The following is a 72,089-nucleotide window of genomic DNA, read 5'->3' as shown; positions in this document are numbered from 1 at the left end:
AAGAATCGTGCGAATTGGCTGATATTAACTATATATTACCTAACATTACCTATATATAGCAGGTTAAACTCTATGGAACGAGACACCCCGATTTCAGTGCATTACACACGAAATTTTCAGATCTTTTCTAGCACCAGTCTACAGATATGACACTGCACAGGAAACCGAGGTGTTACTGATGTATTATTCTTCCAGCCAATAACACTCATGAATAAGTCTTTTGATACTAAACAACGTAACTTCTTAACCACTCAACTAGGGAATTTTTCGCTTAGTCTTCTAGTCTAAAGCCTAGCCTAACCTAAGGTAATAAATATCTGGAAATAAAATCTATTATTCAAAATAGACCTTTACATTGGGAAGCGCTCATATCATTTTAACATCTTACGACTGACTGCATTCTGATCTTGATAAGCCGCTGGGCCTGCCACAATCATAATGTTCGAAAAGAAAAGGAATATGTAGTATACATTACAGATATTCAACAGCAATTATTATTAAGAAACCGAAAGCATTACAGAAATGATGAAATAATTATGACAACCATGATAAAATCTGTGACCAATCTACTAGAAACAACTCGGAGGAGAGGAAACAACTTGGAAGAGAGAGGGAGAAAAAAAAACGAGCAAATAAGAAACCTTCTCCTTATGAAAGCGAGAGAAAAGACAAAGCTGAGAGGACGATACTTCTCCAGATAACGTTCGTAATTAATGCATGTGAAGAGGTGATATGAAAGCCAAAGGTATTTAGAAACCTTTACACCGACCTTCCTTCATTCGCCTTAGTTCCGCCTTTCTCTTTTCATCATCGCGCGTCTTTCCTTCTTTTCCCTTCTCTCTGAATCTTGATGTATATAAGATACATAGGAAATGAAAGAGGGAGCGAATTATTTCAGACTCAAAATAGATGCGACGAAGAATCTGTATAAGGAAAGGGCAGAAGGAGAGGGAAGAAAAGAGAAAAAAAAAAGGAAGAGCATTAGCAAGCGCATGAAAGAGCTATATTTCTTGGCGTCCTTGCAAGATGATGATGGGACCCGGGATTCAATAGAGAGGGAAAGATAATTAACCCAAGGAGGATTAATTCCCTGCCATTCTCATTACCTGTCCGCAATGATTGGCACTGTCCAGGGCCCACCTAGGGGAGAGAGAGAGAGAGAGAGAGAGAGAGAGAGAGAGAGAGAGAGAGAGAGAGAGAGAGCTGCAATTGCATCTGCAACTTGCGATCAGAAAAGGGGAGGGGTAAGGAAGGGGAAGGGGGATTTGGGGGACTAAGACTGGCACGGGGAGGGGGAGGAGGGAAGGGGGTGCTTTTTCTCTCTGAGGATCGTTCACTCTGAGGCAACCGTTGAGCAGCAGCCACAGCAGCAGCAGTAGCAGCAGCAGTCCGTTCGCTACACTCCTCCTCCGGCCCGGCGACCCCCTTCCCCCGAAGTGGAAGAAACCTTAGATGGGGTCTCCTTCCTTGATGCAAGTCCTGATTGGCTACTTTGGGGCGCCTAACGTCTCTCATTGGCTGTTCAGATTTGAGGGGATCTTAGCTCAGCCATAATTTGCGAAGCATCCGCTTTTGATGTTCCTCCGGATCCGATGTGAATAGTCATTGAACGACGATCGAATGGTAAAGAAACGTTGCTGTTAATTAGTGAGAGGGAAGGCGGGTATAGTGCGCGCCCAGCACCTCTATTGTTTCTTGCCGGCTGCTTCGCTCCCAGACAATAGACCTGGGCCTTAATCTTTGAAACTAATTAATTAATGAAAAGGTGAATCAAATACTAAGGTAATAAGCTTCCATAATTAACTGACTTTCGTAGACGGGGAGCTTAAGGCGTCAATATGTGCTTTTCAACGCGGCTAGAAATGATTAACAGGCTGCGGGTGCTGCTTATGCTTCTGCTTCTGCTGCCGCTGCCGCTGCCGCTGCTGCTGCTGCTGTTGCTGCTGCTGCTGACGACGCCTTTGCTGCAACTCCAATTTCGTCCTTCCGGCACCGAAGGTTGCGGCTGCCTCGCCTCCGCGTCCCACACGCAATGCTCACGGACGGTAACGATTCGGCCGCCAAATGATGCAATCAAATACTCCTCGTGGATACATGGATGGATGGATAACGATAAGAAAAGGAAGCTCGTATTGCGCTGCTTCGGGGAAAAAGGCCTCGCTGCACTGATATTTGGAATACGAGGAATTAACTTCGCGAAGGAAGTGTCAAAAATATTAACACCTTTCACGATAGCAATCTTGTGTGAATAATATAAATACGACATAGTATAAAATTTATGAGGTCCTGTATTAATGACACTACAGTAAGCATTTTGTCGGACACCGATTTCTCACCGAGTAAGCAGTCATGAATAATTATTGATATATATAGTATACATACATACATACATACATACATACATATATATATATATATATATATATATATATATGCCATGAAGGAAAATAAACAACGGAGTATCCGTGAGACCTTTCGACATTCAAACGTCCTTTAATAAGCTTAGCAAAGGACGTTTGAACGTCGAAAGGTCTCGCGGATACTCCATTGTTTATTTTCCTTCATGGCATATTCTTATTTATGGATTTATCACATTCCTAACTTTCGTGATTCAGTTATACATACATACCATACATACATACATACATACATACATACATACATACATACATACAGATATATATATATATATCATATATATATATATATTGAATACTTAGGCATTTTAACAAAAGACACTCAATCGCAATATTAAAAAAATTTCACAAACACACACACACGATATATATAATTTATATATATACACACACACACACACACACACATATATATATATATATATATATATATATATATATATATATAACATGTTCGGTTCTACAAGAAAAGCAAAATTTGATGGACTTTTTTATAATAAAAACTAACCTTTTATAAAGAAGCCATTTAAATGACCACAGGAATACAGTGGGAGACACAGACTTCCACATTCTGGAAGTAACTGGTCAGGATAACTCATCTACCTGGTTGGCGCTTGTGGATTCCACTCCCAAACAGTATCTATGCGATTATGAAACCTGGCCTGTACAGCACAGTGAGGACGGTATGGTGGAGGTGTCAGGAAACGAGCTACTTCTGAGTGCAATATCTACAGCAATGATTATAAAAGCATAAGTCAACAAAGTCGTCAGAGATGAAGCAGGTTCGAGTCACACGCAAAAGCTGGTTCAATTATTAAACGGGAAACCTTTAGTTTAACTCACCACTAACAAAAGAATAACCTCCCCGATATACGAACAGCACTCCAGTCGAGGATGGAAACATTACAAAGCAATTAAGCAACTGCTCCGAGGATACACACATGCAGCACTCGAACGAAGCATTATTGGTTAACTAACCATGAATGGTTAGTGTCCAGATAATTACTAGCCGTAGAGTTATCTACTTAGTCCGAAAAATTGCCCATTCAAAGACGTTCGTTTCTGAATTCTCTAAGACGACTACAAAAGAGGTATAAGATAGAAGAGGGAAACCAATTTTAAAAAACAGTCCTCTGCATATGAATGGGAAAGGTGAGAGGGGATATGAAGGTCACTGATGAAAACGGTAAAAATAGTTGGGGAGAGAACAAAACCCTCAGGGACAACACCAGGGACGGAAAGAAATAGGTCAGTCTGATACGAATGAATTGATAGGAAAAAATGGAAGCCAAAGGCAGGGTTTGGCTAAAAGGGCCTTTCGCCGAACGCCTTCGGTGACAGAGAGCGAGAGAGACCATTTGTGTGCTGATCAATGTTCTTTTATTCGTTCATCTTTTTTTCATCTGTATAGGATTCCTTCGGCTGTTTGCGTCAGCATACAACCTACGTGAATCTTTACCTAAAATGCAGATGAAGACAGCATTTTTATTTCTCGGATTATAAAAATTCAAGAAAAAAAATTATTCACGGACAGATATGTAGGAAAACATAGCAGCTAAAAGCATACTCTAATAACCGCAATATGGTTTGCAGAATGACAATATTCAATTAAATGACACTGGCGATAAAAAAACTGACCGCTGGTTATTGGGTCAGCACAAATAATTAGTCACGGCCATTTGTACAAGTCTAACAAATGCTGATATCTAAATTGAAATTTCTTAGATAAAAACGTCATTGATATCAATGAATATATATATATATATATATATATATATATATATATATATATATATATATATATATATATTCGTAGAGTTGCAAGAAGGAATGAAAGGAGTCGACCAAACGCTTTCGCGTATTTTTCACACCTCAGGATCAACGACAGCATGAAACATCGTATGTTTTAGCGATAGATCGTCAATATAAATAATATACATATACATGTGTGTGTGTGTGTGAATCCGTAGTTTGTGGCTATCTTTTGTGCAATTTATAACAAAATCATTGATCTCAGCAATAATCTAACTGACCGCTAAATTCCGCAGAGACTGGTTCTGTTTTTGGGATCCCAATTTTGTTCGTTTAGAAGTAACTGTCGTTTACCCAAGACTACAACTTAATATTGCATAAAGCTGATCTAGATTCACGGTTACATATATAAATGTTACACTCATTTCACCGTATTTATATGAACAAAATATTCCTTATATCGTACTGCCCTAGCAAATACGATTGTTTTAGATACAGGTTTATAAAAGCACAAATCAGTAATAGAGGCATAAAGCACGAAAAAGTTCTGAAGTTCTGGAAAAAATCAAGTACGTTTCCAATTTGTAGAATTTTGGCAATTACAAAAATTACATTTAATTCCTAAATATCGCAAAGAACCTAAATTGCGTTATTGTTATTATTATTATTATTATTATTTTTGCTGTCGTTGTTGTTGTTGTTGTTGTTGTTGTTGTTGTTATGGCCTACTTGCAACCAGGTTTGGACAAAAAATTATGAAGTAAATTAAAATGTACAAGAGGAATAACAAAGAAACAACAAATATGAAACAAATAAAAAAGAAAAACATATAAAATAAATATGAAAGTAAAACAATAAGATACATAATTAACAAACTACGAATCGAAACAAACGTCAGCCTGCGCAGCAAAAAAGCATTAGCACAGTTTGATGATCCAATGATTCTATTACAAGATTAAGATAAATCATTCCACAATTAGGTCATATAAGGAATTAAAAATTCCAGAACACTGTGTAGTATTGAACTTCAAAAGGGAAGATAAGGCTTATGATTAAATGCTTATCTAGTACTACTTTATGGGTGACATGTTCTGGGAAGATCTGCATACCAAGAATGATCAGTTATGAAATCTTTGACACTGTGCACAATGAACAAAACGAGCCAAAGTGTCAGATATTAGCCCACCAAGGACTTACTTAAGCTAATCACAGTTTAGATATTCAACAATCACAGTTCTCTTGCCACGTGAATGAATGAATGAATGAATGGATGAATGAAAATTGAAATTTAGGCCATAAAGCCAAGCACTGGACCACTTAAGTTATTCACTGCTTAAGACTGAAAACATGGATTGCAATAGTTGAACAGTAAAACGGAGAGATCCAGGATAAAAATGAGATGCGGTACAAGGATCTAAAGGTGAAAGGGCGACAAAAGCCCAAAAATTGTCCCAAGAAGAAATGGAAAGGTTGGGTAGCAAAATGGAAGAAAGGAAGCGAGATTGGAGGATGGTATCGATGCAAAAAGAGTAGCTTCATCTGCTTCGAGGCCAAAACCCCCACATCATGAGTATAAAATACAAGAATGGGCCAGCATCACTATTCTGAGGAACACCAGAGATTATATTTCGGTAGTCGCTAGTGCCCCTCAACTGTTCATTAAAATAAATTAGATATGATTAAAGTGGTCTACCGACTCCCATCTAACAAAGTTTGGAAACTATGGTCAAAAGTACCACTCAAGTCAACACCAATCACATGACATTTATGATCAGAATCTAGGGATTTCTAACCGATATTAGAAATTGAAAAAAGGACGTCACAAGTAACCAGGCCCTTGTAAAAGCCAAATTGCAAACAACGGAAAGGATGATTACTCTGCAAAAGCATGCAACCATTACCCCACACAAACTCCCATTGCACGCTGGTTTGAAGAAAGCCTGGGTTTTCTTAAGTTAGAAAGGAGGCACTGTCCGTTTTCCTATACAGTATTTGTTAGCAATACATAGTAATAGTGGATTATTAAAATTTAGTGCTAATAATTCTGCTCTCTGGAAACCATTCCGTGTAGAGGAAATAGACCAGCAGTCAATGTTCTGGGTTGTTCTGTAGAAGTCAATTGTTGTGATGCCATTTAATAGTAATGCGAATACAAATTCCTCTCTCCAGTTAGTAAAATTTCACCATAAAACTTCCGTATTATGTCATAATACATTAAACATTTTTCTGAAATGTACATTTTTAACTATTTAACGACTTCCAAAAACGCTGTTTTCTCAAGAGCCTCCATTCCACCAGGTATGTTTTATGTATGTAAGTAAATATACAACTAACGTATCTTCTTTTTAATAACTTTCTACGGCAGGGACTAAATCGCCACAATTAGGGTAGTTTGGTCTTTTCTGTGGGTTAATGGGAAGACAGAGGGCTAACGGGAACAGAAAAATATGAGTAAAACCATACCGACTGTGTTGGACATTAGATTAGAGTATTTACTACTCTGCATAATGAAACAAATTGAACCTAAAATATAAAATGCAATTGTGGAAACATGAGCAATGAGTGAAGGGAAGTGTGGAAAACGGGGTAATGGCTACATAGTGGTTAGAACCCCTGTTCTAATAGGAACGAGTGTGCAGTAGTAATTAACGATTTCGTACTCAACGACTGAAGATAATAAAAAATCAAACTAATATTTGGTACCTTATCAAAGAAACGCTTGTTTGCTGCGCATCTCCACTGATTAGATCATTATGTAAAGGTTAATCCATTCAAATACATAACGCTTTCGAAAGGCTTCCAGGGAAAAACAAGTCAAGGGTCAAGGCTACTTTCACTGTGAAAAAGAATGCACATTGTTCACCTGCTTTTGCCTAATTACTTCATGGATTTGATTTTAGGTGGATTAGGCGAGTCTCTGACGTGTGTGCTATTTTTTTTTATAGACCGAGAAATGCTCCGTTGAATATCCGATATATTTCAAGTTGATTCAACCCATTCACTCTCATTACATTCTCAAGAGCTTTTCAGAAACATGTATCTGTTAATTATTAATGCTTTCATGTTAAAAAAAAAAAAAAAAAAAAAAAAAAAAAAAAAAAAAACAAAAAAAAAAAAAAAAAAAAAAAAAAAAAAAAAAAACTCCAAATTTTTTTTTCTAAGTTTTACATTACTAGGAACAGTGGACATATCGGATAAGAAGTGGCTAACTCATTTTTTTTCTAGACACCTAAGATCAATTACTTAAATCTTTCAGTTATTGTTGGAGCATTTAAATGACAGTTTCGATTTATCAGCCTTCATTTATCAGCCTTCATTTTAAAACTATTTCAAAAATTAGATCTCAAAAGGCTTACTGTAAATACACCAGCTCGGATGTGTTTCGCTTCATTTTAAATCTAACCCTTTCTCAAATTCTTCCATCTACTTTAATATCCGTCATGATATGATAAGAACACAAAAACAAAGCAAACGAGTATGTGACAACAAAAATACTTACGAGAACCTTTACGAGTTTCACCATAAAAAGCGATCCGAAATACCCTTTCATTAGAGAAAAAACTAAAGCTCGCTCTCTCTCTCTCTCTCCTTTTTTCCGTTCTTGGAATACGCCGTGTATTCTTTTACGTACCCTTGACTTCAATCGCCATTTTGAAAAGCTGCCTGGAATGAAGCTGTAATTTGGAACCATAACAGAAAACATTAGATTATTAGGAACTTTAAGCCCCTCTTAGTGAGGTCAGAACTTTGAACCTCACTAATTAAGGGGTTCTGCTCCCGTCGCCCTCATTAAGTTGCTTGTTAATGAACTTGACGCAAAAATGTCCGCGCCAAAGTTTCTGGATTAAGGTAAACCCAGCAGCCGACCCCCCCCCCCCCCCCCACCCCCCCCCCCCACCCTAAGGCCACCCGGTCCCTAAGGAACCACCCCCCCCCTCCAGCAACCACCACCTCATCCTAGGCCCCCTCTTCTTCTTTTTCCTTCTTTTTCTTCTGTCACATCCACTCGATAGACCCCGTTATAGTATTTTCCGTTCTAGTAAAATTCCCTGTCAACTATAGTGTTCCGTCTCTGACATCTTTGCCACATCTTCCCCTAATATTCTTCTTATTTCCACTTCATGTCCTATATTTATGTACAGGTACTCAGAGATACAATGTACCACACACACACACTATATATATATATGTGTGTGTGTGCGCGAAATATATATGTATATGTATATATATATATATATATATATATATATATATATATATATATATATAGTGTATATATATGTATATATATATATCTATATATATATATATATATATATATATATATATATATATATGTGTGTATGTGTATGATATATATATGTATATATCTATTATATATATATATATACATATATATATATAATATATATATATATATATATACTATATATATATATATATATTGGATACCTTGATAAAAATCAGATAAAAACAAAGCTTGATCCGACCTCCAGCTTACTCAGAACGCGTGCAAGATTTTCCACTAACACATAAGTTGCAAACATTATATTCCCAACTTAACGTGAATTGGTCTTCATAATTAAAACTCATAATTAGTACTACTCACACTAACAACACGGATCAAAAGAAAAGGACACAGTTTAAACACGTTCATATATTCTCAATTATAAGTGGAAAAACAAAATAACTGAACATAAATATAGCCTCTAAATTTAGTACATCAAACAAATTAAAACTTGCTAAAATCTACAGACAGACAGCCCGTTGTTTCACCACCGAAAATTTTTAAAAATACGACATATTTTATTAGAAATTTCTCTGTACTGTTTAATATGGACATAATTCATTTTTTACATTTTCATTCTAATAAATAAATCATAAATATCCTATCACAAAATTCATGTATCTTTAACTCAACGCAAAACACCTTTTTCTGACCTTTTTATGCCTCTCCTAACCCCCACAAAACAACAACAAAGTAGTTTGTAGGCTTCCTCCCAGAAAAAGCGAAAATAGCATTCTCACTTCCGTGCGTGGTGTGAGTCATCAAATAGCCGGGGTCTATCGTTTGCAATCACGTATTCTGTATTTGTTGCAAAAAAAAAAATAACACTGAAAAACTTGAGATGCTGCATCTTATGGTTTTAAATGTAAGCGCACGTAATGCACAAGGAAAGAAAAGTTTGAATGTTGGTTTGTTTAAGGAGAAAAGGTTAGATGTTTTAGCACAGTGGGAAAACAAGTGAATGGCCAGTGTGTGCAACACCTTTTCATCAAAGATGTTGATGAAAAATCTGGAACGGATGCGAGTTTAAGTTTGTTCGTTCTAGAATTTTGTTGGTAAAACTGAGTGTGATAGGAGAAAAAAGTGCTATAATGAGTGTGAACTGGTAAAGTTTAGACAAGAATGTATTTTACTAAGTGTACATTTTACTGTATTTAAAAAGTAGGAGAGCGATTTAAATGTGGAAGATAAGGCACTTTAAATGACATGGCACTGTGGGCAGATATGCTGTTCATACAATGCATATAGTTGGAAAAAGGCTCGACTATTGGAACTACTTTGGAAAAACTGAAAAATACTGTTTGGCAGATTATGTATTAGTACATAGTGAAAGTTAGTTGATGGCTGCAATAGCAAGAAGAGGAGAGGGAACGTATATCCAGTCATTGCTTCAGTTGAAGCAAAAGTTAAGGTAGATGGAAGGCAGAGTTAAAAAAGAATGGATGAAAATATAGCTGTAAAGGAATTTAAGTCATGTGAGTTGGCTAACGAAGTGATGAGAACATACAAAGAGGTGTGAAAAATTCTCTACGTTTGAAGACATAAGTTGAAGGAGTATATAAACAGTGAGAAGGCAGCATCTATGGTATGAGAAGGGCTGGAGAGAAGGCATAAAGCAGTTTTGTGGGATGAGGATATGAGAAGCTTAGTGAATGAAAACGGACTATTTTTGGTGTAACAGTAAGACGGAATGGAAGATCGTGCACAGAAATACAGGAAGCTGGATGAGTTGGCAGAGTGAGAGAGAGACGAGAGAGAGAGAGAGAGAGAGAGAGGGGAGAGGAAAGATAGAGAGAGAGAGAATGGACGAGATGAGAGAGAGAGCGGGGGAGAGAAGAGGAGGAGAGGGAGGAGACGAGAGAGAGAGAGAGAGAGGAGAGAGAGAGGTCTAAACGAAATGCACCTCTTAAAAACTTTTGATCTTTAAAACTATGTGCTAGGAAAACTCGGTCTCAGAACCAACACTGAATAATTATTTACAACCTAATAGTAATATTACTTCATTCAGCGGACGTATCAAAACACATCACAACAAAAACCGGTTTGTTGAAGCCTAATTCCATGTTTAACTTCTTTTAAACTTGTACGGATATTCTCAAAAAATTTTATTTAAAAGGGTACAAAAACAGGTTTAAAAAACTTGGTCTTAGGATATTTAGAACCCCTATGAAACCTATGAAATGAATGTCAAAGAAGCAAAAATATGCTATATCACTCGAAAAGTTAGTTAACAGAGTTTGCAAGAGTTTGAAACACCAAAAAAGCCCTTAGTCTAATCGAAATGCTACTACTCTGCTACGTTCACGAGTAAAATAAAAGAACACATATACCCAATCATCCTTTGACGTTATTTGTAGAACAAGCTTCTGAATGTTACGGTGTTTGAAAAATTACCATGAATGTCTCATGTAAGGTTTTATTGTTTGTGACTTCAGGTTTGTCAGGCAAAGTATATGTTCAAGGAAATACTTTCTCGTGGACTTTTTTTGTAGACACAGTAAGTTTATCAAAACACTTGATGAAACCGTTCTTGAGCTGGAAGTCACGAACCTTTGCACTTTACACTTCATCCCCGATACAGAAACTCGCGCTTCTACTTTGACTGAGGTTGCCTGATGATGATGATAATTTATTTGCATAAATTTCTCAATCTCACCAGGCTGTACTTTTGTGTATTCACGAGCGTTGTACCATTCGCGATTTTTACATGTCCAAAAATTCTTCGTTTTATCAGCATTAGTCATAAGAAAGGGATTTGTGTCATTCTCTTCATGGATCCCCTTCTTGCCTCGTTTTGATTAAACTGGTTTGAAGCCGTTTGGTGGGTAGTTCGACAAATAAATTATGTAACAATGGCTAAAATAGTTTGGAATTTCCAAAGAAACAACAGGTGTTCACATAAATCACTACCAGAAAAATCGTTTCGTTTTGAGATTTCTTTATAAATGAAAAAAATGCTTAATTTGACACATGTTGGGCTTGATAACAACAAACAGAAATCGCCCGCATTACCAGTTGTTACAAAATGTGACAAATAAGTGAAAAAATGGCCGAAATAGTACAGATTTAGAGAAATTAATACATCTAGACCGAATTCTCTGAGACCGAATTTTCTGGTTACTTTTAAACTAGAACGTAACTCCGTACCTGTCAAGGTGAGAAACACTGGATAGAAAATAATCATCCGCTAGAGATACCTGGCCTAACTACCACGTTTAATCATAGAATAAAATGAAAAATAATGCGGAATAATACGTAAACAATACTATCAACACTTGGTGTCAAAGGGAAATAATTATTTTATGCACTGGTAAGTATTATGAAAACCATAGGCTTTGTACTATCATTTTTTTTCATGATTTGGAAAAAAATATATGCTTAAAGTTAGGCCTATGTCCTCAAAAATTTGGCCGAGGTAAAAATTATTAAAGGAAAATAACCAAACGGGGAAAAAATGGAAGGAGAATAAAAGCGTAATATATATGAAAAATAATAATACCCAAAGCAATGCCTTTCTACTTCATCAAATGATAACTAACGAGAAACAGTAAGAAACAATTATAGATAATCTATCGTATTTCAAAAACCATCGAAAATGAATGACACCTCTTATGGACATGAGACCCTTTCCTTATCTCTCCACTTTGTTACATTAAAGATGATGATGAAAACTTTTCTTCTAAAAAAAGCATAAAATATATCCAATATACTAAAAATTAGACGTTCTCTAAATTAACTTGAGACTGGTATCCACAACTTAAGAGCTACTTTTATTTCTTCCGTGCAGTTTGCTAACGTGAATAGCAGCCTTTACTCTTAATATGACATAAGTCAGTACGCATTACGTACGAACATAAAAACTGCCCCATATTACAGTCGTCAAATTTACGAAGGGGCTTGGGGCGTTGTCCTGAGTAAATACGCCGTTTTATATGTATTGTATCATTCTGCATAGATATTCTTCTTTAGGCACTACTTTGGCTCGTTATCTATGAGTCACCTACTCCGAGGTGCTTGTACTAAACATGGCGGAAGCTCTTTGGGAAGCCGTGTTTAGTACTCGCCCCTCGGGGATCTAAGTATCATGTAGTACACCTATTTCTATATTTTGTGGTCGAAAAATTATATTCATAAACGATATCTTCGCGCGGCCGTCTACTTTACATTTACCATGCGGTGACTCGCGGGCTGGCTACCACAATATCACCCTGCTAGGAAAATTAGAACTGCTACGCACCGCAGTTCCAAATCTTGGTTCAATTTATTTTATCAATAAAAACAAGGGAAAGGTAATAATTCTTAAAGATTATTGATAATCTATACTTAATTTCTCATATGCATGTATATATTCATAATTTTGTGCATATATATGAAATCTATGAGGGGGTGCTGCAGTTCCACAGTGCCTACCGATGGGCCGCCACTTAATTATGACCGTCACCGAAAGTACAGTACTGTACATAGGAACTGTCATATCGTTTAGGTTATTATACCTATAAAAATTCATAACTGTATTATGATGAGACAATATGAATGACGGGCAAAAAAGGTCGTAAAAAAGTATGATTTATCACTGAGGAAACAAGCTATATATATATATAACACAGCCAGTGTCAACCCTAGCACCAAGGCCAGTCTAGTCTGCATAATAACATTCTCGTAAGACAATAGAAAAACATAAGCAGGTGTAAAAAGAATTTCCTAAAACACCTCTCACAGAGAGAGAGAGAGAGAGAGAGAGAGAGAGAGAGAGAGAGAGAGAGAGATGATTACATAATTCCCTTACAAACGTCCATTACAAGTAAAGGCGTAAAGGCGCTTGTAGCCTATGCCTATGTCACGAAGCTTCGGAAACAGTAATGGCTATGCAACATATATCAAAATTATACAATGAATGTATAACGAACGCATTCCGCTCTTCAGTCACCTAAGCTCACAAAACATTTCTTTCAGAGGGAGAGTTCAGAACTCCACAAAGCAAGACTACTATAGACACGTAAGCTCCTGTGACCGTCTGCATGCCAACGGGCATGAGGCTTGCAACCTCATCCTAGAAGTTGTTTGGAAGCTGAAATAAGACTTGGGGAGTCCGACGGGGGAAAGGCAAAGGATCACAACAGGGCGCCAAAGAAATGTTTATATGGCCCATGGGAAACAGGAGATGAAGACGCATGCTACTAAAGTTGTAGTGGTTATTATATTTCCATTTGACTTTTATGATACCCTTCATTACAACTTCCCCATTACAATACAACCTCGATTAATCAACCTTGTATAAGGAGTGGGGTGGGGGAAGGAGGAAGGCCATTCATCGTTACGTGCGGTTAATACAATATATACAAATAATAATAAAAACCAAAACAGTATACCAGTCACGGCTCCGGGGTTAATTAATGAACTTCATAACCGTCACCAAAAGTACAGTACGAAGTTACAGTCAAATCGTTTGAGTTGTTATATCTATGAAATATAACTGTAAAGCGATGAAGCAATATGAATGACGGACAGAAAAGAACGCAATCATTTCTGGATTTATAACTGAGAAAGTAAGCTACAATACGGCGAGTGTCAACGGCATTCTAGCACGGTGACAATAAAAGGTATATAATGTATTTCATAATAAGTATAAAAATAGTCGATAAAGAATGAACATATCCATTTCCTTTGGAGAGAGAGAGAGAGAGAGAGAGAGAGAGAGAGAGAGAGAGAGAGAGAGAGCAGGGGCGTCATTCTGATTTTTGTTGTGGGGGGGGGGGGGCAGGGACGATTTGGTGACCTATTTTATGTTTTTGAAGCCACATGAGCAAGGTATTTCAGCCAAAATTATATACTCCCACTTCTGTTTGTTTATATACTTATCATCACTGGTAGCTAGTAGACAGACATGGATCAAGGAACGTAATATTTCCGAGAAATTTCATATATTTATGATTGCACATTTAAACAGAAAACATGCTGTTACTTCTTGGGGCTTAGGGGGTCAGGGGGTCAAGTTGAGGTTGTGGGGGGGGGGGGGCAAGTGAGTTGGATGGGGGGAAGTTGAGGACACTCGAGTCTTGGGGGGTGACAGTTGGCTCCCCCTCAAATGACAACCCCTGAGAGAGAGAGAGAGAGAGAGAGAGAGAGAGAGAGAGAGAGAGAGAGAGAGAGAGAGAGATTAATCATTGGCTGTGACAGAGACACACTACCCAAACAACACAGACCACGGATGGTGGAGAAGAGTATCTTCAAATATTCATCGCGATGAACATCAACCGTTATACTATCACGAAATTTCTTGCGAAAAACGTACTATGTAAACATAATTGCAAAATCATTATTATAACAGTTAATATTGTGGTTAACAAGAATATTACAACTTGGTCTAAATAGTATTATACTTTCAAGAAATAAAAATCATTATTGCCGCACACTGGCAATTTTCTAACTTAGGGAGCAGTCTGTAGTATACGTAATACACGGATAAAAGTACCTAAGCCTGTTTACGTTTATCATTTATAGAAACAACTGGCAGCTTGCCGTAGATTTACCTTGAAAAAATCGTAGCCTATTTACTCTGTCTTGAACAAGGCCGTCAAAGACTCAAGTTGGCCCCCTCACCCACAAGCCCCAAGAAGTAACAGCATCTTTTCTTTATAAATGTGCATAAATGTGCAATCATAAATATATGAAATTTCTCGGAAATATTACGTTCCTTGATCCTTGTCTGTCTACTAGCTACCAGTGATGATGGGGTAAACAAACAGTAGTAGGAGTATATAATTTTTGCTAAATACCTTGCTCATGAGGTTTCAAAATACATAAAAAATAGTCGAAAAAGAATTATCATATCCATTTCCTTTGGAGAGAGAGAGAGAGAGAGGAAGAGAGAAGAAGAAGAGAGGAGAGAGACGAGAGATTGGAGAAGAAGAGAGAGAGAGAGAGAGAGAGAGAGAGAGAGAGAGAGAGAGAGAGCAGGGGCGTCATTTCTGATTTTTGTTTGGGGGTGGGCACTGGGCAGAACCAGCTAGGTTTTTTATTTTGAGCTATTTTATGTTTTTGAAGCCACATGAGCAAGGTATTTCAGCTGATTAGGCTCGCTTTGCTCACCAGTCTTCCCCCTCCCCCAACAAAATTCTGAAATGATGACCCAGGTCTTGAATATGCTAAAACTGGTAGTCACTGCTTTATACCGAAGTTACTGAAGGAATGGTTCCTACACGGGTAGAGAGGTAATAGGTACGGCATTTCTTCCCGTGGAAGGGTAGCGAGATACGATCAGGATAAGCAGAAGCGTCCTGACAGCACCTTTATGCTTTTGTCTATAGAGGCATGTTTGACGTACCTGATTTCACATCCCACAAACCCCGTCAGACCCAAATAGCACTGGCGATACAAAGTCAACGAGACTTCAATGTCGCCGGCAAAATTGGCATCTCAATGTGTTGTAACATGATGGAAAAATACGACAGATATGCTCGTGACACCACTTTTACTCAGTCGGCTCCCGGAAAACGATGTTTAGCTACTTAACAATGAACCGGTTACAGTAGCCTAGAAGCCTGGACAGACCGTATACCATTTAATTCCTGATCTTAAACTTCTCCTCGAATGGCCAGCCTATACCTAAAAATATTAATTTTTCATACATAGGATTTCTACTTACCAAAATTACTGCAAAGAGTTCTGGGATCTCCAAATTTTGAATGTTGGTTCATACTACGTCTAGGATAAACCGTTGGACTTGTGCTATTTCTCGAATACTTTGCTCGCTCAAAATAACACCCATATTGTTGTAAATGAACTTAGTGTCCAGGCCAGTTTTAGGTATTTGCTCGATTCCATCAGTTTTTTTTTACCTTCAATACCTATTAGTTTACTTTGTCACATTGTCGCTAGATGTAGCCTAGCCTAAAGAAACGCATTTACACATATACAAGTGTAAACTTCGAAAGCTACAGGAGTAAGGTTGCTTCAATTTACCTCAAACCGTCGCTGTGTTCGTACTGGTCAGGACTACTGGGTGTTTAAACTTTAAAGAAAATTTAAGGGTATCATAAAAAAGAATTTTTTAAAAAACAAAGAATAGGTTTAATTTATAAAATTATGAGGAAAATAATAAATATATAATAAGTAATTTCTACATTTTTATAAGCATATACGGAACCTAAAACAATAGAACTTCATTTGTCAAATTACATTTCCCACCAATATACAGCTGATCATAGCGACTTTCTTGTGGCAGATTCATGTACTAGACTAATGATGATTTTATTGGTTAACATTAAACTCGCTAATGCCACCACGGGCCCTTGACTTGAGGATGTGGCAAGGCTTTAAAAGAAGAAGGATTAGTGTGAACCTCCTGTCATGACTGCCTAACAAGCAAAGGTTGCTGGCTCAGAACATCGTCAATTAATTTGCCAATAATGTAAACAATTCAAAAGGAGATAGGAGTTATTACCCGAACGTTGTTATTGTAATGTTTCGTGCAAACGTGGGTTCACATAATTAGTACGTCATTATACGAGCATCTGGTTACATTCAAAGTATCACTTCCATACCTCAAACACTTACATAAAATTCAATAATATTACTTATAAATATCTAACACAAAAATTTTTTTCCTCTTAATTTTTAAGAATAAAAATTGGCCTGTCAAGTTTCAGTACAAGTATAATGCAACGAGAACGGAACTCAGTTTTAAGAAAAAGGAAATATGAATAAATGTTGAGAGGGATAAGACGCCTGATTGAACCTGTAGACTGTCTTGGGCAAGGAGTGAGAAAGTTGGTCCGGGATCGATGTTATTAAGTATAATGATGTCACAGAAAAATATACATATTGATATACATAGCATTTCATAATTTTATGTAAATATGAAACTCCGGCAGACATGAATGAAGCAAGAGTGGAAGGGGTTGCCCGCCAGGTGAAGAATACTTGTGGCAGTGACTACTAATAAGGGTAATGAAGAGGTTAGTTAAATTTTGGAGAGATGCCATTGATGGGATAACAATATGTTTCTTTTCGGTGGTGGAAGTAAGATTGATTGGTTCATCAGCAAGTGTATTGGTGAGAAAAATAATTGTTTCTATGAACAAGACCCAAAATGTGTAAGCAATGTATAACCCATTAATATCGAATTAAACTTTATCTTGGGAATAACTTATACCGAAAAGGAAATTGTATATGACCATTAAGTCTTCCTTTCCTGGCCAGGATTCGAGCCAGTGCCTTTTAAATTTGAAGGTAGTATGACACTGACTATAACCATCCAGTCGCCAAGAGAAATATAAGTTAATATTGACTCAGCTGTAGCTACTCTTCTGTATGTATTTCCCCCTTACCTTCTCTTACTTCTTCCTGATGAACTCCATATTCTTTGGAAATTAGCGGGGCTTGTTCTAATGAATAGGTTTCATTTTCTGAATTAATAATAATAATAATAATAATAATAATAATAATAATAATAATAATAATAATAATAATAATAATAATAATAATAATAATGTCACCTAAAAACCAACGTCTTCGTCGTTATGAGAAATAAAATTTATTCACAATCTTTTTAAGTATTCCCATTTGTTGAATACATTCAATACGAAAATGACTGACAATTAATGCGTATGTGATAAACATACTGGAAGTGAAAGTGGAGCATTTAGTATTCTGTATTGCACGATATAACGCAACATTCTGCAACAGTTACTTTCAAGCCCTTCTCGCTGTTTCGCCTGCCCAGTAAACTTTATCAGCATACTAAAAGTAAACATCCAAAGACATTTCGGTCACAGCCAACATACATGTCTTTGTTACATCTCGCCATTCTTAACTCTCGCAACTGATATGTCAACTGAAAAACGCTAAACGATGTCGACATGAAGATCAGTTCAGTCCTTGGCAGAATGGTCATGACTGAAATAATAAGAATAAAAAAAATAATGATTTGAGGTCCACCAAAGTAATGTGCATGGTCTGAGTGATTTAAATCTCCCTCTCTCACAGCTATTTAAATACTCCAGTACATTGGAGCCAATCACATCCCAGCTCCAGACGTTTCGACCAATGGCGAGGCGCCGATCTCGGGACACCCTGGTTTGAAACGAAAATCAAAACAACTTAACCCAGCTGAGTGAGTGATCGAGTGAACGGTGCAATGGCTCATCTCGAGGAGGAGGTGTTGAAAATTTTGGAGACTAAATATTTATTCACTGGGCTGAAGAAGAACACTAAAGAATGGAGTGACGATTGCATTTTGAAGGTTTACAACAGGTTACTGAATGTGTACGATCCGGAATACAACAGCAGCGATTTAGACTATAACTCCAAGAAGGGGCGATGGCGCACCACAAGGTAAACTAAACAATTTCTACTACCTAGTTTTCCAAGACTGGCCAACATAAATTTGTTTGCATGGCGTAAAAGGGACTTAAGTTAACAGATTTGATCAGTCTTGAATCGTAACGTCTGAGACTACTACCTAGTAGGTACCTATTTAGTAGCTACTACTATGTTTAACCTGGACGATCCCAAGTGAACTTGCTAGCACAATGCGGCGATGAGGCTAAACAAGATTTTTTTTTTTTTTACTTAGCCTAGCTAGTCAGACACAAACATACTTTATTTATCTTAATCACATACACACACGCACAGGGCAATATACAGACGGAGGTGCCATGACTTTACGTATGGAGCCGGGCCAGGTAAGGGCATGGCCTCCAGGGTTAGGTTAGGCTTTTTAACTTCTGATGCCTAGGGGAATCAACCGAGTGGACTAGCTGATCCAGGTTTGGCCGTGTGTGTATCCACCCTCCGAAAAAGTACTTTAACAGGTCCTGACACCTGGGATGGGTACCTGTCACGAGTCATCGGCGGTGAGAGCAACAGCTCGAGACCTCTACTCTTCTTTCAAAGTACTAAGTATTTTCTCCAGAGTTAGAAATTAAGGTTATATTTTAAGATTAAGGCACAGGATATTGGTACGGCAGCCATATCCCTGATTGCGATAGATATTGACACGGCAGTGAATTGCGCATGCGTCAATTTCAGACTTCCTGCCGCACAAATAACATTGTGTAGTGGGGGTACGTCAGATTCTGTCAGTGGTGCCGTATTGCGCTATTGACTTGCTGTAGGTACGGTAGTTTGCTAATCATGCAGCAGTTTCCGTGCACTGTTGCTAAGAGATATAGGTACGGCACTAGAAGATCAGTGACAGTAGTAATAATAGTCGAACTGAATTGTTTCGCTGAACATGTTCAATTCAAAATGTTAAAGTGAAGCACCATATTGTCATCACCAAAGCACCAAAACATTTTGACAGTAAATGAAAATATAAAAAATCACAATAATACTTAATCATACTTAGATTTTGACTATATATATACAGTCATCCCCCCGTATTCGCGGGGGATGCGTACCAGAACCCCCCGTGAATAGTTAGAATCTGCGAATGTTTGGAACCCCTATAAAAATGCTAAAAAGTCTATTTTGTTAGTTAAAACTCAAGAAAAACCACTAAAAATTTGATACTTGGTTTTTTAATAGTTTTATCACAAAAAGTGCAATTTATGATGAAATTGATAAAAAAAACCCAGGAATTTGTGTTTATTTCTCATAGAAAAATACCACGAATGCGCGAATTTTCTGCGAATAATGCAGGGACATGTTCCCGAGAGAAATCCGCGAATCTGAGAACGTGAATACGGGTGGTCGACTGTATACAAAAATAAAACTAAACTAATCTGTCTGTGTACATCATATCATCTTTGAATCTCATCTGAACCGTGTAATAATACATCAGATTTTGCTGAAAAACAGATGTTTTCAGGTTTCAACGAGCTGAAAAAAGCAGTAGATGTCTACGAAGAGTCAAACTTCCAGAAATTGCATATCCGTAGGTCACGAACAATTTAATTGGCCCTGAAAAGAGCTCCGAAGAGGAGATTCAAAGACTTAAAGTACACAGAAATCATCCTCTGCTGTATTCATGGTAGTAAGGAAAATTACAAAGTCGATCCTCTGCTAAATGGCCTAATCAGTCGTAAGTAATCATCCAAATTAGGTCTATATTAACAGCGTGTTTCCCATATTGGACACACTACTGACGGCTGCACTACCTTACTAGATAAGCTTCAAATCTTCTTTGAATCTCCTCTTCAGAGCTCTTTTCAGGGCCGATTCAATCATTCATGACCAACAGTTATACAATTTCTGGAAGTTTTACTCTTCGTAGACGTCTATTGCCTTTTTCAGCTTGTTAGAACCTGAAAACATCTGTTTTTCAGTGAAATCTGATGTATTATTATATGGTTCATGTTGTAGGTCATCATTTTCTTGCTGTCACTGATATGCCTGAGGCGTAAACAAGAGTACGCGCATGGGTAATTCACAGCCGTACCAATATCTATTGCAATCAGGTATATGGCTGCTGTACCAATATCCAGTTTGTAAGATTAAACAGGTTAATGAAAGTCTAGCCGTGCGCAGTGCAAACATACCTCCATGTTGCTCTCGAAATTTTTACTTGAACACCAAAAATGGGTAGAAGATTGACGCCATCTTGATGTTGGCGGAGTCACGTGTCAAACTTTCCATTCCATGTGCTAAATCCGCACACCATTTTATACCCACCCATAGATGCTGGGGGACTTTCTTTACAACAATTGTAAACAATGACACCATCCGTCTGGGATCCAAGGAAACTCATGATTTTTCGGTAGAAAGAAGAAGAAGCGTGCACTAGATAATTATTTCAATAAATGGTTAAACATCAGTATAAGGTCATGAATTGCATAAATTTTTTACATATTCATGATAATGAATTTGAAAATATTCGTTGAAAAAGTAACTAGATTCCTGACTCAAATATCAACAGTTTTGCTGTGAACATTACCTATGGTGTTGTTCGTGCCCTCTTATTGTTTATCAGTGTTGTCAATTGGTATGTGTTTTCCCTCCAAACTTGGTATAAGACTTACACAAAACTGGGGAAATAAGTGGAATTAGCATACGTATCTATTTGTAGTAAATGTACATATTAGAGCAATTTTATCATTATTGCATTACTATGACAAACTGGGGAAATAAGCGAAATTAGCATTCGTATCTATTTGTAGTAAATGTACATATTAGAGCAATTTTATCATTATTGCATTACTATGACAACTAGAGTTCATGGAAACAGTTTGTAAATGCATTGACGTATGTGTGAAGCTCCACTAAATTGGCAACAATGAAATTTGGCATTCCTAGCATGCAAGCATTAAAGGTACATTTATTTCTGGCATACAGTTATTAAAAATAAAAAAGTCAAAATAGTAATATAGACTTAAATCAATGGAAAGTGCTAGCAAAAAAAAATTTTTTTTTGTCATAAACCTGCTTGGCGATGGATTTCAGCAGCCAGATGTACGACAAGGCTTGAAATATTGGATTGTATCTAATTTAGAAATGTCTGTAATTTTTCAGGGTTAATTTGGTTGCCAAAAAGGGATAATAGATTTGAATTAAAATAAACATTTTGAAGTAACATAAAGTAAAGTTAAACTGAATAATGAGTAAAGTAAATAATTAAGGGAATAAAGCTTTGCACCTCATAAACAGTGTAGTGTGCCCACAACTGTGTTTGTGGAGTGAGCGCTTAGAAACCAGGAACTGCAATGTAGGTGAAGTGCTGCTATTTGGAGTGAATTAAGACCAAAATGTGTATAATTACAATCAAATAAGCACTGTGGAGTTTCAGTTGTGATGGCAGTAAGGATAAAACAACCGATTGCAAGGTAAAAATGAATTTCAGTTCAAATCATGACCCTGGGAATAAGAAGTTTCATACTTTCACTAATATAGGCAACAAAATGTTGTTTTATTGTGCTGATTACAACTACAATCTTGAGTAAAATCAATAAATGTTACATATATACAGTGGTACCTCAACATATGAAATTAATCTGTTCCGAGGCGGCCTTCGTAACATGAGCTTTTCGTATCTTGAACCGCATTTTACATGTAAAATGCCTAATCCGTTCCAAGTCCTACAAAAACACCCCAGTAAATTTTATAATAAAGGTAAATTGACCCAATAAACAGTGAAATACTACAACAATTTGTACCATTCAATACCTAACTTAATACATACTACTAATATGTACCTGTAAATAAAGTGTATTAGTGTACATGGTATACAAGAAATACTGTACTTGCATACATACATATGTAGTAAAATGTGGAACCTTACCTTTCGAGTGAGGCTATCTCCAAACGTGGCGACAGAGCCTCGAGGGGGACAAACGGCAGAAAATTTGTTACGTAGTACGTACACTTAACTTACGAAACACATTAAAAATTTCAGGAAGCATAAACTAAACTTCCACAGACTTTAGCTCTTGACTGCTGTCCAACTTAAGTTACTGGATCTGCTAAAGTTAACTTTTGGGAAAGGTTGCGCTAATGTACATGTGGTCGCCGGGAGGCCATGTGATACTTTACCCTGTGTACGAAAACCAAGGTTCCACTGTAATTTATTAATAATACATATATATATATATATATACGTATATATATAGTATATATATATATATATGTGTGTGTGTGTGTGTGTGTGTGTACAGTGGAACCTCGACATACGAGTCCCTACTTACGAAAAATCCAAGTTATGAAAGCAAAGATGAAGATTTTTTTTGCTTCTGTATACGAAAATTATTCAGATTACGAAAGGGTGTACTGTAAAGTCTGAGATTTGCCCGGACCGCTGAGAACAATTTTAAAACTCACGCGCCGCCAACTGAGTAGACTCGCCACCACCCTCCCGCTCTCCCATTGGTTCCTGATGCTAGTCACCGCCGTAAGTTCCTGCTATCCTATTAGTCAGCATCTGTCCAATCATCCCTCTACGTAAAGGCGTCCTTCAACCATTTCATCACATCAGCGTTATTGTACACGCGGAATTCGTTCATTCACATAGATATCATTTGTTAACGTAAATTCGTGTTAGTGATTTCGCTTTCTTTGTATACTTTTATACTTTATCATGTTGTGTTTGAACTTAACTAACTTAATTAGCCATGGGTTCCAAGAATGTTGCTGAAGTTCACAGAAAGAAGAGAATGCTTTCTATGGAGACTAAGATGGAGATAATTAAAAAGTATGAAGCTGGCATGCATTTGAGTGTGATCACTAAGGAATATGGCCGAAATCCGTCGACAATAGGCACCATCCTTAAGCAGAAGGAAGCCATCAAAGCAGCTACACCTTCCAAGGGCGTGACTATTTTGTCAACAAGAGGAGCCACGTGCATGATGAGATGGAGAGGCTGCTTCTTGTATGGATTAAAGACAAAGAAATCGCTGGCGATACAATAACGGAGACGGCAATCTCCCACAATGCCAGCGCTATTTTCGGTGATCTGATTGCCCAGGCCGAAGACGACGGAGGAGAAGGGACATAAACGGCAACCCCAGAGTTCAAGGCTTCTCATGAAACATGGATAATCAAAAGAACACATCACAATGGGATGATGCAAAAAAGTAGGAAAATGATTAAAAAAGTTTTTCTTTTACTCTCAGCATCAATAAGACGAGGATGTATGAGTATGAAATTCTCCTTCACTTTTTCTATTTTGCAACATAGGATGAACCCACAATCTTTATTTTACTTTGCTTACTTTCTTCATCATCATCAATTGCAGTGGCAGTTATTGCCAAATCAGCTTGAGAAAAGTCACACATCCTCCATAGCCATTGGTGTTGATGGAGAGGAAATAATGGCACCAAGACCAGAGCGAGAGCATACCTGACATTTTAACTCGCCAGGAGCGAGAGCGTAGGACTGGACCTATATAGTGCTAATCAACCTTGAGAAGTCTCAGGCTTCGAAGGACAATCATGGAAACACTTATTCTTCTCGTTTCTCTTCTGGGAAGAGAGCAAAGGGAAAGATAAAGCTCATAAAAGGTGTTTGTCTTTTGCTGGTGCCTCAATGAAGGGTTGCTTGTCGAGTCTCTGGACTCAGCAGTAACATATCGATGCCTGGTAAGCAAATATCATTTAGGAAGTATCTGCTCCCTTCCAGGCCTCGGTCATCTTCCAATAAACTTCCACTTCGGGGACAGCCAGTTCGGCTAAGAGCTAGTCATCTTCAGTGTCCTGTTGTTGCCATAGAAGCCTCCCTTTGGGATAACTTCTCCTTCGCCGCCCTCATTAAAGACTGAAGGGGGTCTACTAAAAACCTTAATTTTTTCATCTTTCGAATGATGAGGAAGGAATTAGGCTGCTGGCACAAGCATCTGTAACCAGATGTACCGACTGAGTAATAGGCGCAAAACTTTGGAAGGTTGTCTTAAAGTGTGTGATCAAAATAATAAGTACCTTCTCATTAACATCCTGAAACTCAAGGCAACCTTTCAGGCTTCCTGAGATTTTCAGGATTTGATGTTGAGACACCCAGTGGTGTTGAGGAACAACACCACAGTACATATTGGCATTTATCACTAAAGACGGTTTCATTTCTCTCCTATTTTGGTTGACATGCAGGTACTCGAGTGTAATTTTACTGCATTCGATAGCTCTCTCAGCCAGACATGTTTCCGAGTGAAATGTATTGGCTGGCAACTCAGCCTCTGGATTCAAGTGATGTGCAGAGCGCTACTTTCCTCACGGAGAGATTGTTCGTCTTAGTATTGTTTATCCTCAATCGAGGTTTAACTACTAATGGGAAACCTCTTTCTTGCCATTGCAGAGACCCCAGGTCTTTGAGTGGCATTTGACTCTTGCTTAGGCTTCTTGTCTCGTGCTCTGCACATCATTGCGAGAATTATCAGAAAGATATGTTTTAGAAGAATCCCTAACATCTCTCATTTTACCCCCTAGTACAACAGAAGTCTATAGGTCTTCTGCTCCATCGCACATGACCATAGGCCACTGCAATGACTGAGACAACTCGATGGATGGTTTTGTCTTTTGTGTATTTTTTCTGTTCATAAGGTGTTCAACAAACTTTGTTCTCCCTGAATTGAAAATAGAAACGGAAGTCTTAGCCTGTTGCCTGACCTGCCAGCCCGGCTTCCAAGGTACCAGAGGAGTTCCTTCCTGAAACAACCTTTGTTGTCAGTTCTCAGGCAGCACAGTCCCAGTTTCTTCAGGGCTGAAAGACTATTCAACTCTCCTGGCAAACATAGGCTTTCTAGCTGAGTAGCAACAGAAATAATTGGATACTTCTTTCAGCCCTCTGTAATTCCAGGAAGTGGAGCCATCTTCACTGGTTGGTGTCATTGATGGGACTTTTTCTCTGGTCAGAATCCTGAGAGTTGTTTCTCTCTGATTCAAGATGTAGGTCCACACTCGGCTTAGTCTTTCACAGGAATTAGTATTGTTTCTCCTCATTCTGGATTCAACTACTGATGAGAAACTTCTTTCTGTCTTGTCATCACAGAGAAACCAGGTGTCTAGATGGCATTTGACTCTCATTTGGGCCCTTGAGAATATCATCAGACAGAGATTTTGTCTCTCTAGACCACATCTCATCTTACTCCAGGATTGGGGAAGAGGATAGACGATTTGCATAGACCTTTCTTAACCCTTAAACGCCGAGCCAGTATTTCCGAAAGTGTCTCCCGTATGCCGGTGGTGTTGGCGAGTGAGCGCCGAAGCTGAAAAAAGTTTTTTTCAAAAAATCACAGCATGCTTGATTGTCAAAATTAAGTTTATTTTTGGCTCCTTTTTTTGTCATTGCCTGAAGTTTAGTATGCAACTGTCAGAAATGAAAAAAAAGTATCATTATCATATATAAATATTGGAATATATGACAGCGGAAAAATATTTTTTCATATATAATTTTGTACAAATCGCGCTGTGAGCAAAATGGTTAAAGCTAATGAGTTAATTATTTTTTTGTTGTATTGTACACTAAATTGCAATGATGTTGGTATATAACAAATTGTAAAATGATCAAAGCGACACAGAGAAAATATTATCACATTATGATGCATGAATTCATAATGCGCGGAGGTAAAAAAAAAAAAAGTTGTTTACAAAATTCACCATAAATCGAAATATTGTCCTAGAGACTTCCCGTTTGTTGCAAAATGAAGGTAATTGATTGAATATTACTAGACCATAAATGTTGTTGCTTACAATTGCAGTTTTCGACCATTTCGGTAGAGTTAAAGTTGACCGAAGGTCGAATTTTTTATATTTATTGTTAATTATATGAAAATATTTCAAAACTGATAAAAGCTACAACCATGGGTTGTTTATGTTGTATTCTACATGAAATTGCGCACATTTTCATATATAAAACTTTATGTAACGGCTAATATAAAATGGTGCAAACATTACGACAATCGGACGAAAAATTTTTTGATTTTTTCGGCAGTTACCACGCGGACGTAGGAAAAAGTTTTTTTCAAAAATTTACCATGAATCGAAATATTGTGCTAGAGACTTCCAGTTTGTTGCAAAATAAAGGTAAATGATTGAATATTACTAGAATGTAAGAGTTTTAGGTTACAATTGCAGTTTTTGACCATTTCGGTTGAGTCAAAGTTGACAGAAGGTTGAAATTTTGGCACTTCTCGTTATTTATATGAAAATATTTCAACACTGATAAAAGCTACAACCATGGGTTGTTAATTGTTGTATTCTACATGAAATTGCATACATTTTCATATATAAAACTTTATGTAACAGCTAATATAAAAAGGTGCAAACATTACGACAATCAGACGAAAAAATTTCAGATTTTTTCGGAAGAGTTACCACGCGGACGTAAGGACAAAGTTTTTTTCAAAAATTCACCATAAATTGAAATATTGTGCTAGAGACTTCCAATTTGTTGCAGAATAAAGGTAAATGATTGAATATTACTAGAATGTAAGAGTTTTAGCTTACAATTTTGTTTTTCAACCATTTCGGTTGAGTCAAATTTGACCAAAGGTTGGTATTTTGGCACTTATCGTTATTTATATGAAAATATTTCAAAACTGATAAAAGCTACAACCGTGGGTTGTGTTTTGTTGTATTCTACATGAAATTGCACACATTTTCATATATAAAACCTTATGTAACGGGTAATATAAAACGGTGCAAACATTACGACAATCGGCCAAAAAAATTTCAGATTTTTTTGGAAGAGTTACCATGCGGACATAAGGAAAATGTTTTTTCAAAAATTCACCATAAATCGAAATATTGTGCTAGAGACTTCCAATTTGTTGTAAAAGGAAGGTATATGATTGAATATTACTAGAATATAAGAGTTTTAGCTTACAATTGCATTTTTGACCATTAAATTGCGCACATTTTCGTATATAAAACTCTATGTAACGGCTAATATAAAATTGTGCAAAAATTATGTCAAAGTGACGAAATAATTTCCGAGATGTGTCGCTGATGCTTTTTAGTGTGAGAAGAAAGAAATTTGTGCTTGCGCCCCTGGGTAACGATTGTAAACAAAACAACAGCTTGATCAGTGAACTCCTAGCATCCCTCAAGGTGCGTGATACAAAAGTTTTTGCCAAGTAGGCCTATTTTTCCACGAATTTTTAAAAGATATTTTTTGAGTTGACGTTTCATAAGTCAATTCGGCACCCAACAGACAATTTTCATCGACTTTTAATACATCCAATCGGCGTTTAAGGGTTAATATCACCCTTCAAAAGGTGGGTACTACTATTGATATCTCGACTCTGTCTCGGATGAATTCTGAATTATTTGGCTCCTGTTGCCAGGTTCGAATCCTTCATGATTCCCTATGCCTTGGACTTTGTAATTGTTGATCCAGATCAATCATTACTTCATTCTGTAGGGTGCTGAGGTGCTTTCCAAAAAAGCTTGACATTCCAAAACTGGATATTGGTGACTTCTCTAGTACTAGCTTGTCCAAAAGAGAGAAGTGTCCAAGGACATTCTTCCCTTCGGCTTCGTGAGACGCTCTGAAGGATTTATCTGCAACTAGCGATGTCGACACCAGTAGTACTATACTCCCAAGAGCTCACAAAGTCAAAGGTTTAGTCTATTCCTCTCATTCCGAAGAATATGTTAGACTGGAAGATAGACGTGGTCTTTCTACCTTCGGGTCTTTGCCCACAAGTCCTTGGAACCCTTTTTCCTTAGACCTGTGGGGCTGCTTCTTGTGTTTTCTTACCTGGTTCCTTTAAGAGGACAGGTTGCATCACACCTAAGGTGTGTGGTTCTAGAGGTGAGAAGGATTCGAGAATGACTGGACTCCCTTCCTCCTTCTTCCTCATTATTTTACTTCTCTTCCTTTGGGCTGAGGATAGGACTCGAACCTACACTTGCTGGACTGGCATCTGATGCAGTAAGTCTACACAACGAGCTCCCTTTCAATTTTGCCTGTTAGAATCATAGAAGCAATCATACTCCTTCCTCTTGTAAGGGGAGGGAGAGACTGGCAATAAGGCAAACCTTCTCGGATCTTTCCTTATTGCCTCCGATTCTATATCCTTCCTAGCATTTTTTCATTTGAGTTATGATTCCTTACTCATTTGAAAGTCCAGAAGTCTGACTCTTGATCTCGCAGTTCTTATACTTAGATCAGTTTGTCAGAGGCAAGTCATTTTCGACGAGGCGTAGCAGCCCAGGTGTACAGAACTTAGTCAACCAGTGAGTCTTACTTATGTAAAGGACTGAGGTTTTGTTTATTGTTTAGGAACAAATCACTATTTTTACAACTACAGGCAGTCCCCAGTTAACAGTGGGGGTTCTGTTCCTGGCCGATGCTGCTGACTGAAAATTGCAGCTAACCGAAAATCAGCAATAACAATACTACTAAAAACCTGCCTAACAGCACACAAAATCCAGTTAACAGCGTCGCTGGACAAGCGCTGTATAACCATATAGCCATTAACCGATGCCACTATTAACCAGGGGCTGCCTGTACATTACCTGTATTTTTCCCAACTAAACAAACCTGAGGCCCTTTACATTTTAGGCCCACCTCATACCACCCCTCAATCTGAAACTTGAGCTGAAAGGTAAAGTGGAATGTTTACATTCCAGGCAGGTGTGTCTCCCTGCATATCAGACGGTAGATACTGCCTAACCACCTTATTCAAGTTTTAATGTCCCTGTTCCAGCTTTGCCGTAAGCAATTCCTAATGTAAAGGACCTCAGGTTTGTATAGTTTGGAAAAATACAATTTACTGTTAAAAATTTTGATTTTTCTGATAGAAATTATTATATCTATTTATATGGATAATATCTTTATATAATCAATACTAAGTATGTATAACATATTCCAATGTCCTGAATTTGTAGGGAAGGCAGATGATAGTCTATTAGGCTTAATACAGATTGGAAAATACTTTTTTAATAAGTTTTGCAGACAACTAAATTAACAAAAAGTTACAATTTCTGGATCATATTAGTGAAATATCTTGGTATCTGCATTTATTATAAAGTTATACATATAACAGAAAATAATTTTGTTTTTCAGTGGTATACTACTCCTAGAAAAAGCCAGTCCAAATTTATTTTTTCTATTTGCTATGTTTCTTTGTTGTCTTGGAAATTTTAATTATTTTGTGTAATGATTAATATCATGTTCTCCGCAGGGCTTTCAGTCCTTCTCAGGTATATTGGTTTTTCCAGGTATTTTCAGAGGATGGGCTTAGGTCACATAGTGCCAAAAGCTGAAGATTTAACCAATGGAACCAAGACTCTCAAAGTAATCACAGTTCTCGATGACAAAGTCAGTGCTAAATACAGAGAAAATGCATCCCAAAGAATAAGAGCTGTAAGTATCTTAAAGCTTTTTGTAAAATACATAGCTTTTGTTCCATAAGACTACAAATCCTCACCGTCACACGGATACTTTTCAGCCACTGTCATGTGAAGACATCTCTGTGCTTCTTTGTCCGACTTACATTTACTTTTTATTGTTGTTTTTTGAGTGATTATTGTTTGTTTTTATATATGCTACGTATCTACAAACCCTGCAATGACTTGAGCTCTTTTTAGAGAGAATACCTTAGGGAAGGACAGGCGGTATATTTGGTTTCTCTCATTTATTGAGGTTGATCTTACTCTTTATGTGTATCATACCATGACATGAGTGTAATCAATTAACCTAGCCTTATTTCTGTTTGATGTGTTGTGGAGGCCGAGGGATTTAGGGATTTATGACCCTCTCTAGGCCTCTGGGTAGTAGTGTGTCTCAGAGCTTATTGATCACTTGTAGGTTATGAAAGGCCTTCCAGTATCTGCTTTGACTGTGACTGTGACGGCTTTACCAGTCATGGTATCCACTAGCTGTAGGACTACTCCTACTTCCTTTGTAACCCCTCATGCAGCATTGGTGATATGTTCCTGGGTGCTGCCACATATATCATCTCTGGGTGACATCCTCTTCTGTACACTCTTATTGAAGGATGTGCTCAGCAAGAAACCTAAGGAGAGGAGAAAAAAAGTCATCATAGTTGTCAAGTGCTATTGCCTCCATCTCTTCTTCCAAGGCTAGCAAGCCGAGGAAGAGGAAGGTTGCCTCATCTTTCCATGGGAAGTCTTGTAGTGCTTCCAGCGGCTAGCTCTCTTTTTGCTAATGTGAGTATCACAGCTCCCGTTGCCTAGCACACAGGTGCAATTGCTACCTGTGGTTCTCCAGAATCCTGGTGTACCAGTACTGGTCCAGGTAACCTGCCTTCCTGGGCTATTGGTAGCTGGCCTGAAATTTTGCTAGTAGTACTGCTGCTCCCAGTGCAAAGTTCACAGTTGCAAACCACAACCCAGGGTTCTTCAAACCCCTGGTGTACCAGTTCCGGGCCTGGTAAGCTGCCTACCTAGGCTATTGGTACCATCCCCAGTCTCTTGCTAGCAGTACTCTGAGTACCACTGCTTCCATTGCCAAGTGCACAGGTGCAATTTCTACTCAGGGTCCTCCAGACCCCCAGTGTAGTGGTACTGGTCCTGGTAGCCTGTCTACCGAGGTTGGCAAGGGTTCTTGGTCTACTAACCTGACTGCAGGTGCTACCTCATCCATTTCCTGAATCTTCAAGAGCGTGAGCCAGGAGTCTCTGGATAGTGGCCTGTCATTTGGGCAAGGCGAGAGGTGATCCCCTGCATAGTCTTCTTCTCTTGTAGAAGCCTCGGGTTCTGAGAAGACTGGAGCGTGCTTTTGGGACAGCCCCCACCCAAGTTTGCGTAAATATCATCCAAGAAGACCATCACATTTTCACAGGGAAACACTCAACTGCACATTCATAGCTCTTTGAAAAGCAGGAGGCACATTTGCTAACCCAAAACTAAGATTTCTGAACTGATAGTGATTTTTAGACATAGAGAAAAGGCAATTATTGGCCAGGAATCTTTAGCAACCGGCATCTAGTAATACCTCCTTACCAGATCTATCTTAGGAAATACCTTCATTTCATGCATACTCTATACACACACACTCTTGACACTACAAATGGGGAATCTGTTGTTTTTTGTCACCTCTTTACTTTCTTATAATCTATACACATTCTCAATTATTTGTCTTGTTTCTCTATGGGTACTATAGGGCTATTCCACGCCCTCTCCCTTGTCTCTATCACTCCCACTCACTCTAGCTCCTCACACTGCTGCTCAATCTCGTTCATTACTGGGGCTGGGAAATGTCTAGGTCTCTGATAAACTCCTCTCCTTTCCCATAACATATATACTCCTTGCTGTTCTTTCCTGCTCAGCTTCTTACTTAGCTTCACTTGTTCATCTTTTTCCTTAGTCCATCCCTCTAACCTTTCACAACCGACCATCATCTCACTCTCCACAGCTTAGCTGTTATTGCTCAAGTCTATAATACTTAAAGTTCCAGCCTATCTTTGCGATGTGTTCCTCTCCATCTTTTTTTACTAGTATTGCCACCAATGTGTTAAGCATCATTGTGATTTTAAGTCATTTACATTCTGGTAATTTTTACATAATTTGGAGATATAGCTTTTGTAAATTAATAAAGCATGGTTAAAAGATTATCTGATCTTTATTTATAAAAAAAATTATTATTCGAAAGATGAAACCTGGTCATATGGAGCAATCCCACAGGGGCCATTTGCTTGAAATTCAAGCTCCAAAGAATATGGTGTTCATTAGGAATAAGTAAGTAGAGGTAAAGGAAATTATGTGCAGAAGAGAAGTTGCCTATTAAACAAGAAAAAAAATAGATGAAAATGTATTAAAATCCAAGGAGAAACGTAATAGGGTAATAATGCATTACATCTTGCTTGAACATCTGCAGTTCCAATTGCATGACTTAGTATGGGAGGATATTCCACAGTCCAACAGTGTGAGGAATAAAGTACCTCTGGAACTAAGACGTTTTGACAGCGAGGCACATTTACTGCATGTTTGTGCTGCTGTTCAGTGAATCTGGTTGCTTTCAGCAGATAAAGGGAATCAGGGATCAATTGTGAATGTAAAAGATCTCTATTTAAATACAACTTACGAAAAAGTGACAGACAAGAAACCATCCATTGATGATCCAAGTCATAACTGCTACTATTAGGAAACAGAAACCTACCACCATGAAGCAGTCTAGCTAAAAAAGACAAATTTTAGATAAAGTAAAACTGGGATTCATCAGTTTCCGTTGTCATTTTTGCCAGTCCAAAATGTTTAGCAGTTTGCCCTTTATTAATTTCTTCATCCAGTCACAACCTGCAGCTTCATTGCATGAAGGATGAAAAAAAATTGATTTTATTTTTACTTATGGAAGTCATCATTGATAATTAGCAAGTTTTTAACAAGTCGACAACTGTAATGCAACTCAAAATGAAGTTGCATTAGTTACAGTATCTAACATTGACAAACAGCTGTTTTTTGCCTTGGTTGTTTATGTCGGTTCTTGCTGTTGTCTATGCCTGTGGTTTGTTGAGCAGTATTTATTGAAATAGTTGGTGGTTGTTAATCATAAGATGATATTAATGAATCAATAGTCAAGCCAGTAAGTTTGGTATGCCTGGTTGAGTACTAAATGGTTATTCATATTTAGCCATTCTGTGTATGTATTTGTATTATGATAAACTGCTATCTTATAGTTTACCAAGCTGTCTCCTATTCTTTATGAAAATAGTCCACAAGCTCTAATATGTTGATGTGTAGTAATTATGTTTCTTCACTAATTTACTCTTTCTTTCAGGTTGTTAAGCAAGAACAATTGATAAAAATGAAAGAGAAGAGGCCTTGCAGAGGCCAGGAAAACACTGAACCAGATTTTGAGGGTGCGAATACTCAGCTAAATTCAAATTTGCCCAACTCAGGAGAGAAGCTGCTCTTCATGAATAAAGGTGATTGATATGTATTTTTACTACTGTGTGTTTTTTATTTTGCTGAACATTGTAAGGAAAAGAGAGAGGGAGAGAGAGAGATGATTTATGTAACCCTGGGGAAAGAAACAGGATTGTAAGCTTTTCTCCCCTTCTTATTGTGTACCCTCCCAGTGGCTACAGCTCCCTAAACTAGTTTTCTTACTTCATTATTTCACCTGCTAATTATGATGCCCAATTTTCTTATGAATATATTTGAAAAAGCATTGTAAAGGCCAGTTTACACTAGGCTTCAGCGCACGCTGCACGCCTCGGACTCATCACCAACTTCTCCCAAATTATTATTAACCCCGCTCTCTTGAGTGCTCCCCAAGACGCATGAGGCACCACCCAACGCATCAAACTGAACTTGATGGCTGAAGCCTGCAGGCACCACTCAGACTCATTCCGGGGACGACTACTAAATATTACATGGAATGGAAATGAGAGGAAGTTCAATTTCTCATAGATGGTTATCAGTATTATCCGTGTCTATACGGAATGTAAAATTACAAGAATATAAAAACAGAGACGTTCACAACGTCGCTATGAAAAAACTAATGGAATAGATGCTTGTAATTAATGAAAAAATACTTCCGTAACTTACTTTGTTCCTTCGCGTTCGAAGCTAATCATTTGTCCGTTTCCTTTCTTAACACAATTATGGATTTGATCATACATTTGTGCTTCAACAATGGCAGCACAGGCAAATTCTTCCTCGTCACTCTCAGGAAGATACTGCTGCCAGTCACAACAATCAAGTAGTGTAGAAGCAAGACGCGCTATGCAGCATGAAGCGTCGCCAAGGTGGGCGGGCATTTGCTGGTAGAGGTGACTCGTGCGGTGCCGCAAAGGTCATAAGTGTAAACTGGCTTTAAGTCGAGACAGCGGTAAGTGGAGACTACCTGTAAGTACTGTAGTCAGTAGTGTGTCTTGAATTTTTATAGACTTCGAGACTAAAAATTATGAGATTCAGAAGTTATTAACCCTTACAGGTCAGGCTAAAATATACACTATTATGAACACCCCTAGACCGGGCACACTTTAATATTGGCCAATTAAAGAGTAAACAGATCAATGTAAAGACAAAGATATGCAAATGCATTTGGCATGAGAAAAATATTTTAAACATTTTCTACACTTTCCACAGGAAGTTGAATATGAATATTTCCATCTCTGTGCTGGGCCTCTTTTCCAAGACACTTGTTAGAATATGCTTATTTTACTAATTTATACATGTTTTTTGTTCTGATTTTTTTTGTAAAATTAGTTACATCTCACACAGTATCCTAACCAATAAGAACTAAAATCAGTAATAAATTCTGAGCATATTTTAGGTAAAATATTTAGGAGATGTACTGAGATGGGGAGATTCAGTACCTTTTAGCAACTTATACATGTTTTTTCCAGTACTATTTCTTTGTGTTTTAGTTTTGAAAATTACAATTAGCTGACATAGCATCGTAAAATATGAGAATTAAAACTACTGTAAGCAATTCCTGGGTAGAATTATGAACAAATACTCGTACATGAAAGACATCCGTGGATAGGGAGGTGCCATTCATTCTCTCGTGAAATCTTAAGTCACATTGATCTCCCATTATCTTGTACTGAGGTACTAGTGTTGCCATAAGAGTTGCCATAAATCATTTATGGCCCATTAAAGTGATTTGAACATTATTCTCGCAAAATTCAATGAAACTATGATGCAAAATATTGATTCTCACCTGAGGGCCTCCGGATTGAATTCTAGAGCTATTATTACACCTCACATGATCATGCCTGTCTAATAGGTCGTTTTACAATTTGTTATATACCAAAATCATTGCAATTTAGTGTACAATACAACAAAAAAATAGTTAACTCATTAGCTTTAACCGTTTTGCTCACAGCGCAATTTGTATACAAATTATATTTATTTTCATTTCTGATGGTTGCATACTAAACTTGAGGCAATGACAAAAAAAGGAGCCAAAAATGAACTCTTAATCTTGAAAATTAAGCATTCTGTTATTTTTTGAAAAAAACTTTTTTCCGTTTCGGCGCTCACTCGCGAACGCCACCGGCATATGGGAGACACTTTCGGAATTACCGGCTCTGCGTTTAAGGGTTAAGGAACATTAAAAAAAATTGAGAAAAATATTACTATATGTACGTATAAATAAATTACAAAAATAGAGAAGAATATTGCAATTTATAAATAAATTTTAAGTATTTTAAAATAGGGACTTACTTTTCAATCACCCTGTAGTAGTGGTTCCAATATGTCTGAGAATTAGACTTCTGTTTTTACACCGTTACTAGATTGCCACCCTCCAGAACCCAGATCATATGTGTAGATAATGAAGTATAACATTGACTCATAAAATGTAATTTAACCCTTAAACGTCGAAGCGGTAAAAAAAAAAAGCCTCCCGTGTACCGGAGGTGTTTCAGAGTGAGCGCGGAAGCGGAAAAAATATTTTTTTCAAAAAATCACAGCGCGCTTAGTTTTCAAGATCAAGAGTTCATTTTTGGCTCCTTTTTATGTCATTGGCTGAAGTTTAGTATGCAACCATCAAAAATGAAAAAAATTATCATTATCATATATAAATAATGCGATATATGATAGCACAAAAACAAAATTTCATATATAATTGTATTCAAATCGCGCTGTGCGCAAAACGGTTTAAGGTAACGAGTTACTTTTTTTTCGTTGTAATGTACACTAAATTGTGATCATTTTGGTATATAACACATTGTAAAACGATAAAAGCAACACAGAGAAAATATTATCACAAAATAATGCATGAATTCGTAACGTGCGGATGTAAACAAATATTTTTTTCAAAAATTCACCATAAATCTAAATATTGTCCTAGAGACTTCCAATTTCTTTCAAAATGAAGACAAATGATTGAATATTACTATACTGTAAGAGTATTAGCTTACAAATGCAGTTTTCGACCATATCTGACGAGTTAAAGTTGACCGAATGTCGATTTTTTTTATATATATTTTTATATGCAATTATTTCGGAAATTAGAAAAGCTACAACCTTCAAATATTTTTCGTTTTATTCTACATGAAATTGCGCACATTTTCATATATAAAACTATGAAATGCCTAATATGAAACGGAGCAAATATTCCGAGAATGGGACGTACGCATTTCGGAGATTTGTGGCGGAGTATCCGCGCGCGGAGGGAAGGAAAGTTTTTTTTTTTTAATTCACCATAAATCTAAATATTGTGCTAGAGACTTCAAATTTGTTTCAAGATGAAGATAAATGACTGAATATTACTAGACTGTAAGAGTTTTAGCTTAAAATTGCGTTTTTCGACCATTTCGGTAGAGTCAAATTTGACCGAATGTGGTTTTTTTTCTATTTATCGTGATTTATATGCAAATATTTCAAAAATGAGAAAAGCTACAACCTTCAAGTATTTCTTGTTGTATTCTACATGAAGTTGCGCACATTTTCATATGTAAAACTTTATGTAACGGCTAATTTAAAATGGTGCAAACATTACCACAATCGCACGTATGATTTTTTCGGAAGAGTTACCGCGCGGATGTAAAGAAAATGTTGTTTTTTTCATAAATTCACAATAAATCAAAATATTGTGCTAGAGACTTCCAATTTGTTGCAAAATGAAGGTAAATGGTTGAATATTACTAGAATATAAGCATTTTAGCTTACAATTGCGTTTTTCGACCATTTCGGTAGTCAAAGTTGACCGAAGGTTTAAAATTTGTCACTCATCATTTTTTATATTAAAATATTTCAAAATTGATAAAAGCTACAACCATGGGTTGTTTTTAGTTGTATTGTGCATGAAATTGCACACATTTCCATATATACAACTTTATGTAACGGCTAATTTTAAAATGGTGCAAACATTACCACAATCGCATGTATGATTTTTTTCGGAAGAGTTACCGCGCGGACGTAAGGAAAAAGTTTTTTCATAAATTCACCATAAATCGAAATATTGTGCTAGAGACTTTCAATTAGTTGCAAATTTAAGGTAAATGATTGAATATTACTAAAATATAAGAGTTTTAGCTTAAAATTGCATTTTGTTCATGCAACTTACCTGACATATATATAGCTGTATTTTCTGAAGTTCGACAGAATTTCAAAACTCGCGGCACACGCAGTGGGCGGCCAGGTGGTAGTACCCATTCCCGCCGCTGGGAGGCAGATATCAGGAACCATTCCCATTTTCTATTCATATTTTTTCTGTCGCCGGTCGGTAAACAACTGTTTACAGACCTCCGCCTAGGATTTTTGGATTGACTCGTACTTAAGTATCTGGATTGACTTTTGGTTATTGATTCTGGATTGTTGGATTGGCATACACAATAGTGGACTGTTTTTTTATTTTGGATTGGCTTTTCTGTAAACGTGATGTCTGGATCAAGTGCAGTGAGTTTCAGAGTGTGTGTGAAGAGTGATTATAAGGTGAGGCTACCGAAATCATCGGTAGATCCCCACACAGTATGTATGGGTTGTAGGGGGCATGTATGTTTGATGGATGATCGATGCAATGAATCTGATGGATTGACCGATGATGGATGGAAGGTGTATGATTCCTATCGGCGTAAATTGGAACGCGATAGGATCAGGTCTTCCTCCAGGAGTGGATCTACTAAAGGTAAGGGAACTAATATTTCACCTGCTCTAACACTTGTAGATTTTGTATCTCCTAAACCTGTGTTGTTGCCTTCGGGCCCTGTTTCTGTGTCTGGAGAAGGTAATGCCCTTTCTCTGATTTTGGAGTCTCTTCGTACTCTTGAATCTAAAGTGAAAGCCTTAGAAACTGGCTCTGTTAAAGTGTGTGATCGTGCCCCCAGTGTTGTGGAGGGGGCATCAGATTGGCCCCATAATGCCTCTAGGCCTAGACCGCTATCGGACTCCCAGGAATCAGGGAGTGGATATGTCGAAAGCCGCAAGAGGGTTACGGGGGCTCCCCACCGATCTGGCGTCCCTTCGGCAGGCCTTGTTGCAAGTTCCCAGGCTGCCAAGGAGCGCGCACAGGCGCGTATCCTTAAGGACTGTTTTTCGTCCTCCGAGGCGTCCTCCCCGCGCAAGGGGTGGAGTGCTCGGAGAGACTCGCGTCCTCTGAAAAGGACGTTTCGTAGTGAGGACGCTTCACGTCCTGTCTCGCCAGTTTCGTTGCGCTCTTCTCCGGATGTGTATGGCGCCTTTCCACCTCAGAAGAGAGGTAGGATGTCATCCGGGGATGAAGCTGAGTTGCGCTACAGTCGCACTTTGGAGAAGCAGATAGCTGTACCTGTGAGAAGGAAGGAGGCATCCCCTCGCCCCTCGTCTTCTCGCAGGATCAGCCCTGCCCCTTCTGTTCATTCTTCTCCTGTCGAAGAACATTCTTTTGTCCCTTCAGGACCAGTTATCATCGCTGATGGCTCAGAGGACTCGCCCAGCAGCAGTCGAGCCTGAGCGGAGGAAGGACCTTAGGCTGCCTGTTAAGAGGACGAAGCAGTCTCCTTCTCCCTCTCCGCGTTCGTCTCTTTCTCCGATTGCGTCTCCTTCGGTTAATCGCCGATCCCGTTCGCCCGCTAAGAAAGCGGGTCGTCAGGACGCTTTCGTTCCCTCTCGACGTCATGGGCAGGCTGCTCGCCGTGACGCTCAGGAGGCTTTTGAGGACGCTCAGGACGCTTTTGAGGTCGCTCAGCAGGACGCTTCGGAGGACGCCGAGCAGGAAGAGAACGTGCACCAGGACGCTTGGAAAGACACGCTTTCTTCGAAGTCTGCTCGATCGTGTAAGAAGCGTAAGGACGCTTCTCTTGGAAGTAAGGCGGCCTCGGTCGTCGTCAAGCACGCTCATCGCCGTCAGGACGCTCTGCCTCCTTCGAGCTTTAAGGATCGCCACAAGGATGGTAGCCTAGATGAGGCTTCTGCTTCTAAGCAGCGGGGGTCTTTGATCAAGGCCAGACCCGCTAGACGTACGCCCTCTCCGGAGGGGCGGTCTTCTATTCCTATTAGGGAAGAAGGAGAATTGAGTAGTCCTGCGGACTCGGTAGAAGAGGAACCTTCTTCTGTGTATTCAGTATCGGACTACAAGGTTCTTGTGTTGCTGTTGCGCTCGTCCTTCGGGGACAAGTTTCAGCCGGCAGCTCCCAAGTCTCCTCCCTCGCAGTTTTCGTCTTCCAAGTCGTGTAAGACCCCAGAATTCGTCGAAATAAAGACTTCGCTGTCCACCAAGAGGGCCTTCAAGAAACTCCAGGACTGGATGGATCGAAGGAAGGATCAGGGCAAGTCAACTTTTGCCCTTCCTCCCTCTAGACTCAGCGGAAAAGGGGGTATTTGGTACGAGACCAAGGGAGACGTGGGTGTGAAGATCCCTTCATCAGCTAGAGGGGACTTCTCGAGTTTAGTGGATTCTCAGAGGAGGTCCCTCTTATCCACTGCCAAGGTGTCTTGGACCCCTACGGAGACAGATCATCATTTGAAAGGACTGCTACGGACTCTCGAAGTCTTCAACTTCTTGGACTGGTGCTTGGGAGTTCTAGATCTGCAATCTAGAAGCCCGGACTCGCAGTTTGGGGGAGCTGTCCAGCGTGCTATCGTGCATGGACAAGGCCGTCAGGGATGGTTCAGAAGAGCTTGTTTCTCATTTTGGGACTGCCTTCCTTAAGAAGAGAGCTCTGCTGTGTAACTTCACAGCTAGATCTGTTACACCCGCTCAGAAAGCGGAACTGCTCTTTTCTCCTCTTACGAACCATCTCTTCCCCCAGACTTTGGTCAAGGACCTGGCAAGTAGCTTGCAGGAAAAAGCTACACAGGACCTCTTAGCCCAGTCCTCGAGACGTCCAGCAGTTCCTTCCACTTCATCTTTTGTTCAACCTCCTAAGAAGGTTAAACCCTTTCGTGGGGCTCCTCCCTCAAGAGCAGCTCCTCGAGGGAGAGGGCTTGCAAGAGGAAGAGCTTCCTTTAAGCCCAAGCCATCAAAGTGAAGATTATGTCCTTCAGACACCAGTCGGAGCCAGACTGAAGTTTTTTGCGGGAGCATGGAGAGAGAGAGAGATACGGACCCTTGGTCCCTCAAGATTGTGGAACAGGGGTACAAGATCCCCTTTTTGGATCCTCCTCCTCTTTCCACGACTCCCAGAGACCTTTCTCCGTCATATCAGGGAGAAAAGAAACGAATTTTGTTCGATCTATTAGATCAGATGATCGAAAAAAGAGCGGTGGAGCAAGTCGTGGACCTGGGGTCTCCAGGTTTTTACAACAGGATTTTCCTAGTACCGAAGCAGTCGTCGGGTTGGCGTCCAGTCCTAGATGTAAGCAGGCTCAATCTTTTGTAGAAAGATCAAATTCAAGATGGAGACGCCTCAGTCTGTTCTGGGAGCCTTGAGACCGGGCGACTGGATGGTGTCCTTAGACCTGCAGGACGCATAGTTTCACGTTCCAATCCACCCTCTTTCAAGAAAATACCTAAGATTCGTTTTAGGCAACAAAGTGTGGCAGTTCAGAGCCCTTTGTTTCGGCCTGAGCATGGCTCCGATGGTTTTCACCATCGTTATGAAGAATGTGGCGAGGTGGCTACACTCTTCAGGGATAAGAGTTTCCCTTAACCTCGACGATTGGCTTATCAGAGCGTCGTCGAGGGAAAAATGTCTGAAGGACCTTCAGTTAACATTAGCCTTAGCGAAGTCCCTGGGACTTCTTGTCAACCTCGAAAAATCGCAGCTGACCCCCCCCCGGACACAGTCCATCGTGTATCTGGGGATTCAGATGGATTCAGTGGCTTTTCGAGCGTTTCCGTCCCAGGAACGTCAGCGGCTAGGCTTAGAGAAAATCTCAGCCTTTTTGGGGAAAGAGACTTGCTCGGCGAGGGAATGGATGAGTCTGCTGGGCACCATTTCCTCGCTGGAAAGGTTTGTTTCCTTGGGAAGACTGCACCTCAGGCCTCTCCAGTTTTTTCTTGTGGACGAATGGAAGGCCAAGGACGATCTCAATGCGATCTTGAAGATCTCAGAGTCGGTAAAGAGCCATCTAAGATGGTGGCTCGATCTTCAGAAGCTACAGGAGGGCTTATCCCTAAATCTTCTGAGCCCCGACCTAGTGTTGTTTTCAGACGCTTCCATTTCGGGCTGGGGAGCAACACTAGGAGGGGAAGAAGTGTCAGGCTCCTGGAGAGGGGAACAGGCAGTCTGGCACATCAATGTCAAAGAACTAGCAGCGATCTTCCTGTCTCTGCAGTTCTTCGAAGAGAAATTGACAAACAAAATTGTTCAAGTCAATTCAGACAACACCACAGCCCTCGCGTATTTGAAGAATCAGGGAGGAACACACTCCTGGGCTTTGTTTCACCTGGCAAAGGAGATTCTGCTGTGGGCAAAGGTGAGAAAGATCACGATCCTGACAATATTCATAGCAGGAGTGCAGAACGTCAGGGCGGAACTTCTCAGTCGACAGGACCAAATCCTGCTGACAGAATGGATCTTGCACAAAGACGTGTGTCAAGAACTTTGGAAGTTGTGGGAGGGACGTCCTCTGGTCGACCTATTCGCGACGTCGAGGACGAAGAGGCTTCCTCTGTATTGCTCCCCGGTCCTAGATCCAGGAGCAATCGCTGTGGATGCATTGCTCTGGAGTTGGACGGGATTAGACCTGTATGCCTTCCCACCATTCAAGATTATGGGGGAAGTCATGAGGAAGTTTGCGGCTTCAGAAGGGACGAGGTTGACCCTGATCGCCCCGATGTGGCCAGCGAGAGAATGGTTCACGGAGGTCATGTCTTTCCTTGTAGACTTCCCAAGGACGTTGCCCTGGAGGAAAGATCTACTCAAACAGCCTCACTTCGAAAGGTATCACCAAAACCTCTCCGCTCTGGGTCTGACTGCGTTCAGACTATCGAAAAGTTGGCCAGAGCGAGAGGTTTTTTGAAAGCAGCTGCGAAAGCAATCGCAAATGCAAGGAGAGCCTCTACAAGAGCTGTCTACCAATCGAAGTGGGCTTCCTTCAGGGCATGGTGTAGAAAGGAGGGAGTTTCCTCTTCCACGACCTCTGTGAGCCAGATAGCCGATTTTCTGCTTTTCCTTAGAAACGTGCAGAAATTAGCAGTCCCAACCATTAAGGGATACAAGAGCATGTTGTCAGCGGTTTTTAGGCACAGAGGCCTGGACCTTTCTGACAACAGGGATCTTCATGACCTCTTGAAATCATTCGAGACCTCGAAGATTCCTCAGGCGAGACCGCCTTCATGGAACCTTGACGTAGTTCTTAGACTTTAAATGTCAAGTCCGTTTGAACCTCTTCAATCAGCATCTCTTCGGAACTTGACAAAGAAGGCTCTTTTCCTAACTTCTCTGGCGACGGCGAAGAGAGTTAGCGAAATCCAAGCTTTTAGTAGCCTAGTGGGCTTCAAAGGAGACAACGCTGTCTGCTCTTTGAGTCCAACTTTCTTGGCAAAGAATGAGAACCCGTCTAACCCTTGGCCGAAAAGCTTCGAAATTAAGGGTATGTCGAGTCTGGTGGGCCAAGAACCAGAGAGTCCTGTGCCCTGTTAGGGCTCTCAAGTTCATAGAACGAAAGAGGTAAGAGGTCCCTCAGGTAATCTCTGGTGCTCTGTGAAGAGACCGGAATTACCTTTGTCTAAGAATGCTGTGGCTTTCTTTCTGAGGGACGTCATTAAAGAGGCTCATTCATCTTGCCAGAAGACTGATTTGAGCCTCTTGCGAGTGAAAGCTCACGAAGTCAGAGCTGTCGCTACCTCTCTTGCCTTCCAAAAGAATATGTCAATCAAGGACATTCTTGATGGCACCTTTTGGAGGAGCAATTCTGTTTTCGCCTCACATTACTTAAGGGATGTGAGAACGATTTACGAGGACTGCAGTTCTCTTGGGCCATACGTTTCTGCAGACACAGTCTTGGGGGCTGGAGGTAGCTCTTTCCCTATCCCTTAGTTAGGAGTTAGGTTAGTTTTTTAATATGTTGTGTTTTTTGGTTATTGGTGAGTCTTGTGTGAAGATCTCCCATCTATTAGTTTAGCGTTCAGGGGGTCTTTGTCTAGTTGGTCAGGTGGTGGTCAGTTGCTTCATAGCCCTCATATGTATGGTTCGATGGTCTTGTCACGTTGTGGTCACGTCCCCGTTGACAGAGCATCCAGAGCGCACCAGCACTACTGGTCTCCACCTGGCTGGCAACTCTGATTGAGCAGAAGCAGGCTTAAGTAACAGTAATCACAGAGTCTACTTTGCTAACAGGTGAGGAACCAAGGTGTACATCATCTACTTAATTTAGTTTCCTACAGATCCTATTCTGTCTCTTCCCACCATCCGAAGGTGGGATTCAGCTATATATATATCTGTCAGGTAAGTTGCATGAACAAAATGTTATTGTTATAATACAATTAAGTTTGTTCATACTTACGTGGCAGATATATATAATTAGAGTGCCCACCCTCCTCCCCTCAGGAGACAGTGCCATTGATAAAATATGAATAGAAAATGGGAATGGTTCCTGATATCCGCCTCCCAGCGGCGGGAATGGGTACTACCACTTGGCTGCCCACTGCGTGTGCCGCGAGTTTTGAAATTCTGTCGGACTTCAGAAAATACAGCTATATATATATCTGCCAGGTAAGTATGAACAAACTTAATTGTATTATAACAATAAAATTTTTTTACCATTTCGGTAGAGTCAAAGTTGACCAAAGGTTGAAATTTTGGCACTTATTGTTATTTATATAAAAATATCTCAAAACTGATAAAAGCTACAATCATGAGTATTTTTTTGTTGTATTCTACATAAAAATGCTCACATTTTCATATACAGTAGTACCTCGAGATACGAAAGGCTCAACTTACGAAAAATCCAAGTTACGAAAGCCAATGTGAAAAAATTTTACTGCTCTACATACGAAAAGTTTTCAAGATACGAAAGGTTTCTGAAAGTCCGAGATTCGCCCGATAACAATTTTGAAACTCGCGCCGCACGCCGCCATCTTAGTGCTAGTAGACTCGCCACCATCCTCCTGCTCTCCCATTGGTTCCTGATGCTAGCCAAGCCATGAGATCCTTCTCTCTGATCATGCATCTAATATACGTACGCGCTGGCGTCCCTTAGCTCGGCCACTCCGCAGCCGAAACTTTACCGTACGCAATCAGCATTCGTTCGCTCCAACAATTTCGTTTAGTAACGTAAATTCGTTAGTGATTTCGTTGCAGTACATATTATCGTGTTGTGCAAAGACTGTATTATTACGTGTGTAACTTTACGTAAATTAACGTAGTCATGGGTCCCAAGAAAGTTGAAATTCACGGAAAGAAGCGCATGCTGTCTCTGGAGACAAAGATGGAGATCATAAAGAAGTACGAAGCTGGTATGTGATTGAGTGCGATCGCAAAGGAATACGGCCGTAATCCGTCGACAATAGGCACCATCCTTAAACAGAAGGATGTCATCAAAGCAACTACACCATCGAAGGGCATCACTATTTTGTCCAGCAAGAGGAGCCATGTGCACGACGAGATGGAACGGCTGCTCCTCATCTGGATAAAAGACAAAGAAATCGCTGGCGATACAGTAACGGAGACAGCAATCGCTCACAAGGCCAGTGCTATTTTCGGTTTTCGGCGTTTGATTGCGCAGGCGGAAGACGAGGGAGGGGAAGGGACTTCAACGCCAACCCCAGAGTTCAAGGCTTCGCATGGCTGGTTCGAGAAATTTTGTAAACGGACTGGCATCCATTCGGTGGTGCGTCATGGGGAGGCTGCCAGCTCGGACACGAAAGCGGCCGAAGCATTTAAGAAGACTTCCGACGAGATGATGACCAAGGAAGGCTACAGTTCTCAGCAAGTCTTCAATTGTGATGAGACTGGCCTTTTTTGGAAAAAAATGCCTCGTCGGACGTACATCACGGAGGAAGAGAAGAAGCTACCCGGGCATAAGCCTATGAAAGACAGGCTTACGCTCGCACTTTGTTCAAACGCCAGTGGGGATTGCAAGGTGAAGCCCCTACTGGTGTATCATTCTGAGACTCCTCGAGCCTTCAAGGCCCACAAGGTGCTGAAGGAGGAGCTTCCAGTGATGTGGAGGGCTAATGCAAAAGCCTGGATAACGAGGCTTTTGTTCACAGAGTGGGTAAATCTGTGTTTCGGCCCGACTGTGAAGAGTTTTTTGGAAGAGAAGCGCCTCCCCCTGAAATGTCTGCTGGTGTTGGACAATGCCCCTCCCCACCCTCCTGGCCTTGAGGAAGATATCCTAGCGGAGTATTCCTTCGTTAAGATTCTTTTTCTTCCGCCCAACACCACCCCTCTCCTCCAGCCCATGGACCAGCAAGTGATAGCGAACTTTAAGAAGCTGTACACGAAATGACAATTTGTCCAAAATTGCATTTTTCCTAACTATACAAACCTGAGGTCCTTTTACAATAGGAAGGTACTAGCGGCAGCTGGATAGGTCGTAAGCTTTCGAACAAGGGGTTCGGTAGTTAACTGCTTGTCCGACAGGCGCGCGCGCGCGACTGGGAGGTAAACAAATCACTTTTGCTTTTGGCCCAAGCAAAAACTGCAGAGTGAGGGGTGGCATGAGGTGGGGCTATGTGTAAAAGGACCTCAGGTTTGTATAGTTAGGAAAAATGCAATTTTGGACAAATTGTCATTTGTTCCGACACGGCATACAAACCTTCGGTCCTTTTACAATAGGAAGACTCACTTCTTGGTGGGTGGAATCTGAGTCTTTTGTGAACAGACTGGTGTTCGCCCAACCTTGGAAGCCTCCCTGGTCGTAAGAGCGAGGGAGGGATCCAAGCCTCTGTCCGATTGATCGGGGTGTGCACCGCAGGATCAATGGTCAGACCTCTGGACCGAGTACTAAGAGAGAGGCAAGCGTATCTCTTCGTACCAGCAATGTAGAACTTGTTCCTGTACAGGAGCAAAGATAAAGTCATGGTTTTGACTCTTGTAGGCATCCACTTCCCCCCCTTGTAGAAGGAAGTGGTGGATATTCTGCTCCTATCCCTAGTGAAAGGGATAGGATGGGGCTCTGTCATATAGCTCACCGGCATCTCGTCCTTATCCAGCAGGGTAATGACCGTATCCCTCTACCCACAGGTAGAGGGGTAGAAAAAGATAGAAAGAGAAGCCAGTCACTTCTCATTCACTATCTATTCATACAGTCACACCAGGACTCGATGCTGTTCAGCCTGCTAGGTCTGGGTTAGCTAGACGACGTGTTGAGCAGCCACCACGGGTCCTAAGGAAACCGATCCAAGGACCTATGGGCAATATCCAAGAGGTATAAGGAAGGTGCCGGTAGTCTGGTTGTACCAGCCCCCTGCCTTCCATACCTGCGCCACGGAGAAGTTCTTACGAAACGCCAACGAGGGGCCAATACTTCTGACTTCGTGACGTACGGATGTCGTCACTACCATCAGCCTCATACGCCCTCCTGAAGACCTCACGCAGCCAGGACGAAAGAGTGTTCTTGATACTTCTTTCTTGGTGACCCCGTTGCTAACGAAGAGGCGTCGACACTCAGGCCCGAGGTGTCGAGTTCTCTTCAGATAGCGCCGTAGCGTCCTCCCAGGACAAAGCAGCATCTCATCCACATCATTATCTGCATGAAGTTCCCGTACTCTCTTCGCCGATGCCAGGTCCAGCAAGAAGAGGGTCTTGTGAGTTCCCTGGTTTGGCAAGACCTTTGGAGGCTGCTCTTAAGCAAGGAGATCTCGAACGAGTTCGAGATGTCCAATCCCGTCAGTTTCAGGACGAGCGTCAAGGCGGCTCTGTATCCTTTGACTGTGGGAACTTAGAGGAGCTTCCTCGGCGAAGAAAAACGAGGAAAACCGCTACCTGCTGAAGAGTGGCTCTGAGAGGAGATAGGCCCCGTCTACGACACCAACCACAGAAGACGGCCGACTTCCCCTGGTACACAGCTGCAGAGGACTGACGGACGTTTCCAGCCATCTCTGTTGCTGCGCTACGAAAAAAGCTTCTCGTTCGCAAGAGATGGTGGATAACAGCCAGCCGTGAAGACGTATGGCCTTTGGACTGCTCGGTGGTACCCCGCTCGACGTGTGGCTGGCGAGAAGGTTTTGTGCCAATGGGGAATTCTCTCGGTTCTCTTGCGAGAAGAGCCAGCAGGTCCGGATACCAAATGGCCTGTGGCCATTTGGGAGCCATCAGGATCATCCTGAGATTCGGGATGACCAGTGCTCGACTGATCACCTTGCGAATCAGGCTGAACGGGGGGTGGGGGAAAGGCATAGGCGAAGAGGTCGTCCCACGGGTGTTGAAGAGCGTCCTCTGCAGCTGCCCATGGATCCGGCACGGCCCGAGAAGAACACCTGGAGCTTCCTGTTGTGCCGGATGGCGAACAGATCCTCGACTGGTCGCCGCCACAGGTCGAAGAGCCTTTCCGCCACGTCCTGGTGTAGAGACCATTCGGTCCCTATCACCTGATCCGACGGCTGAGCGTGTCTGCTACTACATTCCTTCCCTGGAATGTAGCGTGCCGACAGCTCTATTGAGTGCGCCTCGGCCCACTCGTGCACCTGCCGAGTCAACTGATACAACGGGAGAGACACTAGGCCCCCCCTGTTTGTTGACGTAAGCCACCACCGTGGTGTTGACGTACATCAACACCACTGAGTGTCCCATCAAGCGGTCCTGGAACTCTTGGAGAGCGAGGAACGCTGCCTTGAGTTTCAGTACATTGATGTGAAGGTGCTTGTCGTTCTCGTACCACACTCCTGAAGTCCGCAACTCTTCCAGGTGTGCGCCCCATCCCTCGGTCGATGCGTCTGAGAGCAGCTGCATGTCCCGGGGGGAGAGTGCGCAGAGGCACTCCTCTTAAGGGGTTCCTGTCGTCCAGTCACCCGGCTAGGTCCTGCCTCACCTCCTGTGTCCGTGACAATGGAAAGCTTGGGGGATCCGTCACCTGTGACCAACTCTCCTTCAGTCTCCCTGAAGAGACCGCAGGTGAAGACGCCCGTTAGGGACTGGCTTCCCGAGTGACGACAGGTGTCCGATCACGACTGCCATCGCTGAGGCTACCGTTTTTTTCCTGCCGAGACAGGAACTGGTTGGCTGCCTCCCTGAATCTGCTGATCCGCGAGTCTGCGGGGAAGACTCGCCCTGCTACCGTGTCGATCCGCATACCCAGGTACTTCATCCTCTGCTTGTGCTCGAGATCGGACTTTTCGAAGTTCAGAACGATCCCCAGATCGCAACAGAACTCGAGCAGTCGATCCCTGTCCTGTAGCAACTGCGAACGGTAGCTCGCCAGGACTAACCAATCGTCGAGATACCCCATCAGACGTATCCCGTGCGAATGGGCCCAAGCAGACCAGAGTGAACACTCGCGTGAACACCTGTGGGGCGGTTGAGAGACCGAGGCAACGTGGCCTGAGCTGGTGCACCGTCCCGTCGAGGATGAAGCGGAGGTACTTTCTGGAGGACTGATGAATGGGTATTTGTAAATACGCATCCTTCAAGTCCACTGAAAGCATGTAATCGTTCTCCCTGATAGAGTCGAGCACTGCGCGTGCCGTCTCCATCGTGAACCGGGTCTGGCGAACCAACCGGTTCAGGGGAGAGAGATCTATCACCGGGCGCCAGCCTCTCGTAGACTTTTCCACCAGGAAGAGTCGGCTGCGTAAAGCCCGGTGACTGATCCGTGCCGATTTCTACAGCTCTCTTGCTCAGCATGTCTTGATCTCCTGTCTCAATGCTACGTCCTTCGATGCCCCTGGAACATACGCCTGCTGTTGGACCGGGTTGGAGGTGAGGGGTGACCGAGATTCGAAGGTTAATAGATCTCCCTCCCGAAGGACATCTACAATCCAGGTCTCGGCGCCGTGGCGCTGCCAAGTTGCCCAATGGCTGGCCAGGCACCCCCCACTTCCGGCAGCAGGTGAGGGGGAACAGCCGTCCTTCCACTGTGAACGTCGTCTGGGTGGGGCTAATCGACACCTGACAGGAGAGAGCCGATACCGCTCCGACTCATTCCAGTCCTCGTCGAGGTCGTCGAAACCTCAGGAGGACCGAAGGGGTATTTAAATACGGTGTCCGAAGACACGTAGAAAAACGCCTCTGTCGCAGTAGAGGAGGTGAAGTAGCTTGTTCGACCGTCCAGAACTGAGAGAGCCTTCTTGTCCGGAGACGAGAGACTACCTGGTTCAACCAGTCGGCAAGCTCCGATCGCGGCAGACCCACCGTCGATTTGGGTTCCCTCTCGGGCCCCAAAACGACTCGAGCCGAGACGTGGCTCTGCTGGTGGGAGCGGTGATCCTTCCCCGAGATCATTGTGCTGACGAATCAGCGCCGTAACCTCGACAAAAGTCCCTCTGGATCTCGGAAGTCACAGCATCTTGCAGAGTGGGACCGTTAAGCCCTTCGAACAAGAGCATTTCCGAGAACCTTCCTCCTAAGAAGGGGGAACAGCGACAGCCCTCTCGGTCTTCCCATCCACTTGCGCATACGTCCTGGCCGGTCCCAGAACCGTGCCTGGCACGTAGGGCGTTGTGGTGGGATCATGAGGGGCGCACCCCTCACGATCACTCCTCAATACCTCGCTCCTCCCGGTGTAACCCGAGGAGGTTGAAGGTACGGGAGAGGCAGACCTGACGCTCCCTCATTGCTCGCTGGCAGCACCAGCAGGCTTGAGGGCTGCAGGCGATCGTCAACCCGCGGTGGCGATCGAGCTGCAGGCCTGGTCGAACCGTCTCCTGTGGAGAACGGCTGGACTGAGCACAGCGGCCCCGATCTCGAGTACAGAAGAGCTGGTGCTGGATTGCCGTACCCGTTCGCTTTCTGTGAGAGCGACGGTCAGGCGACCTGCAGGCTCCACTGTCACAGTGAGACCGGTGCTTGTCCTCACGGCACGTCACGTCGCTGGTTCCAGCCGTGGCTGGCACCGGCGAACGGGAGGACCTCTTCCCAGCCTCAGCCCGTGGTCGGTCGTGGACCGTCACGTCCCCGGTAGCCAGCTGTTCGCCGCGAGAGTGAGAGCTGGTCTGGTGAGAGTCGCATAAGCGGCTGTCACCAGTCTTCCGCCCCATGCCGTGAACCTGACGCTGAGCGGACTCAGAGGTCTGGTTCCTGGCTGCACGGTCGCTGTAGGCGACCGTACACCGGTACCTCCCGCGAACGAGAGGCCGAGACGGACCCTGATGCAGTGGCAGAACCACTGACACCAGGCGAGGAAGTACCGTGTTAGCCGGTACCCCTCTGGTCCCCGTAGTCCGTCTTCCTTGCGGAAGAAGAGACGGGCCCCGCTCCCGAAGGAGCAGGAGGACCAGCGGAAGGAAACCCTCCCTTCCCGGTCCCACCGAGGTGAGACGGGTCCCTGAGAAGCTCCCGAGGGAAGACTTCTTAGGAGGGAGGAGGCAACCTTCTTCTTCCTCGGCTGTGAAGCCTTAGAAGTCGAAGGGGAAGAGGCGGCAGCCGACGACGATGAAGATGAAGACGACGACGACGACACCTTCCTCCTCTTCTTCGTCAGCTTCCTCAGGACAGACGTAAGATCTGCTATCCAGGGCGGAGCCGGGGCTGCTGTAGCCGAAGCCACAGGGCCCGGACGCACCTGTACAGACAGACCAAAGTCTGGGGTAGTACCACCACGAACAGGGACGACATCAGCAGGTATGGGCATCTCAGGAACCAGCAGGCACAGCCAGCACAGCCATCGGTTGGAGGGACAGCCGCAGCGCAGCAATACTGGCAGGGACCAGCCAGCGCAGCAACGACAGGGACAGCCAGCGCAAGCAAACTGCATTGGACAGTCAGCCCAGAATCGGCAGGTACGGCAGGCAGCACCGGAAACACAGGAAGTGGAGCAGCAGCCAGCAACATCTTGGTACTGGCGGCAGGTCCAGGGGCGAGCTCTAGGGCAGCGGAAGTGTGGTCGCTGCAGCGCGGCAACCACCGAGCGGCGGCGGCACGCCCCCCTCTCGTACGGCGAACGGCACTTCACAGCGGCTGTAGGCAAGACTGTTACCACGTGAGGCGAGTACACCAGGTGAGGAGGGACGTCGTCACCTGGTTGCGTGGTCACCACTCCATGGGTGACCGCAGTAGGCCCAGACATAGAACCGCAGCCCCTGGACACTAGCACGCCCTGCAAATGGAAGGACGCCCATACCTCACCAAGGTCCACCCTCGTGGCAGTAGCACCTGCGGAATAAACAGTAGTAGCGATTAGTGGGGGAAAGAAGTCCCCTCGCGCGGGGGGGTATGAGCCCTCTCCGAACGAGTGGAAGACCCCTAATACAATTGTACATCGGGCACCGAGCGCCCTCCCCCGCGCTCGACGGATCGGGCCGAGGAGGAGAACGAACGCCGACCTAACCTCCCCCCCCCAAGGGGAAGGGCCCCACTGTGGGAAGCTGAGCGGGGGGGGGTGGGGGGGGTTCTCGTTCCCCACCCCCACCGCACAGTACCCATGTACCCAACAACAATATAAGAGCCCGAGAGCAATCGTGCCATCGGCCCGAATGCAAGGGCATAAGGATCAATTCCCTGACTGAGCGGAACTTGCAACCAAATAAATCTTGATGCAATCAATAATAAGGGAATAAAATGAAAATGCATCTTGCATACGATTCACTTCACAATGAATAAGGGCTCGGATCGAGCGCATTTGCGCCCTAGGTACCGAGCGCAAGGGTGAAAGGATCAATTCCTTACCTTTATGGATCAAGGTTTCTGGAAACCTTGATCCATAATGAATTGATGCAATCAAAAATATATGAAAATGAAAAGACTACTGCGCTTGCGATTTCACGTTCAATACAAATAAAAAGGGGAAGGATCAATTCCCGGGAATAGCAGAAACATTGATCCCAGTAAACAATGCAATCTCAATAAAAAATGAAAATGAAAAAGAACTGCACTTGCGATTTCACTTCATTCAAAATAAAAGGGGGAAGGATCAATTTCCGGGTAAGCTCGGAAACTGATCCAAAATGAGTATTGCTACAATCAAAATAATATATGAAAATGAAAAAGAATACTGTACTTGCGATTCCACTTCCATACTAAATAAGTTTCCGTGCCGAGCGCATTCGTTCGGCAACGGGCATACAGGTTCAAAAAAATATAAATGAAAACAGAGCACTTACTTTTTACGATTTTCATCTACACATTTCCAACCCAATCTACGCTCGGAGCGAGTGCTCCCGCCCTCGGCACCGAGCATACACAATACGAGGATCATTTCTGGGAAAATGAATTCCCGCACTTACGCCCTTCAGTCCCGGCACTCGGGTAATCGGAGGGCGTGGTGACACCAAGATCCTTAATTCACAAGAATTCAATGAAATGATTGTACTTACAATTCAGTTTCACTAGATAATTAGAAAAAGAAAAACACAATCATGCGAAAGCAAACGACGATGAAGCGGGCAGAGAGCGATGATACACGTCCACACGCCAGCAGGCCCGAAAGCAAAAGTGGTTTGTTTACCTCCCAGTCGCGCGCGCGCGCGCCTGTCGGACAAGCAGTTAACTACCGAACCCCTTGTTCGAAAGCTTACGACCTATCCAGCTGCCGCTAGTACCTTCCTATTGTAAAAGGACCGAAGGTTTGTATGCCGTGTCGGAACAAACATCTTTTCAAGAGATGTTTCGACATCACCGATACCACAAACCTCACCTTGCGTCAATTTTGGAAGGAGCATTTCGACATCGTCATTTGCATCCGACTCATTGACCTAGCTTGGCAGGAGGTTTCGAGGCGAACCTTGAATTCCTTGTGGAGGAAACTCTGGCCTGATGCCGTATCCGCCAGAGACTTCGAGGGATTCGACGTGGGCGAAGCTGGTACTGCAGAGTCAGAAACAGTTGATGATCCCGAAACTGTTTTGGAACCAGATCTTGATGAGATCGTTGCACTCGGCAAGTCCATGGGGCTGGTCGTCGACGAGGACGACATCAACGACCTTCTCGAGGAGCACCAAGAGGAGCTTACGACGGATGACCTGAAGGAGTTGGAGGCCATGCAACTTAACGTCGTTCAAGAGGAGTTCTCTAGCAGCGGCGAGGAAGAGGAGGAGGAGCCTATGACAACGGCAGAAATTAAGGATATTCTAGGCGCTTTTCATAAAGTGCAATTGTTTATCGAAAAAAGACACCCCGAAAAGGCTCACACAGGTCGTATGCTTGCGCAGTTCGATGACGTTTGCTTGAGTCGTTTCAGGAACATTGTGAAAAGGAGGCAGAAGCAATCTTCCTTGGATCGTTATTTTTTAAAGAGGCCTTCAGCATTAGCAGGAGTAAGCAAAAAGGAAGAACCAAGTGATAAAAAACAGAAAGTTGAAAGCAAAAAGGAAGAACCAAGTGATGAAAAACAGAACGTTGAAAGCGGTGATGAAGTTGAAATTCTGTTCCAAAAAAAAAAAAAAAAAAAAAAGCCTTCGTAAAAGTAAAAAAAAAAAAGTTGAACAGAAAAAAAAAATGTTTACGTAATTTCTAGATTTTTGTAAGTTGAGTGTTACAGTTTTGTTAAGGTGTTTTGTAAATTTTAGTTTTATGGTTTTCCTTAAATTTTTTGTGTGTTTTCATAAAGTTAAGTGTACGTACGTACTTACGTTATCTGTCGTTTGTCGTCCTCCTCCTCTGCCGCCACTATCGGAGATAGCCTCACTCGAAAGGTAAGCTTCCACATTTTACGTTGCAGTAATAATATTTCTTGTACACTAATATACACTTTATTTACAGGTTTTCGATTTTTATTCTTAATTTAGGTATTGAATGGTCCAAATTGTTGTAGTATTTCATTGTTTATAGGTCAATTTAGCTTTATTATGAAATTTAATGGGGTGTTTTTGGAGGGCTTGGAACGAATTAGCCATTTTACATGTAAAATGTGTTCCAAGATACGAAAAACTCATACGAAGGCTGCCTTGGAACGGATTAATTTCGTATCTCGAGGTACCACTGTATAATACTCCATGTAACGGCTAATTTAAAATGGTACAAAAATTATGTCAAAGTGACGAAATAATTTCCGAGATGTGTCACAGATACTTTTTAGTGCGGCAAGATAGAAATTCGCGCTTGCGCGCCTGCGTAACGATTGTAAACAAAACAACACCTCGATCTGTGAACTCCCAGCATCCCCCAAGGCGCGTGATTCAAAAGTTTTCGGTTGGTAGGCCTATTAGTATTTTTCCGCGAATTAAAAAAAAAAAATTTCGAGTCGACGTGTGGTACGTCCATTCAGCATACGGGAGACATTTTGACTCGGCGGTTAATACGTCCATTTGGCGTTTAAGGGTTAAGTGAATGTCCAAATAAAGGATGCAAATTCTTTAAAGAAATCTGGTCAGAACCTTCAGTATTTTAAGTTGGTCCAAGTTATAAAGGTTTTACAGAGTTGTAAATTATTATATAAAAACTAATGAGCCCTATTCCTGTTATAAGAATTAACCTTTTTGTTTAGCCCGGTGAGCGCTAAGATTTTAAGCTCTGTAGTTTGGTTAAACTTTTTTGTAACTTATCTCTGTGGCACAAAAAGTGGTTATTTAATCTAGTGTGATACTGTAACTGCAGTTGACACAGTTTTATGGTCTGTGATTCCAATCTGTTGCTAGATATGCAGTATGTACATGGAGATTACAGGCAGTTCCCGGCTTATGACGGGTTCTGTTCTTGAGATGCGTCATAAGCCAAAAATCGCCTTAAGCTGGAAAATAGTAAAAAAATCCTAAGAAAACCTTACTTTTAATGCTTTGTGTGTATTAAAAACTATGTAAACTGCATTATTATTGCATTTTTCATCAAAGAAACCTTCAAATATTGATTATTTAGCATTTTTGGAGTCATCTCTCTCCCGTCAGATCGGCGTAACCCTGGAACATGCACCGTAAACCTGGAAATAATTTCAGATGAATATAATTGAAAAGTGTTGTAACCTAGGAACGTCGAAAGCCAAACCCATTGTAAGTGGGGACTGCCTCTATTAATTTTATTTTATTTTTATTTATTTTTTTTTTTATGTGCTGGTATCTATGACAAATTTTGCCTTCAAAAGGTTAAAGCCTTTAAGGGGGCCAGCCGTAACCCTTATATATGTGGGTATAGGGCAAAAAATGCAGTCATGAAAAAATTCATGGAGCTTCATATGGCAATTGAGAATACGTATACGAAATATTTCTTCAAAATTCCTCTTACTTTCGTAGTTACAGGGTAATTAGTTAACGTAACTCAATAAGCCTAAAACATTGATCCGTACAAGAAAATGCAATATTTCTTCTATTATCGTAAATTTTGATAATTATTGTCAAAGAAATTGGGAGAAATGGCATCTATAGACATTCCCTGAGTCGAGAAGGGAGACTTCATTCAGCTACCAAGTCCAACCATGATCCAGTACGAACACAAACTTCAAGTTATCTACACGTTCGATTTCACCTCTGACATTCGCTTGTGTTTACGTATGTATATGTATGTTTCGGCAAGAATTTCATCATGCCAATGAGGAAAAGACAAGGAAAACATCTCGCTAACATACAGACGAAGAAAAATCGCTCAAGTATTATTACAGAATATCATAATATATGCGTAGTTAGTGAAGAGAGAGGGGAGGGTTGCGTAGTAACGCCCCCGTCTTGCCCGACTGCACACGTCACACTGTGCCCAAGGCTACAATCTTTGAGCAAAGAGATCTTCATTTAGTTTTGGTTTTTTAATACCCAAAATGGAATATGAAATTCATAATAATCATGATTTATTAAATTGTCTTTGTAAAAAGAGAGTACACCTTCGAGTTTCACCTCTGACATTCTCTTGCATTTACGTTTGTTTATCTTTGTTTTGGCAAGAATTTCATCATGCCAAAGGAGAAAATACAAGGAAAACATCTCGCTAACATACAGAAGAAGAAAATTCGCTGTAATAATCCGAGTTAGTGAAGGGGAGAGAGAGAGTTGCGTAGGAAGGAGTGCCCCATCTTGCCTCAAGCAGTGGCCCAGGCTACGATATATGAGCAAAGGGATCATCATTTATGATTAAATTATGATAAATAAAATAGTTTGGGTTTATTAATACACAAAAAAGAAATATACATTCATAATAATCATTATTTATTAACATTATCTTTATAGAAATACGAAGGAAAACTTTGAACGCCCATATCTCAAAACTATACTTATTGACCTTCAAAATCTATCTTCTCACTTAGTTTTAAAGCTATAACATTGGAATTTGGTTATATAACTCAGAAAGACATTATAGAACAATCAAATGGAGCCCTTTTTTCCAATTTTTTTTTTTTTTTTTTTTTTTTTTTATGAATTTTTTCTCCTGATTTATAGGGTTTATTTTTTTACCATATTGAAAAATTCATATCTAGCAGAAAAATGACTTTTAGAAAAAAACTCCTCATTCGATTGGAGGTCTATATCAGGTCTATAGTATATGGTAGTAGTCCTAGGTCTTAATATTAAATATCAAGGGAGGAGATAGAATTTGAAAAATGGTTATTTTCGGGATAAATCGCCCTGGCGTCACAAAACCGAAGGTCAGAGGCAAAAATCATATGTGGTTTGGAGATGTCCCAAGTCACCTTATTAAGTGGTATGAATATCAAAGTCCTGTCCTTAAAAAATGGCATTAGCTGGCCGGCCCCCTTAAAGAGTATATGTTGATTCTGCAATGGTATATTGAAAATCTGTTGACACTTTTATATGCTGTTACTTTAAGTAAGGGTAATGCCACAGAGGAAAATAAAAAAACAAGAACTGCCAAAATCTTTTGGTCTTAATGCCCCTTTACTATAAGCAAGACGAGGCATTGCCTTTATTTATACATAGCATCAAATTTTATATATTTCGTGATCAAGTTATTTATGCTTTTACTTATATGAAGTGTATGAATAATTTAACATTGCTATCACTCATCATTTACGTAAGTGTTTATTTTTCAGGAAGTCTTGTACAACGAACCCCCATCAAACCACCTGACAGTGTGCCAGGTAGTAGTAATTATATTCCTTGTGGACGACAAATTCCAAGAACGCCAAGATGTCCAGATATCAATATTGATAGTGAAACAGAACATAATAATTCATTGGAAATACTGCATGGAAAGACTGGCCAAAAGTCTAATGAAGAGGAAAGTCACCCATCACAAAGTAAAGGAAATAACTACATTGAAAAAGGTGAAAATATTACTTCATCTCCTGAAGTAGATTTAGTATTAAGTAATCATAATCATGTCAGTGTTCTCCAAGATAAGCCAAAAAATTCTCCATTAACGGCAACTGCATTCATTCCAGTGGAAATTAGTCATGCTCAGAGCTGTGATTATACTATTAAAAATGGTTCTCCCAGTGAAGGAAGTAAACATTGTCCTGCTGCACTTAGTCCCATGATAGGCAAGGTTACTCCTGTGGAAATAGAATCAAATAGTGGTAAAGTAGCTGAAATTCCACCTCCCTTTTTAAAGGACAAAAATGTAGTTCCTATTACTTCTGTGACATATGGTGAAAGAGATACAAAGGAAAAGTCACAAGGTACTATTAGAGCAAAAGATGTTTTAGATGAAAAAACTAATACTTTGTCCTTACCTCCAAATTGCTCTTCAAGTGACAAAAACAAAAATATTTCCTCTGTGGCCAAATATCTCTCTGAAGTGGATGATCCAAATACTAGTGAGAAAGCAGTTATGACTCAAAAGGAGTTCTTAATTTTAGCTGAGAAACCTCTTCCAATAACAGGCACCCCAGATATAGTAAATGAACCTGTTTCCATTAGAGAGTACCAAAAGAATATCATTCCAAAAGGCAAACAATTGAAGAGGACTCCTACTGGTCCAATAACATCCTGTGAATATGATAAAGATTGTCTTTTGGTTGATTACTCAGTTCATGAAAGTAGTAACAGTGTTTTAGAGGTGACCAAAATTGAATCTAATCTTGATTATTCTCTTCAGATATTTGCAAAGACCAAAAAAGAAAAGACAAGAAAATGTGATAACCTAACAAATGGTGCTGCTAGTGAGACAGACAATGTTTCTTTGGAGAATGTGAACATGAAAACAATTGTTCCAAAACAGATATTCAAAACTGAACCAAATGCATCATTTGATAAGAATGTGGAAGAACCATTATCAATTAATGACAGTTCAAATAATGTTAACTATGCTGAGAAATGCAGCAATGAGGAAGAACAAAATGTTTTAGGTAATGATGATGTGAAGGAAAAGAATTTAGGACCAGACAATGAAAGTATTATTACTGATGAAAAGGACAACAAAAATGAAGAAAGTATGCAGGTGGAAAGTCATAGTCGGCATAAAGAACAAAAGGATTTGCAGTCTATTAAAGAGACTAATGGAATGGTTGGGTTTAGTAATCCAGGAAATGAAGGCAGTTCAGTCTTCGAAGTTTCTGAGAAAGACACAAAGACTAAAACTGGCAGTTTAGGCAAAACTACAGGTGCCTCTGTTGAATTAGTCCATGGAGAAGTTGAAGCACGTATTACTGAAGAAAGCAATACTAGTTTCACTTCAGAAAACCTTAGTTTACATTTATGCATGGAAGCTGTCTGTAAAGAAGTAATCAGTGACCAAAATGACTCAGGAGATGATATCACAGAGACAGTCAATGCAATTCAAAGTTCTCCCCAACAATCAAGCAAACCTAACATAACAGAGGAAACTGATATTCTGTTTGAAAACTCATTTGACATTTTCCCAACTAGGAAACAAAAGAAGCTACTGAGGGTGTATGGTAATGGCATTCAAAGTAAGAGCAGGCTTGTCAAAGAGGATGATAGGGAGGGAATCATCAGAAGTGTTGAAAAAGACATTGAAAGTAACACTAGTGAGAACAAGGAAAGAATGGTAAAAGATGATGTGGAGGAAAAGAATGGTGACAAGGAAAAAACTAAAGGTGTTCAAACTCTTGAAGCTCTTGATGAAAAAGGAGACTGTAATGTACAGGTTAAAAGACAGACAAGGCAACTTAGAAATAAAAATAAAGATAATAAGCAGAGGAAATTAAATGAAGATCAGCATTATAATCTTGAAAATAAGGAAAGTATTGAGAATTCTGTAGCAAGAAAACTTCTTGACAACAGTAGAGATGACTCACTGATTAAAAATCAGTTAAGAAGTAGCAATATGACTAGTTGCCGGGTAGAGGTGAAAAACCTAAATTCTAAAGATAAGATCACAGCAGTAAATGTTACCAGTACTAAAAGAGAAACTGGGTTAAGTGAAGGTGGTAAAGGTGAGACTCATATTGAAGAAACAGAACAGAGTATTAGCCTTGACATTCCTCTGGTAACTAAAAGGAAAGCAAAGACTTCTGGGAAGAAAATATCATCAGCTGATAAAACTGCTGGAAAAATTAATGTACCAACAGGAAGTGTTACAAAGACAAAAAAAGAATGTGGTGAGAGCGAGACTTTCATTGGAGAAACAGAAGAGAGTATTGGTGCTGAAGTTCCTCTAGCACCCAAAAGGAAAGCAAAGACTTCTGGGAAGAAAATATCATCAGCTGATAAAACTGCCAGAAAAATGAATGTACCAGCTTGTTTTACGAAGACTCCAAAAGGTGACGACGAGAGTGAGACACACATTGAAGAAACAGAACAGAGTAGTAGTGCTGAAGTTCCTCTGGCATCCAAAAGGAAAGCAAAGACTTCTGGGAAGAACATATCATCAGCTGATAAAACTGCCAGAAAAATTAATGTGCCAGCAACATGTGTTTCCAAGACTCAAAAAGAAACTGGTTCAAGTGAAGCTGGTGAAAGTGAGCCTCATATCGAAGAAACAGAACCAAGTATTAGCCTTGAAGTTCCTCTGGTAAATAAAAGGAGGAAAGCAAAGACATCTGGGAAGAAAATATCACCAGCTGATAAAACTGCCGGAAAAATTAATGTACCAGCAACAAGTGTTACCAAGACTGAAAATGAAGGTGGTGAAAGCAAGATTCATATCGATAAAGCAAAACAGAATATTAGCCTTGAAGTTCCTCTGGTAATTAAAAGGAAAGTGAAGACTTCTGGGAAGCAAACATCTTCAGCTGATAAAACTGCAGGAAAAAGTAATGGAACAGCAACAAATATTACCAAGACTGGGAAAGGAACTGGTTCAAGTGAAGGTAGTGAGAGTGAGCCTCACATTGAAGAGAAAAACAAGAGAAGTAGCTATAAAGTAGTGCCACTTGTAACCCAAAGGAAAGCAAGGACTTCTGGAAAGAAAATGTCTTCAGGTGACAAAACTGAAGGAAAAGTTAATGTACCAGCAACAAGTGTTACCAAGACTCAAAAAGACCCTGGTTCTAGTGAAGGTGGCGAAAGTGAGCCTCATATTGAGGAGAAAGAACAGAGTATTAGCCTTGAAGTACCTCTGGTATCCAAAAAGAAAGCAAAGACTTCTAGGAAGAAAACAGCTGATAAAACTGCAGAACAAGTTGATGTACCAGTTACTTTGAATAAGAATGCAAAAGAAGAATGCAATATACCTGATAGTTCATCAGAAAAGGTTCAAAGAACAGTGAAATCTAATGTGGAAGATAAAGAAAACTTAAGTACTGCCAAGGATGGTGAGATTATTGCAAAACCCAGAGGAAGAGGACTTACATTAGAAAGAAAATCTAGTCAGAATGTCAGTAGGCATATTGCCAAAAGGGATAACCAGAGCATACATGCTCGTAAACAAATTCCGCTTGCTGATATAACTTCGTCTAATATCAAAACAGATAGGAAGATTAAGTCAAAATCACAAAGTACTATGGGATCTATGAAAGGAAAACCCTGTTGTGAAGAGGATAAGGAAAATTCTTGTTCTTTTATGGAACAAAGCATAAGTGAAAACTGCTCAAATCAGAAATCTAACAAATTTTTTGTGAGTAAAGGAATAGCTTCACAAAATGCATCTGTACCTTGTGCAAATACAAGACAAAAAAGTAAAAGTATCAATTATTCTGTTTGTAAAGCAGAGAACAGTATAAACAAGAATGTTCGTGAAACTAATAGAAAGAGGTCCTTTAATTTCAAAAACTCTGATGATGGTACTTCAGGCATTAAGAAGAAACGGGTATCAAAACATGCTGTTGACAAGAGTTTGTCTTGCTCAGAACAGAGTTTAGAGAAGATGGTCCAAGGGGAACAACCATTGAAAAATACAACAACTTCCAGGGAAGAAATTTCAAGATCTGGCACAGTATGTATACAAAGGAAAAATGAAAGTGTACTGGAAAAGAAAGTGTCTGCAACTCACAGAATCTTAAACCAGAAAGCTGTATCAAAGGAGGAAGAAGGTAATAGTGATGATCCAGAGTCCTTGCTTGTATGTGACATTAGTGAAATTATTCCTACATCCAGAAAGAGAAAGATAAAAATGGCTTTTGTAGAGGAATTAGAAGTAGAGGCAGAGCACAGAAATGTAGCTAGAAATAAGAGGGAATTGTCTAAGAGTAAAAGAGTGGAAAGCAAGGAGAGAGTTTCAAGAATTTCAAAGGAAAGTAGTAATAAAACAATTGCTGGTAATACAAGTTTGGTAAAGAAGTCATTGCCACAGAAAGTTAACGGAAAACAAATAATGGATAAAAACTCTGATGTGCCTAAATCTGAGAATGTAAGAGTAAGTCGTCGATGTAAAACTTTAGCATTGGCTGCTATTAAGGAATCATTAAATGATTCAGATAGTTATGAAATGTATAGGAAGAGCAAGCACTAATTATTTTCATGCACACTTGTTCCTGATATAGTGTCGTATCATAAAGGATGCCCCCTCCTTCCTTATTTTTGTGTAATTATGAGATTTTTCATGTACATTGTGTTTTATACTGCAATCAGCTTTTCATTAATGTTCTTTCAAGTTTTACTACATGTTGAGTCTAATAACGTGGCTCAATAGATAATCAAGTTATGTTTATTTTAGTATTGCTTTAGTATACAGTATTCTGAAGTTTATTCTTTTTATTCAGTTTTATGAAATCTTCAAAATAACCATTTTTATTCAGTTGTTTCATTGTAAAGTAGTTTAACAGTACCAATGAGTCACATTTCTGAAAAGTCATAGGGCCAGCCAGAAGTAGTTTCTGTTAAGTGAAAGGGATAACTTGTAGTAAGTTATCTTAAAGAAGCCTGAACAACTAGGTGGGAAGAGACCAGAAATCAATGGATGAAAAGTAAGTTGCAGAAAGCAATGCAAGAACCTTTAATATTGTCCACAGCGCATCACTAACAGCTTTCTAGATGATGTCCTACCAGAAAAAATGTAATGAATACTTTATTGTAAGTATTGTATCTTGCTGGTAATGAGCTACTGCTCGGAAAACAGTTTATCTTTAAAATGGCATTGAAATCCATTGCAGTTGTTTTGATTTTCTGAAGTAGTAATATTAAAAATGAATGATTTAAGTAAAGAATTTTAATAGTAGCCAAAACTATAAAATAGTCTCTAAAATAACAGTAGGTGCATAGTCAAACTTTGAAAACACTGCTTAATCTCTAACTGCAACTAAAATCTTTAAAGTAGTGTGGTGGTGAGGAAAAAGTAACAACCAGAACTGTACGTAGTGCTAGATTTTATGACTAGGCAAATCCTTGTGGCCAGCCCTGTGTCAAGAAATCGGACTCCTTGGTCTGGCTAAACAGCATTACTTAGGAATTAATAAAAAGTTTCAGTATGTGTACAGTACACTTTCTGCACCCTGAAGGGGCAGAACAGAGCACTTAATTGGAGAAAATGATATAAGAAAAACTACCATTTTGTTTATACAGTATTTATTAATTCCTAAGGTGATATAGATCTGATAGGAGCTTTAGGAGGTTTAAACTCGATAAAGGCAAGAATAGTGCATTTGGCTGTGATGAGAGTAACTAGTTAATTTTTATATAACATAGCATTTAGTTATCTTTAGTGTTATGACATAGGTTCATTGCTCAAATGAGTTACTAAGAATTAATAGATTAAGCAGATATTTAAGTGAACAGTTGCATACAGTACTGTATGTATTTCATTATATACCATATAGTTTTAAAATCTAAATATTCTGAGAAATTTTGGAAAAAGTTAATATTTTTCAGTAAGTATGTTAACTCAGTCATGTTAATCTTTAAACACTAAAAATAATTGTTTGGTCAATGGCCAAGCAGAGTGCTGCATCAGTGCTCTTTTATTTATCATTTATAGTTTTATTAATAAATTCTGAAATGTATAATGAATTTACTTATCCCTTCAGATTTAAGATTAGTTGCTCTTTATTTAGTAGTAAACATCTTGTATTTCTAGAAGTACAAATCATTTATTAAATGAAAATTGAATAAATATCAAGATTACAAAAGATAATGAATAATTATCAAGACTACAGGAGATAATGATTATGATGAACTTAGCAGTCTGGGTGAAGTAGTCAAAATAACTACATATTCTATTGGTGGTGAAAGATTACCAGTAAAAGAACCCTCATTTGAAATGTGGTAGGAAAGTTGCTTATACTTGTGTAAAACTGTGAAATTAAATCTACAAGGTTTTTTTTATTTGAGAGTAAAGCTTTAAGAAGAATAACAGGAGTCAGATGGCAGCATGGTTGGAAAATGATACCGTAAAGAGAATCATGGGTTATAAATTTCGATGAGATGATGAAAGGATGGCATGTGCTCTGCACATGTTAAGTATGTATTGATTTGCTTAGAGAAGAATTACAAGCTCTAGTACATGTTCTGTGACCTTCATTGTGAAGAAGCGCCTCAGTGGCGTGGTTGGTATGGTGTTGGCGTCCCACCTCGGTGGTTGCGGGTTCGATTCTCGGCCATTCCATTGAGGAGTGAGAGGTGTATTTCTGGTGATAGAAGTTCATTCTCGATGTGGTTCAGAAGTCGCATAAAGCCGTTGGTCCCGTTGCTGAATAACCACTAGTTCCATGCAACATAAAAACACCATACAAACAGAACAAAACTTTATTGTGAAGTGAATCCAAAGTTTGTAAGGTTGATTTTCAAGCAGATGAATATAATCTTTATTTGTTAGGTCTCATGCCCAATACAACAGCATCATAATCTTTATTTGTTAAGACTCATGCCCAATACAATAGCATCATAATCTTTATTTGTTAGGATTCATGCCCAATACAATAGCATCATAATCTTTATTTGTTAGGATTCATGCCCAATACAATCGCATCAAATAAATCTTTTGTATTTGTTAGGGGTCCTCATGGCCCAAATACAATGAGCATCATAATCTTTATTTATGTTTAAGACTCTGCCCCAATACAATAGGCATCAAATAATCTTTTATTTGGTTAAGACTCATGCCCCAATACAATAGCATCAAATCTTTATTTGTTCGGTCCGCATTTGCCCAATACAATAGCCATCATAATCGTTTATTTGTTAAGATCCCATGCCCTCCCAATACAATAAGCATCATAATCTATTTGTTTAAGACCTCAATGCCCAATACAATAGCATCATAATCTTTATTTGTTAGGTCTCATGCCCAATACAATAGCATCATAATCTTTATTTGTTAGGTCTCATGCCCAATACAATAGCATCATAATTTTTATTTGTTAGGACTCAATCCCAGTACAATAGGCAGCATAATCTTTATTTTGTTAGGACTCTGCCCAATACAATAGAATCATAAATCTATTTGTTAAGACTCATGAACCCATACAATTTAGCATTTCAAATTCTTTATTTGTTTAGGGTTTCATGCCAATACAATAGCCCAATCATAAATCTTTCTTTGTCTAGGGTCTCATGCCAAATTACAAATTAAGCATCATAATTTTTATTGTTTTAGGACTTTTCAATCCAGTTAGTACAATAGGCAGCATACTCTTTAAATTTGTTAGGAACTCATGCCCAATACAACAGCTCTCAAACTTCTATTTGTTAGGGGACTATGCCCAATTAAACAGCATTCATTTAATCTTTATTTGTTAGGACTCATGCCCAATAAAATAGCATCATAATTTTTATTTGTTAGAACTCATCCCCTACAATAGCAGCATAATCTTTATTTGTTAGGACTCATGCCCAATACAACAGCATCATAATCTTTATTTGTTAGGACTCATGCCCAATACAATAGCATCATAATCTTTATTTGTTAGGACTCATGCCCAATAAAATAGCATCATAATTTTTATTTGTTAGAACTCAATCCCACTACAATAGCAGCATAATCTTTATTTGTTAGGACTCATGCCCAATACAACAGCATCATAATCTTTATTTGTTAGGTCTCATGCCCAATACAATAGCATCATAATCTTTATTTGTTAGGTCTCATGCCCAATACAATAGCATCATAATCTTTATTTGTTAAGACTCATGCCCAATACAATAGCATCATAATCTTTATTTGTTAAGACTCATGCCCAATACAATAGCATCAAATCTTTATTTGTTAGGTCTCATGCCCAATACAATAGCATCATAATCTTTATTTGTTAAGACTCATGCCCAATACAATAGCATCATAATCTATTTGTTAAGACTCATGCCCAATACAATAGCATCATAATCTTTATTTGTTAGGTCTCATGCCCAATACAATAGCATCATAATCTTTATTTGTTAGGTCTCATGCCCAATACAATAGCATCATAATTTTTATTTGTTAGAACTCAATCCCAGTACAATAGCAGCATAATCTTTATTTGTTGAGACTCATGCCCAATACAACAGCATCATAATCTTTATTTGTTAGGACTCAATCCCAGTACAATAGCAGCATAATCTTTATTTGTTAGGACTCATGCCCAATACAACAGCATCATAATCTTTATTTGTTAGGACCCATGCCCAATACAATAGCATCATAATTTTTATTTGTTAGAACTCAATCCCAGTACAATAGCAGCATAATCTTTATTTGTTGAGACTCATGCCCAATACAATAGCATCATAATCTTTATTTGGTAGGAGTCGTCCCCAATACAATGACATTGAGTCTACTTGTCAGCACCTCATGTTGCATGACAATTTCTCTACTGAGTTTACAGCCTCTTTACTTTTGTTTTAGTTTTGTTCATGGTTGTTTTGGTGGTCTCTTCTTTGATTCGGGGTTGTCATTTCTTCTTCCTGGTAACTTTACGAAAGATAACTTCTGGTTTATAGAATTGATTATGCACTGGTATTCATTTTCATTTATGTTGCACGTATGTGGAACATGTAAAAAATTATATAACCCCTGTATATGTTATTTATAATTTGAAGTTGAAGTGGTTCTTGACTGGTGATGTAATTTGATGCAAATGTAAAGTATGGGAATTCCACATCCCAATATAAATTATGATAAACATTGATCATGTGAACTTGAAATTTTTAGTCCGTCAGGACTTAGAATTAACATCGACAGGTACCCTCATATACCATTGTACACGATTTAAGCTTAGAATACTTCTGAGTGCAGTACGTATTGTCAAATGGTTTTCGTATACAAAATAAGATAGCAAATCCTCTTCCTATTATAATCTTGAAGGTGAGTTAATGAATCTTGGATATAATAGGTATGCCAGGGATCCAAACTGGGTGTGAAGATTTTACCTATTAACATGTGTAAACAGCTAGTTAATTCAAGTTTTCCACATCACTGCCTGAGCCCTTGCTAAGTTTAACTTTGGTAATACAGATGTATGGAATTGTCTTGCGTTGATGAAAAGATACTCAGCCTTAGATTAAAATGTAATCAATAAGTGTGTGTTAGTGATCCTAGATGTTGAATTATTCAAATGAAATGTGAACTTTCCCAAGGGCTAATATTCTGCAAAACTGTAAACTTCACATAAGACCGTATAGTATGTTGTATTTGCAAGCATGGAAAATGCATTTTTGTACATGAACTTTCCTGCCAGATATATACTTAGCTTACGTCTCTGATGTCACAACAGAATTCAAAACTCGCGGCAAACGCGACACGTAGGTCAGGTGATCTACCCCACCCGCCACTGGGTGGCAGGTGTATGAACCAATCCTCCTTTCCAGTCATATATTTTCTGTCGCCAGTGTCGACTACATTTGTTGTCGATACCTCTCGATTTTGGATTATTACTCATTTTCGCCCTGGATTGTTTCATCGGACTTTGGTGAAGTACCTGCTCCTTGGCTTGGCATTTGCGATTTGTGGACCGGTTTTTTATTATTCTTTTGATTATTCTCGGAATTTCATTATGTCTGATTTAGAGATTAAGAAATCAACTATGTTCAGAGTTTGTTCTGTTAGCGATTGTAAGGTGAGGCTACCGAAAGCTGCGGTAGACCCTCACACAGTATGCATGAGGTGTAGGGGGAATGACTGCTCATTTATTAACCCTTGTAATGAATGTGGTAAATTGAATGAAGAAGAATGGAAGGCGCTTTCTTCTTATGTAAGAAAGCTTGAGAAGGACAAGGTTAGGAAAGCTTCATCTAGGAGTTCTAGTAGGTCTCGCGCTAGCGAGTTTGAAGTTGATAACCCTGTTGTAGACGTAGCGCCTTTACCAGTTTCAGCCCCTGCTCCCTGCATTGAACCCGAAGATGCGCCTTTGGAGGTGGACACTATGAGAGCCACTATTCGCAGCATGGAGTTGAAAATTAAAGTGCTAGAAGGTAAGAGTGATAGTGATTTGTGCAGTGATCCCAGTGCAGTGGAGGGTGCGTCTGATCGGCTCCCTAATGCTTCTAGGCCTAGACCTCTTCCAGACTCCCAGACCCAGTGGAGGAGGAAAGTCGAAAGCCGCAGGAAGGTTAGGGAGAACCCCCACCGGTCAGGCGTCCCCTCGGTAGCGCCTGATGTTCGCTCCCAGGCTACCTTGGATCGCGCCAAGAGAGAAGTCTTACGGCAATGCTTCTCGTTTTCGCCTTCTCCTTCGCCCAAGCGTGGTTGGAGCTCCTCGGAAGCTTCTCGGCCGTCGAAGAGAGCCTGGCAGGCTTCTTCCGCTCTCCCCTCCAGCCCTGAAGTTTTTTCGGAAGATCTTGGATTGGATGTGAAGAAACCGAGGATTTCTTTGGAGTTTCGCTCTCCTAGTAAGGATCGAGCTGCGTCTCCCGTGAAGGACTTTGTTAAATCTCCTACACATGTTTTGGCTAGTCTGCAGGCGCAGATTACGGCTCTGGCTGACTCATTGATTGTGACTTCTCTTCGTAGGAAGGACGTCTCGCTCCCGGTAAAGAAGTCCAGACGCTCTTCTTCAGGTTTTCGCTATTCGTCAGTAACCGCCCTCTCTCCAGGATTGGATCGTAGTACGAGGCGCTCTTCAACGGACAGGCGCTCTCCTGCGGACATCGTTTCTCCGTCGGACGAGAGGCATGCTTCCCGTAGACGAGCCTCTCCCGACAGGCGCTCGTCTCGAGACAGGATCTCTCCCGCTGGCAGACACCAGGAGCCTGGTAGGCGTTTTTATCATGGTAGCCGCTCTCCTTCAGGCTTCCGCTCTCCTGTGACCAGACGCCCTTCGGTAGACAGGCGCTCTTCTCCTGTCAGCCGCCCTTCGCTTAGCAGGCACCAAGAGCCTGGTAGGCGCTCTTCTCCTACAAGGCGATCTTCTACCGATTTTCGCTCTCCTCGAGTTAGGCGCTGGGAATCTGTCAGACGCTTCTCTCCCGGTAGGCGCTCGTCGCCAGAGATTCGCTCTCCTCGCAGCAGGCGCCAAGAGCCTGATAAGCGCTTCCCGCATGGCAGGCGCTCTTCGCCAGGCAGCCGCTCTCCTTTAGACAGGCGCCAGGAGCCTGATAGACGCATTTCGCCTAGTAGGCGCTCTTCGCCAGATTTTCGCCCTGCGTTCGTTAGGCGCCAAGAGCCTAGAGTATGCCCTCATCCTGACAAGAAGGAGTTTTCAGGCAGAATCTCAACGGAAGTTATGACTTCCCCGGTTGGATGTCAGAGTTCTTCCAGACGTTCTTCCAAGGATGGACTCTCGGCTGAGGACAAGACAGCCTATCATCGTAAGGATCGTGAAGGATCTTCGGCGGAAGAAGAACAGGATCCCTCGGAAGAAGAAATTCCTAAAGATTCCTCCGTTTCCTCATACAAGCGTTTGACGGACCTGTTGCTTCAGGAATTCGGAGACGCCCTTTCTCCTGTCGCCCCGCCCTCGCCTCTATCGTTATTTTCGACCTCGAAAACTTCGAAGGTTTCATCCTGTGTCAGGATGAAGCCTGCAATCTCTATGAAGAAGGCGCTTAGAGGTTTTGGTGAGTGGCTTCTTTCGAAGGAAGAGAAAGGGAAGACGGTGTTCTCTTTCCCTCCTTCTAAGCTAACTGGAAAGCTAGTATTCTGGTATGAATCAGGAGAACCCTTGGGCCTTGTTCTTCCCTCCTCGGCAGACTCGGACTTCTCTTCACTGGTGGATTCCTCTCGACGCTCTGCCCTCATGTCTGCTAAGACGACATGGGGGATGAATGAGCTTGACCACCTGTTGAAGGGAATGTTCCGAGTCCTGGAGGTATTTAACTTCCTAGACTGGTCTTTGGGCGTTTTGGCCAAGAAGACGCAGACCCCGGATTCCATTTCCCCTGAGGATCTTATCAGTGTTCTCACGTGTATGGATAAGGCAGTGAGAGATGGATCGAGTGAAGTAGCTTCCCTTTTCGGAGCGGGAGTAATCAAGAAAAGATCTGTTTACTGTTCGTTCCTGACGAAATCAGTATCTCATGCTCAGAGAGCCTCTCTCCTGTATTCTCAGCTCTCTCCTCAACTCTTCCCTAAGAAGATCATTCAGGATGTTTCTTGTGCCCTTTCAGCTAAGGCTACACAGGACATGCTAGCCCAGTCTACCAGGAAGCCTCACACTTCTTTCCAGGCTAAAACCAAGAGAGAGACTCCAGTTAGGCAGGAGCCCTTTCGAGGAGTCCCTCCTGCCAGAGCTTCTTCCTCTAGAGGATCTAGACCCGCTAAACGAGGGAAGACCTTCTCTAGATCCATCAGAGGGAAGAAGTAGTATTCAAGTTCTCCAGACATCAGTGGGTGCCAGACTACTGAAGTTTGCCGACTTCTGGGCCCAGAAAGGGGCGGACAACTGGTCACTCTCGATTGTCCGCAAAGGCTACCTCATTCCCTTCTTATCAAGACCTCCGTTGACAACGACTCCGAGGGAGTTGGTAGCCAAGTACAAGGATACAAGCCCCATCATGAATCAAGCCCTCTCTCTAGCAGTAGATCTTATGCTGGAGAAGGAGGCGATAGAACTAGTGAAAGATCCTCATTCTGCGGGTTTTTACAACAGACTGTTCCTAGTTCCCAAGAGCTCAGGAGGATGGAGACCGGTTCTGGATGTAAGCGCCCTGAATGTCTTTGTAGAAAAAAGGAAGTTCACCATGGAGACAACTTCTTCGGTGCTGGCGGCTCTTCGTCCAGGGGACTGGATGGTATCCCTAGATCTTCAGGACGCTTACTTCCATGTGCCTATCCATCCTTCTTCACGGAAGTTTCTGAGATTCATGATGGGAGGGAAGATCTTCCAATTCAAGGCCTTGTGCTTCGGCCTTTCGACAGCCCTTCAAGTTTTCACGGGTTTAATGAAGAATGTAGCGCAGTGGCTACATTTCGAGGGAGTGAGGCTGTCTCTCTATCTAGACGATTGGCTGATCAGAGCAAGCTCACAAGAACGATGTCTGGAGGACCTACAAAAGACACTTACTTTAGCAAGTTTGTTGGGGCTTCTGGTGAACTTCCAGAAGTCACAATTAATCCCCAGTCAAGAGCTGATATATCTGGGGATTCGGATGGTTTCTCCGGATTTTTGGGCATATCCGTCACCAGAGAGGATTGCTCGTTGCCGAGAGAAACTAACGACCTTCCTAGAGAAAGATGCATGCACAGCGAGGGAGTGGATGAGTCTGTTGGGGACACTCCTCGCTGGAGCAATTCGTTTCTCTAGGAAGGTTGCATCTCAGACCTCTCCAATTCTTCCTTTACCGGAATTGGAGGGGTCTCTCTCTAGATCTGGAATTCTCCTTCATGATATCAAAAGGAATCAAGAAGGACCTTCTGTGGTGGGCAGACCCTCTCCGATTTGCAGAAGGTCTGTCTCTGTACATGCCAAACCCGAACCAAGCATTGTTTTCCGACGCGTCGGAGACGGGTTGGGGTGCGACCCTAAGGTCAAGAGAAGTGTCAGGCACCTGGGAGGGGGAACAGGTGTTCTGGCACATCAACAACAAAGAGTTGATGGCAGTGTGGTTGGCGTTAAAAGCCTTCGAGCCCCACGTCTGAAATGCTATAGTTCAGGTCAACTCGGACAACACCACAGCCTTGGCTTACATAAGAAAGCAGGGGTGGACACACTCCTTCTCCCTGTACGAAACAGCAAAGGACTTGCTGTTGTGGTCTCAGGCAAGGAAGATCGTTCTCCTCACCAGGTTTGTACAGGGAGAAAGGAATGTCAGGGCCGATCTCCTGAGCAGGAGGAATCAAGTGCTCCCCTCGGAGTGGACTCTGCACTCAGAAGTTTGCC

At 40.9% G+C, this 72,089-nt stretch overlaps 2 protein-coding genes across 2 annotated transcripts in view; one reads left to right on the top strand and one right to left on the bottom strand.

Annotated features, from left to right (window-relative positions):
- Positions 1-16,408, bottom strand: part of LOC135217362 (uncharacterized) — a 347,393-nt gene extending 330,985 nt beyond the window's left edge. Inside the window, exon 1 of the mRNA XM_064253313.1 lies at positions 16,103-16,408. The gene's annotated coding sequence lies outside the window, so the exon portion shown is untranslated. The remainder of the gene's footprint in view (positions 1-16,102) is intronic.
- Positions 16,409-18,547: 2,139 nt separating this feature from the next.
- LOC135217306 (uncharacterized) lies at positions 18,548-62,525 on the top strand. Its single transcript, XM_064253117.1, has 4 exons — positions 18,548-18,792; positions 30,045-30,189; positions 33,565-33,712; positions 57,612-62,525. Exons 1-4 carry the CDS (start codon positions 18,596-18,598, stop codon positions 62,372-62,374), a joined length of 5,253 nt encoding a protein of 1,750 aa, XP_064109187.1. The 5' UTR covers positions 18,548-18,595; the 3' UTR covers positions 62,375-62,525.
- Positions 62,526-72,089: the final 9,564 nt, after the last annotated feature.

Source organism: Macrobrachium nipponense, chromosome 11 (genome assembly GCF_015104395.2).
Source record: "Macrobrachium nipponense isolate FS-2020 chromosome 11, ASM1510439v2, whole genome shotgun sequence".
In the NCBI taxonomy this organism is placed as follows: Eukaryota; Metazoa; Arthropoda; class Malacostraca; order Decapoda; family Palaemonidae; genus Macrobrachium; species Macrobrachium nipponense.
Note: the sequence above shows the minus strand (reverse complement) of the source record. Positions and strands in the feature narration are given on the sequence as shown.

Bases quoted from the DNA above. Each gene is read 5' to 3' on its own strand.
- LOC135217306 (XM_064253117.1), top strand. From the start codon at position 18,596: ATGGCTCATCTCGAGGAGGAGGTGTTGAAAATTTTGGAGACTAAATAT. The intron at 18,793-30,044 runs GTAAACTAAACA...TGGTTTTTCCAG, and splicing joins GGGCGATGGCGCACCACAAG to GTATTTTCAGAGGATGGGCT. The intron at 33,713-57,611 runs GTGATTGATATG...TTTATTTTTCAG, and splicing joins GCTGCTCTTCATGAATAAAG to GAAGTCTTGTACAACGAACC.